Source organism: Phocoena phocoena, chromosome 3 (assembly GCF_963924675.1).
Source record: "Phocoena phocoena chromosome 3, mPhoPho1.1, whole genome shotgun sequence".
Lineage (NCBI taxonomy): Eukaryota > Metazoa > Chordata > Mammalia > Artiodactyla > Phocoenidae > Phocoena > Phocoena phocoena.
In genome coordinates this window covers 172,069,951-172,138,924 of record NC_089221.1, presented here as the reverse complement: position 1 = coordinate 172,138,924, position 68,974 = coordinate 172,069,951, and the positions used below count along the sequence as shown (strand labels likewise).

The following is a 68,974-nucleotide window of genomic DNA, read 5'->3' as shown; positions in this document are numbered from 1 at the left end:
CTAAGAGCCCACATGCTGCAACTGAAGATCCTGCATGCCACAACTAAGACCCAGCACAGCCAAATAAATAAATAAATGGATAAATATTAAAAAAAGAAAAAGAGTGATAGCAGATTTCTCATCAGAAACAAAAGAAACTGGAAGGGAGAGAATAATATCTTCAAATTGCTGAGAGGAAATAGGTCAATCAACAATTATATGCCTAAACCCATTTAGTCAAGGAAGAGAATGTAATACAGACATTTCTAGGAAAAGACTTAGAAACTTAACCACTAACAGACCTTCACTGAAAAAGCTACTAAAGGATGTATCTGGGGGAGAACAAAATTGAATTTACAGAAAAGATGTAAAAAGCAGGAAGCACCGTGAGCCCAGAAACTGGTGAACATGTGGGAACATCTAAATAAGCATTATGTGTATAAAATAGTAATAATGACCAATTAGGGATGTATAAAAACCAAGGTGGAACTAGCACACAAGACGGAGGGGATGATTGCAGTCAAAAGACATTAAGTTTCAGAGACTTCCCTGGTGGCTCAGTGGTTAAGAATCCACCTGCCAATGCAGGGGACATGGGTTCGATCCCTGACCCAGGAAGATCCCACATGCCGCAGAGCAACTAAGCCCGTGCGCCACAACTACTGAGCCTGCACTCCAGAGCCGCGAGCCACAACTACCGAGCCCGCGTGCCACAACTACTGAAGCCCACGCACCTAGAGGCGGTGCTCCACAACAAGAGAAGCCACCACAATGAGAAGCCTGTGCACCACAACGAAGAGTAGCCCCCGCTCACTGCAACTAGAGAAAGCCTGTGCAGAGCAACAAAAACCCAATGCAGCCAAAAATAAATAAATAAATACATATTTTTAAAAGACATTAAGTTTCAGGAGAGACTATTGACCAATTCCAAATCTGTTAAGTGAAGCATTCATGAACATTTTAAGGGTAACTTTAATAATAGAACTAAAATGGATGACTTCCAAAAAAGTACAGTGAAAAAGATATAAAAGAAAAAGGGAGGAAAACAAAGAAAAAGAGAAAGAAAAAGTGCAAATGTACTAAATTTACAAGGTAAAAGACAGAATTTGTCAGGTTAGACTTTTTTTTTTAAAGCTATCAGGTGTTTTAAGTGGTCTCTTGTAAACAGTGAAAGTCACAAAATGGAAGAGATAAAAATTCTAACCTCATATGTACCAAATAGCAAGCTAGACACCAGACAATCTTGTTTAATGGAAATATATGTTCACGGCATTAGAGAACAAACTTACCTTTTTCAGGCACACGTGGAATATTTGCAAAAATTAACCATACAGTAGCCACAAAGCAAGTCTCAACAAAACCCAAAAACTCTCTCAGACCACTTCTCACACCACAGTGTAATTAAATGAGATGTCTAGAAATAACAAGAAAATTATGACTGAAAATCTAAAATCACTTCTAGTGAATTAATAATTCCAAGAAGAAATTATAGCTAAATTAATAAAATATTTAGAACTGAATGATAGTGAACATGCTTCACATCAAAATCCTGGATGCAGGGACTTCCCTGGTGGTCCAGTGGCTAAGACTCCACACTCCCAGTTCAGGGGGCCTGGGTTTGATCCCTGATCAGGGAACTAGATCCCAGATGCTGCAACTAAGAGTTCACGTGCCGCAACTCAAGATCCTGCATGCCGCAACTAAAAGATCCCATATGCCGCAATGAAGATCCTGCATGCGGCAATGAAGATACCTCATGCCACAACTAAGACCCGATACAGCCAAATAAATATTTTTTAAAAAATCCTGGATGCAGTCAAAGCAGCCCTTACAGGCAAAGACGTGGCAATCACCATCCATGTTACATCAAGTCGGACAGCTGGACAGGCATTGATTTCAATGTTGCAGTCACTGGGGTCTCAACCCTCTGTGGTAAGCACAAATCTCTAGGCTCGGCCCCCCAACAGCACTCACTGCACTGAGGTCAGCTGCCAGGATCCTGGCATCCCCAGCAGAGAAGGCCACGTTTTGGGTTTTTCTGTCCCAAGCAAAACCCCATCTTTCCACAAGTAGTCCCAGGAGTACACATGGGTCATCATAACTGCTTTCTCTTCTCTTAGTTTTTCCTTAAGAAGTGTCTGAGAAGGCAAATCCATCAGGAAGAGAAAGGGGTAGGAATTCAAGGGGGTAGAGATATCTCCTTATGGGGACGTGTAGTCAAAACTTTGGCCTTTGCCAATAAAATTGCCCTGTAAGCGAACTGGATTGTTAAGTCATCAGAAGGTTCTTGTGGGTTTCCTAATGAGCTACATAACCCATGCCCTATTTCCTATGACATTTCCTCATATTATATGACTTAATGACAAAACAATGGGAGGTAAAAAATAAAATAGGAAGAACATTCTAAAAAGAAAAAGTACAACAACAAAAACGAACAAACAAAAAACCTTTGGCCTTTGCCTCTGGTTCTGAGAAGTGATCTCTGGGAGGCTGAGGTCAACCACATGGACAGTCAATGAATCAGTTATGCCCAGTGAAAGCTCTTCACCCTGTAGCGTGGGGGAAATGCCCTGACTAGCAATACTCCATGGGTGTTATCACACATCAATGCCAGGAGAATAATGCATCCTGAGTGCACGGGGAGAGGACAGCATCACTTCATGTTTGGTGATTCTCCTGATTCTGTGGACTACTGTTTGTGTCCTCCCCCAATTCTTATGTTGAAACCCTAACCTCCCATGTGATGGTATTTGGAGGTGGGGTCTTTGGGAGGTGATTAGGTCATAAGGGTGGGGCTCCCATGAATGGGATTAGTGCCCTTATAAAGGGAACCCCCCCCCCACCCAGAGAGCCCCCTGGACCCTTCTGCCGTGTGAGGACAGAAGGGAGGGAGACAGCCACCTACTAACCAGGAAGCAGGGCCTCACCAGACACCAGACCTGCCAGTGCCTTGATCTTGGATTCCCAGCCTCCAGAACTGTGAGAAATAAATGCCTGTTGTGTATAAGCCACCCAGTCTGGGTATTCTGTTATAGCAGCCTGAAGGGACTCAGACAGCTGGACTAGCCCCGTGAGTTTCTCCCTTTGGTTCATCTTAACTGATAATCTTAACCCCTCTAACTGTTACAGTTAATCTTAAACCATAACTATGACTATGACAGCTCTAAGCAATTTCTGAGTTTTTCTAGTGAATTGTCAAACCTCAGGGTGGTTTTGGGAACCACCCCCCTTATTAGTTTCCTGGGGCAGCCACGACAAAGCACCACAAGCGGGGTGCCTTATATCAAGGGTTCCCCAACCCCTGGGCTGTGGACCAGTACCGGTCCGTGGCCTGTTAGGAACCGGGCCGCACAGCAGGAGGTGAGCGGCAGGCGAGCGAGGGAAGCTTCATCTGCCGCTCCCCGTTGCTCGCATTACCGCCTGAACCATCCCTCTGCCACCACCGTCCATGAAAAAATTGTCTTCCACGAAACAGTCTCTGGTGCCAAAAAGGTTGGGGACCACTGCCTTATATAACAGACACTTGTCATCTCCCAGTTCTGGAGGCCAAGAGTCAGAGGTCAGCGTGTCAGCTGGGCTAGCTCCCTCTGAAACCACGAGGGAGAATCTGTCTCAGGCTCTCTCCTGGCTTCAGGGGGTCGCTGGTGATCTTTGATGTCCCTTAGCTTATATATAGCAGCATCACCCCCACCTCTGCTTCCATCTTCACATTGCATTCTCCCTGTGTGTGTCTATGTCCAAATGTCCACTTTTTAAAATTAATTTTTATTGGCATGCAGTTGCTTTACAATGTTGTGTTAGCTTCTACAGCACAGCAAAATGAAATCAGCCATGCATATACACATATCCCCCCCATTTAGGACACTACAGTGCATTAAGTAGAGCTCCCTAGGCTATACAGTATGTTCCCATCAGTTGTCTACTTTATACATAGTATCAATAGTGTATATGTGTCGATCCCAGTCTCCCAATTCCTCCCCCCCCCAACCCCTTTCCCCCTTGGTATCCATACATTTGTTCTCTATGTCTGTGTCTCTATTTCTGCTTGGCAATTGAGGTTTAAATAGAGCTACCATATGACCCAGCAATCCCACTACTGGGCATATACCCAGAGAAAACCATAATTCAAAAAGACACATGCGGTGCTTCCCTGGTGGTGCAGTGGTTAAGAATCTGCCTGCCAGTGCAGGGGACACTGGTTTGAGCCCTGGTCCGGGAAGATCCCACATGCTGCGGAGCAGCTAAGCCCGTGTGCCACAACTACTGAGCCTGCACTCTAGAGCCCGTGAACCATAACTACTGAGCCCACGTGCCACAACTAGGGAGCCTGCGTGCCTAGAGCCTGTGCTCCAAGCAAGAGAAGCCACCGCAATGAGAAGCCCACACACCGCAACGAAGAGTGGCCCCCGCTTCCCGCAACTAGAGAAAGCCCACACGCAGCAACGACTCAGCCAAAATAAAATTAAAAAAAAAAGAAAGACACATGCACCCCAGTGTTCATAGCAGCACTATTTACAATAGCCAGGCTGTGGAAACAACCCAAATGTCCCTTTTATAAGGACAGCAGTTGTACTGGCTGAAAGCCCACCCAAATGACCTCACTCTAACCTGATTACATTTGCAAAGACCCTATTTCCAAATAAGGCCACTTTCTGAGTTGGGGGGGTTAGGACTCCAACATATGAATTTCGGCGGGGGGGGGGGGGGACACAGTTTACCCAGAACATCCCTGAACTTGCAATTGATCTCAGAATCGAGGACAGTCCTGCGCGGAGACTGTGACCTCTGATCTTGTAATGGGCCCTGCCGGCCTCACGAAGGAAAAGAGTTAAAAAGACAGAGTTCACGCCCCCTAGGACGGCTATCACCAAAACCCAGAAAACAGCAAGGGCTGCTGAGGATGTGAGGAAATCAGACCCCTCGTGCACTGGTGCTGGGGATGCAAAATGGTGCAGCTGACTGGGAAGCAGTCTGGACGTTCCTCAAAAAATTAAGCACAGGGCTTCCCTGGTGGTGCAGTGGTTGAGAGTCCCCGCCTGCCGATGCAGGGGACACGGGTTCGTGCCCCGGTCCGGGAGGATCCCACATGCCACGGAGCGGCTGGGCCCGTGAGCCATGGCCGCTGAGCCTACGTGTCCGGAGCCTGTGCTCCACAACAGGAGAGACCACAACAGAGAGAGGCCCGCGTACCGCATAAAAAAAAAAAAAATTAAGCATAGACCCACCATACGCTAAAGCAATTCCTCTCCTGGGTACACATACACCCAAAAGAAAGGAAAGCAGGGTCTCAAACAGATATCTGCCCACCCACGTTCACAGCAGCGTATTCACAATGGCCAAAGGTAGAAGCAACCCAAGTGTCCACTGACGGATGATGGATGAACACAATGTGGTCCATCTAAACAGTGGAATATTATTCAGCCTTAAAAAGGAAGGATGTTCTGACACCTGCTACAATATGGATGAACCTTGAGGACACGATGCTCAGTGAGAGAACCAGACACAGAAGGACAAATCCTGTGTGATCCCACTCACAGGAGGTCCTGGAGGAGTCACATCCATAGAGACAGGGAGTAGATGGTGGGGGCCGGGGGCTGGGGGAGGGGCTGGGGAGTCAGTGTTTCACGGGGACAGAGTTTCAGTTTGGAAAGATGAGAAAGTTCTGGAGATGATGGTGGGGATGGTTGCCAAACAGTGTGAATGTACTTAATGCCACTGAGTTGTGCACTTAAAAATGGTTAAATGGTGAATTTCATGTTATGTATAATTTACCCCAATAAAAATAGATAGAAAGGAATTAAGAGGGAGAGGAACTGACATGCCAGAAGCGGAGATGTGAGAAGGGAAAACTGTTCACAGACAGAAACATCCAGAACGTGGAGGCCAAGAGCGAGTATCTGTGAACAAACAAGGAAGCTTAGGAGAGGCCAGGCCACCCTCAGGGCCAGCCCCGCCCCACCTCCGAGTCCAGCAAACGCTGGGCTGGATGCGCGCCAGTGCATCTGTGACCCGGCCCGACCCCAGCTCGGCCTCCTCGAAGGGCACAGAAACCTCACCCAGCTGTTGGCAAGCCTGGTGGAGCGCAGATAAAAATCAGGCTCCAAAATCTGCCTTGGAACCAGAAAAGGCAGTGACTGTTTGGTCCAAAACATCTGACAGCGTCTCCAGGTCCTTCCACAGAAACGGCATTTTGCTTGGACACTGTGACAGGCAAGATAACATCCCCTGAAGACGTCCCCATCCTGGGACCTGTGAATATGTCATGGGGCAGAGGGGACTTTGTAGGTGGGGTTAAGTTGAGGCCCCTGAGATGGGGAGGACCCTGGATTCCCCGGGGGGGGGGGGGCAGCGTCATCCCAGGGTCCTTATAAGAGGGAGGCGGGAGGGTCTGAGGCCGAGAGAGACGGCAGATGCTGCGCTGCTGGCTGTGAGGATGGAGGACCAGCCGCGAGCCAGGGATGTGGTGCCTCTAGAAGCTGGAAAAGGCGGGAACCAATGCTCCCCTTTCTTTGGGGGAAGAAAAGATGCCCCAGTCATGATGCCCCACCCATCTGGCCCCAGCCCTGCCAATCACAGTAATCACCCCTCCATCCCTATTGATGACTGGTCCACACTGGACCCAGGCCTGCCAATCACCCCTCCACCCCCATCAGTACCCACCCCTCCACCCCCATCAGTGATTGGTCCACACTGGACCCACCCCTCCACCCCCATCAGTGATTGGGCCACACTGGACCCAGGCCTGCCAATCACAGTACCCACCCCTCCACCCCCATCAGTGATTGGTCCAAAAGATTGCATGACTGAAGTAGGCCAACCAGATTTCTTCCTTGAATTTTAGCAGTATAAAATTGCCACTTCGGTAGGCCAAAAACAACAGGACATGATCAATTTCATAGGGTTTAACTAATAATAGGTGGGAGGGAGCAGCCTTCTTCCCAGTGGGGCTCCTAAGCTGTCATGGCTAGGCTTGGGGCCATTGGCTGCCATCTTGGCCTCTAACAGGAAGGAGGGATGAGGTGAATCTGGAAGGAAGAGCCTGGGTAGATGTAGGGGGCACAGCCAGGGAAGGACCTCACGGGACAAGATAGAGTGACCCAGCCCTGCCTGGGGCCAGGTCTTCCTCTGGACTGCCCAGGCACTGGAGCCAACCTTTGCTTGAACTGGTTCGAGTTGGGGTTCTCTCTCTTAGGACATCAAGATTTATGGCTCTTGGACAAACCAAAGCAGGGAGCAGTAACTTCTACAAGGACACTACAGCCCTTCACCACCTCTTCCACCATTGTAAAAAAGAGAGCGCTCAATCAACATGACCTCAGGCTTCTCCAAATTCTAGATGGCATCGCCTCCCCACACACGGGGACGCCCATTCCCATGAGGCCTGGGCAGACCCATGCACAGCCGGTGGTCAGGAGAGGACCTCCCTCCTAAGCGCACCTTCCAAGTGCGCTTGGAAGACTTGGAGACTCCTCTGTCTCCAAGTGGAGCCTCACCTGAGGTCTTCGTGTTCTCAATACTGGCCTCCTTTGGGGGACAAATCTTGATGGGACAACGCAAGTAGCCACAAGATAAATAAATAAAATAAAGCTCGTCAAACTATTTGTAAGTGGCATCCATACCACAGTCCCTGCAAAAGCCCTTCTCCCTCCCAAGGAGAGGCCAACTCAGCAAGGATCATTTTATCCACTGACAATCCCCAAATAGAAGTTTCCAGCTCATGTCTCTCTGGAGCTTCAGGCAGGAATGGACACCTGGATGCCTCCCCCTGAAGCTCAGCATGTCCCCGGGATGGGGTGTCCCTCCCCTGACAAGCCTCTTACCCGCCTTCTCCTGAGTTCTCGGGTACCACCTCTCCCACCCCCGATACCCTAGACCAGCCTCTGGGGTCTCCTGTCACTTCTTCATCCTTCTTCTCTTCCTTGCTGGTCACCTTCAAATCTAGCTGTTCCACCTCCTTCCTCCTGTCCAGGGGCGCCACCCAGCCATTCCCGCTCTCACGACCTGTCCCCCTTCCCTGGGCTTGTGGTGGTCTTGCTAACCCCAGGCTTGCCGCCACCTGGCCATTTTTCAGACAACTGGAGAGATGTGCCTAGACCAGGGGGTCTCACGTGGGCTGAGCCTGCCCCCAGGGGACACTGGGTGATGTCTGGAGACATCTGTGGTGGTCACGACTGGGGGCTCCTGGCATCAAGGGGGTGGGGGCAGGGATGCTGCTCCATCACCGCACCGTGCTTGGGGTGGCACCCGCAGAGAGAATGATCTGGACCCCATGTCAGCAGTGCTCGGGGGGGAGACCCTGGTCTATACAAATACGATAGTGCAACTCCCCTGCTATGAGTAGCTACTCACTGCCCTTAGCACCAAATTCAAAATCTCGGCCCTGACTTCCCGCCCCAGGCTCATCATTCACCATCACCCGCTCCCACCACCAGTCACTCCATGTCTATTCTGCTCCCAGAGAAATTCTGACACTCACTACACCGTGGATGAACCTTGAAGATGTGATGCTCAGTGAGAGAAGCCAGACACAGAAGGACACATGCTGTCTGATCCCACTCACAGGAGGTCCCTGGAGGAGTTGGCTCCACTGAGACAGGAAGTAGATGGTGGGGGCCAGGGACTGGGGGAGGGTGTGGGGAGTCTGTTTCGTGGGGACAGAGTTTCAGTTTCGGAAGATGAGAAAGTTCTGGAGATGGATGGTAGGGATGGTTGTACAACAATGTGTATGTGTTTAATGCCACCGAACCGCGCGCTTAAAAATGGTTAAGATGGTGCATTTTATGTGGCACACATCTTACCTCCATAAAATAATTGTTGAGAGACAGAAGCACAGAGTGGACAGGGTGGAAGTCTGTGTCTCTCCTTGTGACTGTGGACACAAGAAAGAGGAACATTTGGTGCTGGTAAAATGACTTCACACAAGTAGAAAACAGTGATGCGAGGCAGCAGACCCCCTGGCTGGGAAAGTGATTATAAAGTACCACAGGGATGCACCTGGTTTACAGAAACTTCCAGACTCTCATATATTCCTAAGGACAGAGAAGGGCCTTCCACACCTGTCCCCTACCCTCATCTCCCTGCAAAGTCTTTGCAAACAGTTGGTGCAGAAAACGTGTTTGTTTCTTGAGTGAAAAGCTGACACTTCTACCAAAGGAGAAACAGAAGTGTGCTTATTAGCTTTGCAAGAAGTGGACCAAAACCCTCCAAGTAGCAACGTCTCTGGGTTGCTTTATCTTCCATCTAATGTTGAGGCACAAAAAGCAGAAGGTTGGATTGATCCCCTGCTAATTATCTGTCTTCAGTCATAACGTAAAGTCCATTTGAAACCCAACTTTCGCCAAACACCCCTATTTCTAAATTGAAATAAACTTCTCAGCAAGATGTAAAGTCCATTTATTTATTTTTAAATATTTATTTATTAATTTGGCTGTGCTTGGTCTTAGTTGTGGCCCGTGGGATCTAGTTCCCTGACCAGGGATCAAACCCGGGTCCCCTGCATTGGGAGCGCATAGTCTTAGCCACTGGACCACCAGGGAAGTCCCTGTAAAGTCCATTTAGGGTTTTTTTAAAATAATCAGCTCAGGGCTTCCCAGGTGGTGCAGTGGTTGAGGGTCTGCCTGCCGATGCAGGGGGCGCGGGTTCGTGCCCCGGTCTGGGAGGATCCCACGTGCCGCGGAGCGGCTGGGCCCGTGAGCCATGGCCGCTGAGCCTGCGCGTCCGGAGCCTGTGCTCCACAACGGGAGAGGCCACAGCAGTGAGAGGCCGGCGTACCGCAAAAAAAAAAAAAAAAAAAAAGTCAGCTCAGACAAATTATTTGGTGTTGGGTAGACCAAAAAACAAACCTGCCTGTTTGGATGTATCTCTCCCCGTTCACTCAGATGTAATGGAGACAGCCCGGCTCGGGCCAGTGGGTGTTTCCCTGAAGAGAGAGGCAAAGGGATGGAAGATTCAAGAAGATCCTACACACCCCTAATCTCAGACGGCAAAATATCTTCTAGAATTTGCTTTATTTTTATTATTTTCAAAGATCGGGGGTGGAATACAAAAGCAGAGTAGAAGGAGGGAAGATAAGAGAAATCAGAGAAAACCGAAGAGGCGATTGCTGGCTCCACACGGAGACCTTGGGCTGAGAGAGCGCCCTTGACGGGTTGAGGACTAATTTATTTTTCTAAAAGCAATGTCGGAGGATAAGTTACCGCCTCAGCTTGAGAGATACGTGAGAACACCCCAGGCAGATCTGAAGAATGACTGTGCAGCAGTAAAGCGAGAGAAAGGAGTAGGCGGGAGATGCTGTCCCCGGTTACGGGAATGACCCGTGAAAGCTTCCAGGATACGGATCCTTCTGGAAGATCTGACGTGCCGGCCCAGATACAGGGATGGAAAAGGAAAGGGCTGGGGGGAAGGGATAGTTAGGGAGCTGGGGATTGACATGTACACACTGCTATATTTAGAATCGGGGCTTCCCTGGTGGCGCAGTGGTTGAGAGTCCGCCTGCCGATGCAGGGGACACGGGTTCGAGCCCTGGTCCGGGAAGATCCCACATGCCGTGCAGCAACTAAGCCCGTGCACCACAACTACTGAGCCTGAGCTCTAGAGCCCGCGAGCCACAACTACTGAGCTGGCACGCCACAACTACTGAGCCCACGTGCCACAACTACTGAAACCCGTGCACCTAGAGCCCATGCTCCGCAATGAGAAGCCCGCACACCGCAACGAACGGTAGACCCGCTCACTGCAACTAGAAAAATCCTGCGCGCAGCAACAAAGACCCAACGCAGCCAAAAATAAATAAATAAATAAATTTACAAAGAAGCAATATTGATTTCATTAAAAAAAGAAAAATGTTTTTTTTAAAAAAATAAATAAATAAAATGGATAACCCACAAGGACCTACTGTATAGCACAGGGAACTCTGCTCAATATTACGTAACAACCTAAATGGGAAAAGAATTTGACAAAGAATAGATACATACATATGTGTAACTGAATCACTTTGCTGTACACCTGAAACTAACACAACATTGTTAATCAACTATACTCCAACATAAAATTAAAAGCTTAAAAAATAAAATTTAAAAAATAGAAAAAAGAAAAGAAAAGGAAAGGGCTGTAGAACATATGACTACAGCACAGAGACTGCAGAACCAGACTGCAAAGGGTCAGCTCTGAGGTCTCCAGCTGAGCCCATGGATGCAACAGCATCCCCTCCCCCATAACATCCCCCACTGTCATCTTATGACCTGACTCTCGTCCCAACTAGGCAGTGATGGGGTGACACTGAGCAAGTCACCCCCATATGGGGTGACCAATCAACCCAGGTTGCCTGGGACTCTTCTAATTTTAACCTGGAAATCCGGGTATCTGGTCACCCTCCTCCCCCTCTGTCTTCACGTGCCAGAGAGGGTCTGGAGCCATTTGGGGGGGTCCCAAGGAAGGGCTCAGCCAGGGGACCCTGAGACCTGAGCCATAATAGTGAATGAGGCAGGAACAGTGTCTGTTTCCAGCCTCCTGACGTGCCACGGAGAGGCTCGGTGTAAAGCCAACGTGTCCTCAATGCCACCCAAATGCCTGCCAGAGTCTGTTTCCAAAGAGAGGGAACCTCAGGTGCAGGGCCTCCAGGGAGGATGCCAGGCCAAGCCGGGGGCGGGGTGATGAGACACTGGCCTCAGGGGACACCAAACACCTCCGTCAACAAGATCAATGGTAGGGGGGAGGGATAAATTAAAAGACTGGGATTGACACATACACACTACTATATATACAATGGATAACTAATGAGGACCTCCTGTATAGCACAGGGAGCTCTACTCAATACTCTGTAACAGCCTATACGGGAAAAGAATCTTAAAAAGAGGGGATATATGTATATGTATAACTGATTCACTTTACTGAACAGCAGAAACTAACACAACATTGTAAATCAACTATACTACAATAAAAAACAAACAAAAAATCAAGATCAATAGTATTTTCTGCATTTTTTTTTTTTTTTTTTTTTGCAGTACGCGGGCCTCTCTCTGTTGTGGCCTCTCCCGCTGCGGAGCACAGGCTCCAGACGTGCAGGCTCAGCGGCCATGGCTCACGGGCCCAGCCGCTCCGCGGCATGTGGGATCTTCCCGGACCGGGGCACGAACCCGTGTCCCCTGCATCGGCAGGCGGACTCTCAACCACTACGCCACCAGGGAAGCCCCTAGTTGCCTTTTTTTTAAAAAAAAAAGTTTTTAGGTTTAAAAAGTAGACCACTTCATAAAAAAAAAAAATCAATAAAATGCTCTAAAATTGATTGTGATGATGGTTGCATATAGCTGTGAATATATCAAAAGCCACTGAATTGGTTTATATGGGTGAATCTTATGAGATGTGAATTATATCTCAATACAGCTGTCATTTTAAAAATCAAAAGAGGGACTTCCCAGGCAGTCCAGTGGTTAAGACTCTGCGCTTCCACTGCAGGGGGTGTGGGTTCAATCCCTGGTCGGGGGAACTAAGATCCCACATGCCGTGTGGCACAGCCAACAACAACAAAATAGACCACTTGAAGGTTAAATAAACATTTTCACAGACTACCTGCAGATATGCGCCTGGCCCCTGTGATCCCATCCGGTCTGTGGTTTTAATAACACCCCTGACGCCTCCAAGCTCCAGGCCAGACTTATCTTCTGAATGCCCAACTCAGCTTGGCTTCTGGAACCTCCTTCTGGGTGACCTAAGGTGACCCCGCCCCAGTGACCCCCACCTCCTGGTGCTCACGCCCCTGTGTAATCACCTCCCCTTGACTGTGGTCAGGACTCTGTTTCTAAGCAGTAGGATATGGGGAATTCCCCGGTGGTCCAGTGATTAGGGCATTGTGCTTTCACTGCCATGGCCCGGGTTCTATCCCTGGTTGGGGAACTAAGATCCCACAAGCCACGTGGCCAAAATAAATAAATAAATAAAAGGCAGTAGGATATGGCAGAGGTGATGTGTTGTCACTGTCATGACTAAATTATATCTTGTAGGACCCCGTGTTAGCAGACTTAAAACCCTCTTGGTGGACTTCCCTGGTGGTCCAGTGGTTAAGACTCTGTGCTCCCAATGCAGGGGGCACAGGTCCGATCCTTGGTCAGGGAAGTTCCGAATGCCGCGCTGCGTGGCCAAAAAAACAGAGCAAAACAAAACAAAAAACCCTCCTGGCTGGCCTGGTGAATACGTTGGCTTGCTGGAAGAGGCTGTATGGGAAGGAACTGTGAATGCCTCTAGGAGCTGAGGGTGCCCACCAGCTGGGCCCCTGGTCATCTGCCAGCAACCTGCACGAGTTTGGAATTGGATCCTTCCCCAGCCCATCTTTCAGATAAGAACACAGCCCAGCCAGCCTTCTGATCACAGCCTTGTGAGACCCTGAGCAGAGGACCTGGCTAAGCTACGCCCAGACTCCTGACCCACAGAGAACAGGAGATAATAAACACGAGCCGTTTCAAGCCACCAAACTGGTAGCAATCTGTTACCACAATCCAATGACTGACAGACTTCTCAGATCTGACACATGCCAAACTGGCAGCCCTTCTCAGCCCCTAGAATATCTGTTCCTCCCGTAGTTTTCCCCATCTCAGACGGAATTTCCACTCTTATGATCACTCGGACGCCAAAGCCCCAGGCTCATTCTGATGTCTTTCTCACAGTCCCCATCCAATCGGCCTGAAAATGCTGTCAGCTCCTCCTTTGAAACGCACCTAGGATTGGACCACCTGCACTATCTCTACCCTGGGCTAAGCAGAGATCTCCCAGGCCTTATCATAGGGCCAGCTGCTGCCACCGACACAGCAGCCTCAGAGAGCCAGCTGAAACCTGACCCAGGCCACATCCACCTCTGCTCGGACCTCCGCCTGGCTCTCGTTCAGGGCAAAAGCCCCAAGTGACCTGGTCTCACCCGCTGTCTGTCCTCAGCTCCCTCCCTCTGCTCCAGCCATACACAGACATGACGGTCCTGCCTCAGGGCCTTTGCACCTGCTGTGCCCTCTACCTGATGAGCTTGCCTATACCCTCATGGCTGTCACCTCCACTTCCCCCACTGCATCCCCTGCTTTGCTGGTTTTCTCCTGAATTGTACCAGCTGCACTCATGGGGGTATAAGTTAAGATGGTTTCTGCCAAGGTGCAGAGCCTGGAGTCCTCCTCGAGTCCCTTTGGGAGAAGTGGCTGAGCACTGGAAAGGGAACCAGGGAAAGAACAAGTACAGCCCAATATGTATGGAGAAAGCGAGTCATCTTACCCTGCACCCTGATCTCACAGTTCCCGGGAGTTCTGGTTTGATGACTCCAGCTGGTATATCGTTCCTCAAGAGGATGGAAATGTACCGGGGAAAAGAAAATGCCTTCAGTAAAAATAAGTCAACAAGCACGTTCTGCGTGGCAGGCATTTCGCTAGACAATATTTACATGCATTACCTACTTTATGACCACAACCCTGCTACAAGACCAGCTACATTCTGATGGAAGAGGAAACAGAGGCACACTGGAGCAGGGTCACTTGCCCAAGGTCACGGGATGTGGTGGTTTTAAAGGAGGTCCACACATTTCTTGCCGCTTTTCTCTTTGGTGGAGCCTAAGTTTCCTTCCTTAGAGTGTGGGCTGGACTTGATTTACTCCTAATGAATAGAAAGTACCAGAAGAAATGGCGTGAGACTCCTGAGTAGGTCATAAAAGGCACAGAGGTTTCCCTCGCCTGCTCTGTGCGGGGCCGGCTGCCATGTAGTGAGAAGCCTCAAACAGCGCCTGGGAGGTCCACGTGAGGAGGAGCCACGTGAGGGGGCCTCCCGGAAGCTGCAACTCTTGCCCCCATCGGGCCCTCAGGTGAGGCAGCCTTATGAGGGACCCTCAGCCAGAACCACCACACCCCCTGCAACAGATCACTCCCAAATTCTCACCCAGAGAAACTGGCATAATAAATATTTGTCTGAAACTGCTAACTTTGGGGATAACTTGTTATGCAGCAACTGCTAACTAATACACAAGACTCCAGGCCCCAGGACCTTTCTGCCTGGCTTCCCATTTTCCCTCCCAGGAACCACACCCTCTATTCTCAGTGGTCCATCCTGTTCCCTTCTCTTTATTCTCTCCTGCAGCCCACCAAGCGCCCACCGTGAATCTTCCACTTGTCTCTTTACTTTATTTTTTTTTTGGCTGCGTCAGGTCTTAGTTGAGGCACGTGCGATCCCTGTTGAGGCATGCGGGCTCTTCGTTGTGGTGTGTGGGCTTCTCTCTAGTTGTGGTGGTGGGCTTTGTCTTCTCTAGTTGTGGCACACAGGCTACAGGGCACGTGGGCTCTGCAGTTTGCGGCACGCGGGCTCTAGTTGAGGCGTGTGAGCTCAGTAGTTGTGGCGGGCGGGCTCAGTTGCCCCGCGGCACGTGGGATCTTAGTTCCCTGACCAGGGATTGAACCCACGTCCCCTGCATTGCAAGGCAGATTCTTTACCACTGGACCACCACGGAAGTTCCTTCCACTTGTCTTTAACACCGATTTTATCTAGTCGGTTCAAACAGTGGTTCAGCCTCTCCAAGGGGAAATACAGCACTTGGGATCACTTTTTTCCAAACAGAGTCAACTATCAACTTTAATAAAACCGCAAACTTCATTCCAGCTCTGCTCCTGGCTCCTACATTTCTTCCCCTCCTCACTCTCAACTCTTTGCCCATCTCTCTGTATAAGTTTTTCTCTTGCCACTCATCCAAGACAATCACCGTTTTCCATCCCGTATGTCTCTGCTTCTTTGCTTCCATGGTAGCCAACGCTGGTCTATGGAACAGGCATCTCTTGTCTACACTACACCCTCTCCTGTTTCTCCCTATCCTACTTCTCAGGCTCAGATCCAGCCAGGAAACCTCCCCTCCCCCATTGCCCCAACTCCATGAAATCAATCACTCAGCAAGCCTTTGGGAAATTTAATAAGCTTGGCCTTTTTTTTTTTTTTCCTTTTTGTCTGTGGACTTTTTGTTAGGTTTTCATAGGAAGAGGTGTTTGTGAGAGAACTATTTGCCGTGATGATATCTCGTGTTTTTGTAGCTTTTTAACGTGCACAGAGGAAAAGGAGTCAGAGATCCTGGGGGGGAGGGGGGTGTGCGGTTGAGGCCAGAAGCTGATAAACACGAGCGATACCCAGGAAAACGGATAAAGACACGTAGATTAAAAAAAGAAACTTCCAATCACTTACAACTTGTAAGTTAAAATTAATACAGGGGGGCTTCCCTGGTGGCGCGGTGGTTAAGAATCCGCCTGCCAATGCAGGGGGCACGGGTTCGAGCCCTGGTCCGGGAAGATCCCACATGCCGCGGAGCAACTAAGCCCGTGTGCCACAACTGCGTAGCCCGCGTGCCACAACTACTGAGCCCGTGTGCCACAATTACTGAGCCAGCGTGCCACAACTACCGAAGCCCGCGCGCCTAGAGCCCGTGCTGCGCAACAAGAGAAGCCACTGCAATGAGAAGCCCGCACACCACAACGAAGAGTAGCCCCCGGTCGCTGCAGCTAGAGAGCCCGCACAAAACAACGAAGACCCAACGCAGCCAAAACTAAATTAATTTATTAATTTTTAAAAATTCATACAGGGTCTCAATGCAGTGGGGCATCTCAGATTGGATCCCTGAACAGAAAAGGCGTTAGTGGAAAAACTGGGGAAATCCAGGCAAAGTAGGCTGCGAGTGGTTTATGTTCATTTTAATGTCAGTTTCTTAGTTTTGATCTACGGTGCCACAAGGTTTGAACACTAGGAGACGCTGGGTGAAGGGTGTACAGGGATCCTCTGCACCACCCTTGCAATGACAATTACTCTGAAATCACTTTTTTAAATTAATAAAGCGGGAAAAATGGCAAAGCCTGATGCCGACGTGAGCCAGAGACCCAGAACACGTAACCCTCTGCCTTACTTTTAGAGCCACGCATGTTCAAATAACTGGGGACAGCTGTTTCCCCGTTCTCACTTTTATGTGGATGGGTGCCCGAAACACGAGCAGCTACGGGCAGAAAGTTCATGCCTAAAATCTGTGTGGGCTCACAGCCTCAGGTCAATTAGTTCAGACCTTCCAGCACTCCCATGGGGAGGGGGCGGGCACAATGATCCCCACTTTACAGAAGAGAACGCTGAGGCTTGGAGAGACTATCTCCTCTGTCTCTCGCTCCCTCTTTCTCTCCCTTTGTCTCACTGTTTGTCTCTCTGTCTCCCTCCCCCTCCCCCCTCCTCCCTCTTCCACACAGAGTTCTTAGAATTCAGGAACGGCTCCCCCAGGCCCCTGTGGTCCAGGTAAGGCAGGTGAGCCCAGGGGACGGGGACCAAGAGCTCGAAACCCTGCCCCAGGGCAGGAAGACAGATGGCAAGCGGCCACGCCCCAGTTCAGGTCCCAGCTCCCCACGTGCCCGGCCACAGACCCACACACGCTCGCCCCGCCGGTTTCTTTCTCCTTCCTCGACTGCAGAAACTGGAAGGAGGCGCCCAGACCTTCGTGTCCTCCTCCAGGAAGGACACACTCACCTGCACGCGGCCTCGGGTCCCTCCCAGGGCCTCTGCCCTGTCACCGACAGCCATGGTACCCCAGCAGAACTTTCTCCGCGCGCAGCTTGTGCCCAGACTTAATCAAAGGTCACCTGGCTTGCCTCTGTTCAAAGACTCTCCCGGCTCCACACTTTCCACCCTAAACATTCAGAATCCTGCCAAGTGCACATGCCGCACAGCACGCAGGTCTCCTGGGGGTGGAGAGCCGCGGGGTCCCCTCTCCAGTCCGTCACCGCGAGCAGATCAGGGGCAACACCTGACGTGCTGTTTGGAGGGACAGGAGGGCTATCCACCACGTCCTGGGGGCTCCCAGGGTCTTCCGTCCCCTTTTCCCAGGCGAGGAAACAGGGAAGGGGCGTCCACACACACACACACAACCACACACAAAATCATACATGACCTCACAGTGCAATCACGCACACGTGGTCACACACTAGTTACACAGACACACAGCACACACAGAGGCAATGACACCACCCCACACAGCCATACGCAACCCCGCGCCTGTAACCACACAATCTCACACAATCCATCACAGGCACAATCACTCACACGCCACACCTGCCGCCGGCAGCGGACTCTACGGCCCCTCCCCCATAGGACCCCCAGCCCAGCTTCAGGCCTTGTGACCACACCCTCCCCAAACTGTTACCCCCCAAATCCTTGTCGTGTTTTTACTCACTAGCAAGGGATTGGCTGAGAGAAGCCACAGGGAGGAAAGCAAGGGGCCCCTCACCAGATCCCTGGAAACCTTCTCGCAGGCTCTGCGCACCGTTTCCTGCCGGCCCAGCCCCACCGCGGGTTTAGCCGAGTTAATGGGTGGGAAGGCGGGAAAGCGGCCGTCGGGGTTGGGGAGCCCTCGGGGTGCCGAAAAACGCAGGGTGCCCGGCCGTGTCTACACGACCCGGCCTCAGTCACACTCCCCGAGGGCGTCTACACAGTCCGACGCGTTTCCCGCCCGGGCCGGGCGAACCGAGGCGCGGGGAGAGGGCAGCCGCCTCATTTCGGGGGACCCCGGACTCACCGCGCTCCTCCCGAGGCTGCACCGCGGCCCGGCTGCCTCCGCAAACGACCCGGACTCAGCCGAGAGGCTCAGGGATGGGGCGGGGCTGGGGGCGGCACCGGGTGGGGGAGCCGCCCTCCTCCCCACCCGGGCATCAACCGGGGCTGGGGGCGGCGCCCTCCCCCGCACCCGAACAGCACTGCCTTCGCCAGCTTCCCCTGCCCGCCCCGCCACTGCACCCCTTCCCCTGCGCACCTGGGACTCATCCTGGCCGCTCCCAGCTCCCAGAGGCTCTGAAAGGACAACTGGGTGTGGGTCGCCCTGCGCACCTGGTCAGGAGCCCAGGTGGGTCCCATCAGCAGAGGGAGGGGAGTGGGCGGGCGGTGCCGCGGGAGCCACGTGGGGAGATCGGGTTCTGGACCCTTCGGCTTTCTGGAAGCTGCGGGGAGGCCGGTGAGGTCCAGGTGGAGGGCATGACCTGGGCAGGTGAGCCCACGTGGGCAGGTGACCTGGGACACAGGGCAGGGGAGGGGTGCCCGGGACCACAGGAGCAGATGCTCAGGGCGGGAGACAGCTTGGGGGGAGGAGTGTGCATGCGAATACCTACGGTAGTTTATTAAATGAAATTTAAATGTTTGAACAGTTTCAGGCTTATGGAAAAGTTGTGAAGACAGTACTGAGAGCTCCCACACACCTGGCCCCGGGTCCCCATTCCTGACTACTTACTTTAGCGTGGTACGTGGTCACAATCACCAACAATATTCGTTAAGCCCGTGCTCCTGGGGGCCACCGTCCTCCCTCCCCGAGGCCAGCCGAAGGGCTTTCTAGAACTTCAGAACACCTGAGGGTGACACCCGGTGAGTGCCTTGCCCACGTGGCTGGCAATCCCCACCTCTCTCCGGCCAAGCCCCTAACCTCCTCTCACCTCCCCACCGGAGCCCAAAGCAGCCTCTCCAGTGTCCCTCTGGCTGGACAGTCACCTCCTCCAAGCAACCTTCCATGCTACCTGCCCCCCAAGACAGAGCTGGGGGCCTCTCCCGTGCTGACCCTCGGATGGGCTGCCTTCCCAGACTCACACAGGCATCCCAGGCCTGAGCGGACGCCTGGCACACAGGCGTGCAATGAACCAGTGAGTGAATGAGCAGGTGAATGAATGAGAAATGCATAAGATCTGGTCTACTTAGTGAAAGAAAATCACTGGGGCTTCCCTGGTGGCGCAGTGTTTGAGAATCTGCCTGCTAATGCAGGGGACACGGGTTCAAGCCCTGGTCTGGGAGGCCCGTGAGCCACAACTACTGAGCCTGCGCGTCTGGAGCCTGTGCTCCGCGACAGGAGAGGCCGTGATAGTGAGAGGCTCGCGCACCGCGATGAAAGAGTGGCCCCTGCTTGCCACCACTAGAGAAAGCCCTCGCACAGAGGCGAAGACCCAACACAGCAAAAACAAATAAATAAATAAACTCCTACCCCCAACATCTTCTTTAAAAAAAAAAAAAAGAGAGAGAAAATCACTGTGCTCACAGCATTGGTCCTCTTTGTAGCTCAGACGCAAGTCGCTGATGGTAATGTGGCGAGTGGCACAGCCTGGCGTGAGCCTGGAGGTGCTGGCCCCAGAGACTCGACCTCTCCGTGTGTAAAGCTGAAACAGGCCAGCACATGGGCCCCCGCCCCACACACGGCCTGCAATCCTCACCACCTGTGCTCCTGCAGGCCGGGGTCTGATTGCTGGGGCCACCACCTGTTTTTGCTCAGCTGTTTGCTAAGCAAGGGCTTTACGTTTTTGAATTGTTGTAAATGAGAGTATTTTGTGACCTGTGAAAATGACACCAATGCACATTTTGGTGTCCACCAAGTTTTTGGCCACAGTCACGCCTGTCTGCTTACACGTTGTCTGATGCTTCCGGCTACACAGCTGGGTTGACCGGTTGTGACAGTGACCATGTGGCCCCAAAAGGCCCAAACATTGACCATCTGGTTCTTTACAGAAAGTCCGCAGGCCCTGCTACAGGTGACTCTCTCCGTGGTTCTTAGATCATCACAGACAAGCTAACGGTATCCAAACACAGACAACAGCAGGCTCCGCTACCCTCCCCTCCCCTCACGAGGACCCCACGCACTCGCGTGGACAAGTAGCCACAAGGCGGCAAAGCTGAAACCCCACTTGGGCGGCACCAGCGGCCACGGGCTGCGGGTGTGCTCCGGACACCTCCATCCACACAGGAATTCTTGCAGGCTGAAGGCCACCGGGGCCCAGCCCGGCCGGCCCACCGAGGGCTTCCCCCCAACGCCCCCGAACCCCGCCCCCCACCGCCGGCTCACTGCAGCACAGAAAAGGCAAAGACCCAGCCATAAGTATCAAAAGCTGCGTTTAATTGTAAGATTCAAACAGAAGCAAGGCAAAAACTGCAAACTGAAACTTCAGGAACTAACATCCTCCTTTGAATTCCTTGACGTTTGTCAAACCTCCAAAACAGAAAAAAGAGAGATTCCGCGCTCTTTACCGACGTACAAAATGGCTTAGAGGAAGGCGCAGTCCCTAGAGGGAGGGCGGAGGTCCGCTCGGGCCTTCCCCCAAGGCTGCCCCATGGCTGCGTCCTGGTCCCGGCCTCTAAGGCCAGGGGCTCCCGTGGGGCTGGTCAGGTCCAGCTGCTCCAGCCCCGCCCTCCCACCGGACCACCTGTTCTTTTGAGACACACTCAGAAGCAGGTGGGAGACGCCTTCTGTTTTTTTTTTAGGAATAAACATCGTTTCTTCCTCGAGAGGCGTGGCTGAGAGGCTGTGAGTCTGGCTGGCGCTGGTATTGTGTGGAATGGACCGTGGTCGCCCCCGCCTGCTGTGTACAGCGCAGCAGCGCGCAGAGGGACACAGTGCCGGCGTGCGGCGTGGACGGGGTGTTGGGGGGGTGGGGGATGGGGAGCGGGCCGGGGCCCTGGCGATCAGCAGCCCCGGGTGCCTGTCCGGGCGCCGGCTCTGTCGCCAGGCGGTGACACGGGGGCCGGCGGCATCTCCGTCGTGAGGTTCAGAGAACCCTGTCCGTGAGGTAGAAGACATAACGCCAGTTCCAGAACATCCTCCCACATTCCAGAAGCTCCCCGTACCCCGTGCTGGAGTTGGAGGCCGAGGTGCGTGCACTGGATAGGGTGCTGAGAGCGTGCGGGTGCCTGTGGCGAGGGTGGGAGCCGAGTTCCCTTGAGCTGAAAGGCAAGATGGGGCCACCGGCCTGGCACCAGCCCCGCCCCCGAGAGGGGCAGTCCGAAGGGCTCGCACCCCAAGAGGCGACACTACCAGAATTTCAAAAAGTCGTAGCCGTTTATTCAAACTTGGAGGAGCTGTACCACAGGCGCTGGGCGCTTCCAGGCGATGGAAGGGCCGGGCGCAAGGCTCGGCGCTCACCGCGGGCCCCCAGGGCCGCGGCGGCGTCCAGTGCAAACCCCTGGGGGCCCTGCTGGGCAAAGGCGCCCCTCCACCAGGAGCCAGAGACCCGCCCTCTCCCGGCCCGGACCCGAAGGGAAGCAGCAGCAGGGTAAGCACCAAACTGGGCGTGTCCGCGGTCAACGGCGGAGGTGACGGCCCCGCCCTTCCCGGGGCACCACCGCCGCAGGAAGCGGGGCGCGCGCGGGGTTGGCCTCAGCCGGCCGGGGGCTTGGCAGCCACGCGAGCTCGGAGCAGGGCTGGGGTCCGGGGTGTGGCCGGGCTGGAGCAGGACGTGCGCATCGGCCAGGCCAGAGCACCAAGTTGGGGGCCGCGCGGGTCCAGTCCCGGGGCGCGAGGGCCGAGTCTGCGCCCTCCCCTAGGCCGAGGGGCCGGGGGCGAGGCCTGCCGGACTCTCGGGCTCCTGGCGGGGCGCACCGGCCCCGCTCTCCTCGGGCGCGGGCGACTCTGGGGGCTGCTCCGCGGGCGGAGGGGACAGGGCCGCTTCTCGGCCGGGAGGCTGCTGGGAGGGGGCGGCGTCGGAGTCCGCCCGGGGCTGCGGGCCGTCGGCGGAGGCGGGCGCCCACGGCGACTGAGGTAGGTCCTTCTGGGGGAGGGAGGAGGCCCGGGTTGGTGGAGCCGCGGGGGGGCTCCGGACCCAGGAAGGAGCCGCGCTCGCCAACCGGCACCAGCACCGCATGAGGGCCCCACCCTGCCTTCTCTCCCTCCAGAACCTTCCAGAACCAATCCACCCGCTCTGTAGCAAAGCCAACGCCCGCCGGGAGGGAGACCTTTGGGGACGGGGGCACTGAGCGCAGGAAGCCATCCCGACTCACCGGGTCACAACAGTCACACCACATGTAAAGCGTGTTCACATCTATGCGAACAAGTTACACACACACCGGAAGCGCTCAGAGCCCCCATCAGGGCAGGATGGTCTCCTAACAGGGCCCACTAGAGACCCCGCAGGCCCGGAATGCCCTTGAGTTGCAGGGATACAGCGGTCACCCTGCACTGCACGGGGACTGGCCTCTGTCCCTTTCCTCTTCAGCTTCAGACAAGAACAAGGCCCGGCCCGCCCCCTGCCCGTGGCCGAAGCAGCCGGAACCCCAAGTCCAACCAGTCCAACCACATGGGTTAGGGTTAGGGTTAGCAGCAGGGCAGCAGCATCACCCCGAGCCACAACACGAGCACGTGTACCCCTCCCCGTTCTGCAGCCACGGGAGCAGCACACCCAAAGCAAAACCTTCCAGAGACGGGACACGGGCTGCGGGGTTTAGTTGTAGCGCTAGGAGGTCTTACTCAACTTTAACTCTAGTTAGGGCTTATTAGGCTATTATTTCTTGCAGACATTCATAGCAAACTGGTATTCACCACAAAGCCGCTGCCCGTCCAGAACATGCCCAGCTCCCTGCGCCAGAGCGCCAGGGCGCAGCTGGTGACGAGCGTGCAGGGCACCAGGTAGAGGAGGGCAGGCTGGCCGCGCTGCATGAGGGCCAGCGCCATGAACGTCACCAGGAGACCGATGCCGTAGGCTGCGGAAGCAGAGACAGGCAGCACGTTACCCTGGCCGGTCCCAGGCTCACCACCCACTGATCACAGGGGCAGGAGAGGCAGAGCTCGCGCCAGGGCCGTGGCCAGCGGGTCCTCCCCACCCACACCTTCCCGGACGCTGACAGGCGAGAGTGCACACAGGGGTCAGCAAGGAAAGAGGACGGAACGAGGGCCCAGCCGCCAGACTGGGGAGAGGAAGCGGGCTGCCGCCATGGGAAGGCCTGGAGTCCCGGGAGCGGCTGGAGGAGCCGCAGAGGTGCCCCAATAGCTCATTTTTGTAAGCCTCTAGTTAGAAAAATAATTTGAACTGAAGTAACGTAGGTACAGAATTAGGAAATCAGACCTTTCATAACTGAGTCGTGACCGCATGAAAGCACTGAGGGGTGAGAAGCGTCCGCATTTCCTGCTCCCCGTTCAGCATAAAACAGCATGTTATTTAGGGATGTGAGTCCAACGTATAAAGACCCCCGCGCACGTAGAGCACAGGGACGGACATACAACACAGCACACACGAGGAGTCAGAGGGGTCGGCCTGAGCGCAGCGGCGTGGGGCTCACTGTACTGACCTTGCAGCCGTACACGTGCAATTACTCCCAGGTGAAGAGTTACAAAGAAAGACACCATTTACTGGCACATCCCCTCTGAGGCAGAGCCCCGTCTCCAGCACCTGCGTCTGCTCGGGCTGCCTGCCCTGCCCCTTACCTCCATGTTTCCAAGCGATAGGCTTGTGCAGGGAGAGTTCCCGCTTATCGGCTGTGGACTAGCCACGTGTCCTAAAGAAGTGATTCAACCGAGCCAACTACAGGATTTCAGTGACGGGAACTACAGAACAATTTGACAAACTAGTTCACACGGAGAAAAGCTCTGCAGGCGCATCTGGACGAGCTAATCATGGAGTGTGAACCCAGGGGGCAGGAGCGGGGAGCACATGTCTGGACCTTCAGGAACCCGGACGCCAACGGCCCAAAGTACGCCGGGAAGGCCAGCCTGCATCCGCCTGGCCCTGCTGGGGGCCGTGGCGGGGCCTCCCCTCAGCCGTGTCGGCTGGCAGGGCCTGTGTGCTCTGCACCCCTGCTCGTCCTGAAAAGCTGACCCAGCAGGACAAGAGAACTGGTTTGGACATTTTTAGAAATGATTGGACTCAACAGAAAATGTGAAGACATCCCTTTGGTGTAAATGGCTTTAGTAACAAAGGAAACAGAAGACAAAGGAAAAAAGAGAAAGACAAAGAAGACCAAAGAAAAGAGAAACAACGACCACCGTGCAAAGTGACAAGGAGGCCTGTGACGCGGGCGCAGGCCTGTCCCCTACCACCCCGCGGCAGAGGACGGGGCACGGCCGAGCCCCCGGGGCAGCGGGCTTACCGATGGTGCAGGCCACGAAGTAGACCCTGGAGGACTGCACCTGGATGTCGAAGCGGTGGCAGTAGGCCACGAGCAGCCCTGTGGGAGAGAGGCCGCGGGCAGAGGCCGGGCCGCAGCCCCAGCCAGGCACCGGGGGTTCCCCCGGAGGGACCAGGCACCGTGCCTTCCTCCGGGCTCAGGAGGGAGCTGGCCCGGCGCCACCCTCGACTCCTGGCAGGTAACCAGACCTCCAGCGAGCGCAAACCCCAGCTCAGAGGCCGCTTGGTGGGGGGAAGGGCCCGGAGGGGGACCCTGGGGGCAGTACGGCTGGGACAACACCTCCCTGCCCCCCAGGCTCCACTGGCTCAACTCTGCCTCTGCCCACCAGCCCCTGTGGCCTGACACCCCCAAGGGCACCCGGGCCGCCAAAGCCCGGCCCCAGTACCTGGGACCAGGATGTCCCCGAAGCCCAGGAGGGAGAAGGGCCGGTCACACAGGGCCAGCGGCGAGGCGTTGAGTCTGGGCACCTTCAGCACCATGGGGAGCTGGGGAGAGGGGGCAGCGTGTCCAGGAACCGCCAGCCGGCGCTCACTCCGCTTACTCAGCACCTCGGCTGCGGGCACCACATACCTTCTCGTGGGTGGCCGAGTCTGATGGCCCGGTTGCCACCTCCACCATGATGCTGTTCCCACTCTAAGAGAAGGGGGACTGCGTCAGACGGGGGAACGCGGGGTCCAGGGCGGGGGGGACGGGGCGGGGCCCAGAGCCCACCTTGGTCAGGAAGGGCGTGATGAACACGAAGAACACGTCGTAGATGAACAGCACCAGCAGCAGCAGCGTGCAGGCCTGGGAACGGGGCGTCCTGAGGGCTGTGCTCGGGGACCTCCACCGGCCCTGCCCTCCACCCCACCCTGCCCAGGGTCCCAGACGCACAGACGCTCCGGGACGTGTCCCTGCCTCTCCCAAGGCTCAGAGTTTCCCTGTGGGGACGAAGCCTTTAGGACAAAGTCTGAGCACAGGCAGCCTGACCTTCGGTGCCCTGGAGGCAATGTCAGGCCTGAGGCTCAGGGAGGGCGACTTTCTGATGGGACGCTTCAGAGAGACACAGCCGCAACCGGCCAGCCACGGGTCTGGGCAGGTGACGGACGCCCGGCTTCACGTCTGCCTGTGTGTTCCTAGGTTCCTCCTGCTGGGGTTGGGCCTTGGCCCAGGGTCCCGGCCCGAGCCCTGTGCTTCTGCCCCCTTGGTTTCACCTGGTTTTCCCTCCTCTGTTCACCTCACCAGCAAGGAGGCGGCCCTGCTCCGTGCGCCCGCCCGGGTGTTTCCTCGGCCAGCGGTCACAGACGCTGCCGCCACGCCGTGAGACAACTCCACTGATCCTTAAGCCCTGTCCCCAGGAGGGTGGCCAGAGGGACGGATGAGCCAAGACCACACGGCCTACACAGGGCCAGGCTCAGAGTGGAAGGCCCTGGGCAGGGCTGCATGGCTGGCGGGCACGGGGCTGACCCCAAGAGACCCCGTCCCCTCGTCCACAGAGCGCCCCCACCACCCCGAGGGGCCCTCACCTTGAACGTGGGGAGGCGGATGGTTTTCAAGGTGTAGAGGCAGAAAGCAATGCCCAGCGCGTCCTGAAGGATCCAAGCCCACCTGGAAGGCAGCGCAGCCACGCTTGGGCGGGGCCTCCACCAAGAACCTCTGCCTGCCAGGCCCCTCCCCTGCCCTGGAAGCCTCGACCGCCAAGTCCAAGCCACCCAGCGCCCAGACGAGCCGCAGAGGCCCTTATGCAGACAAAGGCAGCAGCCGACGTCCTGAGGCCCGTGGGGGGACAGGAGGGGCAGCAATGGCTGGTAGGAGCAGGGGGTGAACCGACCCCCCAACCCTGACGCCACGGCCAGAGAAATGCAGGCGCGTGCCAGGGCCTCTGTCCCTCTGCAGCAGCGGCTCTCCCACCCAGATCACAGCCCGGGGCAGGGGGTGCAGGGCGAGCGGGGACCATGTATCCAGCGGATTCAAATTTCTTTAAAAAAAAAAAAAAATTTTTTTTTTTCTTGGCTGTGCCGCGGGGCTTGTGGGATCCAAGCTCCCCTACTAGAGATGGAACCTGGGCCCTCGGCAGTAACAGCGTGGAGTCCTAACCACTGGACCGCCAGGGAAGTCCCTCAAAAATATCTTTTAAAAAACTTAGAAAAGCAGGGCTTCCCTGGTGGCGCAGTGGTTGAGAGTCCGCCTGCCGATGCGGGGGACGCGGGTTCGTGCCCCGGTCCGGGAGGATCCCGCGTGCCTTGGAGCGGCTGGGCCCGTGAGCCATGGCCGCTGAGCCTGCACATCCAGAGCCTGTGCTCCGCAACTGGAGAGGCCACAACAGTGAGAGGCCCGCGTACCATGAAAAAAAAAAAATTTAGAAAAGCAAAACTTGTACCCGCCCAGCCAAATGCCCCACACTCTCTGAGGAAATAGGGACTTGGGGCCCTGAGGACATCATGTGGAGTCCTGGGAAGCAGGGCGCCACCCTGGCGGGGCCACCTCCAAATTGGGAAGTCAAAGTTGTGAGATGAAGCCCGCGTGCGATGAGGCTCCCCGCTGGGAAGTGGCCCCACAGCCGGCCCCGTCCTCCCTGCCCCTCAAGTTACTCCTCAGAGCTTCATGTGAGCGCACGATGAGAACCTCTCTGGGCCAGGGCGCTGGTGAGAACAGAAAAGGTTCACCAAGGCCACATGGGCGCCCAGACATGGCGGAAGCCGTGGCCTGTTCTACCTTTATGCGAAGGAGCGAGCCTCCTGGCTTGGATTTAACCATGAGCGTCCCTATTCTCTTTGTGTACAAAGGACTCAAAATATTTTCATGCTTTCCTTCTGCCAGTTAAATCTGTTGTAGCTCCAAACAGCAGCACAGCCAAGAGCGTTTAACTGCCCCGGGAGAAGCTCAGAGAAAGTGCCAGATGGTGTCAGTGACGGCAGGCGGTGGCGCGCTGCCTCGCGGGGGAGGCCCCCCCGGGGGGGGGGGTGTTGGGAGAAGCAGAGCTAGCTGAGCAGGCGGGCGGGCACCACAACGGAGCAGCGGCTGAGCGGCGCCAGGCCACGTCCAGGCTGCCCCGGAGCACACGGCTCGGCGCCCGGGCAGCAGTGCCGGCGGCATCTCACGCCCAGATTGCGATCGCAGATCCCGGGGCACCGGACAAGCCACAGGGCAGGCAGGGCCAGGCCTGGACGGCGTGCGGCCACTGCGTCCAGAGCACTGACAGGAGAGCCTTTCATAACCAGGAGCTGGCCCAGCTCCAGGCGCCCCGAGCAGAGGGCTCGGGGAGTCGCGGGGAGGTCAGAGCACCCGAGGACAGCTGCACCCACCCCCAGCAGGGCCTCCAGGACTGCACTCACTGGTCCTCGTTCCGGAAGACGCCCCACACCACACTGACGGCCACGCACAGCAGCGCCAGGAGCAGCATGCGGACCTGAGGGCGCTTGTGGAAGTAGGGCAGGCTGTTGTCGGGGACCCTGAGGGCAGGCAGGCAGGTGGGGAGGTCAGCGGCCTCTGACCCCCACAGCCCTGCCTCTGCCCAGCACCCGGAGGGTCAGCTCAACTCCTGCCCAAAAGCCCATGGCCTCCCCGTCTGTCCTCCTACTGTCCGCCGGGCTCTGCTCCCAAGGGCCACCCCTGGCCCTGGCCCTTCCTCTACTTTACCTTATCTGTTAAACTCACCATCCCTCACCTTTTATTTCTAGAAGGGAGGCTCCCAAGGGCAGGGCAGGGCAGAGTGGGCAGGGGCAGGGCCTTGGGGGAAGCGACCAGACCTCAGCCAGTCGCTAAGCCGACCCCACCCGCAGGAGCCCTCACCCGGTGCTGTGATCCCTCTCGCACAGCCCTCCCTGCTCCAGGCCCTCCCCCAAGCCCCTGAGCCAAGCTTCCTGACCCCGTCGGACCTCGTCTAAACCCTTCCGTTTCCCACCTGCTCCACGACAAGCAGACCAGACCCCTGACCGCAGAGAACCTTCGGAGCCTGGATCAGCAGTGCCGCCCGCCTGCTGCCCCCAGCTGACATCCCCCGAGGGATCCCACAGGCCCTGAGCCAGAACGGGAGGCCCACCCAGGGGCTGGAGGTTGGGCCCGTGAGCCCCCAGCCAGCACGGAGCGGGCGCCTGCTGTAATGCCTGCCCCGTGCCAGACTGACCGAGGGCTCCGAGGGGCGAGGGTCCTCGGCCTCAGCAAAGCTGTGGAGCCTCCGGGGGCCGGGTAACGGGAGGTGGGAGCAGACGGGCCACAAGGCAGCAGAGGGGGGCCAGGTGGGGGGTCGCCCGGGGGCTCACCTGCATCTGCAGAGCGGCAGCCGCTGGAGGAGCGGCGACAGGCAGCTGTAGAGGCCCGTGGAGGAGGCCAGGCAGAAGATGCCGATGATGACGTAGACTGCAGGGCGGGGCGGGCGGTCAGGGGAGCCTGAAGGACGGCTCTGTGCCGCACTCCCTGGCAGGGTGACCGCCCCAAGGGAAGGAAGGGGTAGCCCCAGGCCCCTCCTGGTGAGGCCCCTGGACTCCCCCCTCCCCCGCCGCCCTGAGAGCCGGGGCCGGGGACCCACCGAGCTGGTCGTAGAAGTAGTAGAGCAGCACCAGCATGGAGCAGCACATGACCACAAACACGCAGATCATGACGGGCGTCACGTCCACAGCCTCGTCCTCGTGCTTCTCGGGCCCGTCGTCCCGCTTGTGTTTCATGTACCTCCTTGAAAGACAAGAACGGGCTGGGGGACGCCCTACCGGCCGGCACCGCTCCCGGGGGCCAAGGGCCACAGACATGGGGAAGGACAGGCAGGGGCAGCCTGACACAAGGGGTCTGGACAGGCTGAGGGACAGCTTGCCCGGAGGTGACCACCGTCACCTGCCCCATCGGCCAGTCCCCCGTCCCCACCCACCATGTGTACCTGGGGTCCCCCCCCCGCCGACAGAGCCAGTCCTGCCGGAGGTGGGGCTCCGGTCCCCAGGGCCAAGCTGTGGTGGCCGCATGGGGGCCACCCTGGACCCTGGCCCTGTACCAACCCCGCCACCGCCCTTCCCTGGACGGCCGGGGCGAGGTCTCCCGTGGATGCCCCCGCCAGGCTGGGCCCGGGCCGGGAACCCTGAGGGCAGGACAGAATCATGGGGAGCGGGGCCCTCAGGGCTTTCAACGGGTCTCCTGGGTGTTTATAGCAGCTGTTTTCCAGAAGGCTCTCTGGGCATGCGGACTCTCGTGGTTACTTGCCCAGCATTACGGCCACCCGTCCGGGACGCACGCACGCGCGCGGGCCACTCACTTCCTCGCGTCCCGGCTCCCGGCCCAGTAGCCGCCGAGGGCAACGGTGCCCACGGCCATGATGAAGATGACGACCATGTTGTAGTCCAGCATGGGCTCCCTGGGGGCGTACAGTGCTGCCCGCACCACCCGGCCGGAGGTCTGCCTCAGGGAGCACAAGAGAGCTAAGGCCGGGGCCTGTCCCCTCGCCACCCAGAGGGCCGAGGCTGGCCCACTCGAGGAGCCCGGGGCCGGGAGATCCCGCCTCACCCCACGCCCTCACCTGCTACTCCTGACCCCAGAGAAGCGGGCTCTGCCGGGATGAGCTTCACACAAGGTGGGTGACAGGGCCGCGCATGTGTGGGAACACAGACCCCGCCCCCAGACAAGCATGAGTGAACGAGGGTGGACGTGGCCTGGGAAGCGGCCCGGAGACGGACAGCGGGTCCCTTGGGGGAGACGCGAAGCCTGCAGTGGGGAACCTGGCTACCCCCATGCCACTGTGTGCTGCAGCTCGCCTGCTTGAGACCCGGCTCCCCAAATCAAAGACGCACCAGCCTCTGGTCAGACAGGGCCGGGCCGAGCGAGGGGCCGGGCAGGCCTGAGCAGGGGGTGACACTCAGGGTCTCTGGCATGGGGGAGGGCCGGGGTCTCCATTCCTGACGTTCACAGCACTGCGGGCACACCGTCTCCTCAGGCACTGGGCCCAGCTGCAGACAGGGTGAGGGACGAGCCTACCTCAAAAATGTCCAACATGTCTTTGTAGCTGAGCAGGGCCACGGGAATGCCGATCTCGTCGTACTGCGTCTTGTTGCCTCCTGGGGGGACCTGGGGGAGGGGGGAGAGGGCGGCTGGATGGCTTAGCAAGGCCCACCCAGGGCGGGGCAGCTCTCCCTGAGGGGACGAGGGGATGGAGGAGTCCTGCGTGTGTGTCAGGTGGGAAGGTCACACTGCCTTGAGGGCAGGCCAGCGGGCTCGGCCCCTCCCTCTGGGGGAGGGCAAGCTCCCCTTCCCTCTCAACCCTGGGCTTGGGTGACGCTGGTCCGCCTTGAAGGGCCTGAGGGAGAGGGTGGCACGTGGCCCACACCACCTGCTCCTCAGGCAGCGGCCTTGTCGGAGCCCAGCACCGCCCTGGGACAGGGCCCCTCCAAGGCCACAAGCAGGAAACCCCCGCCCCCCAGGGCCCCTGGCGGCCCAGGAGGGGACCGGCAGCCGCACCAGCGTCTCCTTGCTGATGATGAGCAGCCCGCGGGCCCCGCTGCCCTGGGCCAGCCGCACTTTCTCGTAGAAGGTGCAGTTCCCCCGCGCCACCAGTGGGATCTGGTTACTGAAGCCTTTGGCAGGGAGGTCGGCCGGAGAGCAGAGCACGGAGGTCGTCCAGTCCCGCACCTGCAGAAAAGACTGCAGGAGGGCGGCCTTCACGTGAGACGCTCCAGGGGAGCCAGGGCGCGCAGCATCCTCGGGGAGACAGGTTGGCGGAGGCCACCGCGGCGACCACCGCCCCTACGCAGCCTCACCTCAAGCCCACATGATCTCAGCCCCACACACACGCGCGCACACACACACGCACGTGCACAAGCGTGTGTGCACACCCACCCCGAGCACAAGGCAGACGAGAGGGGTACAGGGCGGCGTGTGCTCAGGAACCCTCCCCGCCTCTCTCGAGCCCGTCACAAACAGCACAAGGTGCGGGCGGGAGTGCTGGCCTTCGTTCCACCCGCCAAGCCAGGAACTGGGCACCCTGAGTCCCTCTGGGAGGAGTGAGGCCAGAGCAGGGAGCAGAGCATCCAGGCTACCCCAAAGACGGGGCCGGGCACAGGCCCTTCCTCCGTCCTCAACGGCTCTCCGCAAGACCCGTCCTCCAGAGGCCCTCGGGAGACCCAGGGGAGGAGTGGAGGGAGGGCAGCAAGCAAGACAGACAAGACCCTGCGTCGGGAGGGGGCTCCCGCGCTGGCCGGTACTCACTGCTTTGCTGAGGTCGAGCGGCAGGTGGGCCCACTGCGGGTTGTAGACGATGCAGTAGTCTTTGCCTTCGGGGCCCCCAGTCTCAGACACCACGTGCACCATGCCGTACTCACAGGCCACCTGGACAGGGGGCAGCAGTCAGAGAGCCGACACAGGGCCGGCCCACGGCACGACCTGGCTTGGGTGGTCCCTCGCTCCGACAGCACAGATGGGATACGACTGTCACATCTTAGGGGGAGACACGATGAGGAGGGCAGGGCCGAGCCTCCTCAGGGAGACCTGGGCGCTGACAGTGGCTGTGTCAGATCCCCTCCCTGTGGCTCCAGTGGCAGGAATGGGGGAGTCCTCCTGGGACTACAGGGAGAACGAGAGCCCCACGCCACTGCCATAAGGCAAGAAGGGGATGGGGAGTCAGCGGTGGCCCAGCAGGTTCCAGGCTCCCCGACAGGCCCCCACCCAGCGAGACCAGCAGGCTCAGGGCAGAAATGGGGCGGCGGAGCTCGGGTCATGTGACCAGCACCTGCTGGGCCACAGGCCGGTGGGAACCCCTGGGTCAGAACCTTGACCTTCCCTGCCCAGACGCGTGGCAAGTGGACGGTGCGAGAGGCAGGGCTGCTCTGGGCAGGGGGCCCTTCATGACAGGTGGCGTCACCACGACCCCAGCAGGGCCCAGGCAGCTGACAGAACCTCCTCCCCAGCACGTCCCGAGCAAGTACAGCAGCGCTCCCGATGGGCACGGGCAGCAGAAGTGCCCAGCTTCCTGGCCCACTACTCCCAGGAGGATGACAAGGCCTCAAGTTCCTCCTGCCCAGGCCCGCCAGGCAGCAGGCTGCTCGTGGAGGGTCCCACAGAGTCCACGTGGACCCCGCCCGCTCTGACACGGAGCAAGGTCGAGGGCAGCCGGCTGACTGCGGAGGACAGGGCGGGCTGGGCACACGGGCCATCGGGGCCTTTGCTCCAAGTGTGAATTCAGCGTGAGGTAGAGGCGCAGGCCCCGGAGTCCTTGCAACTCCAGCCCCCCCGCAGAGGGCAGCAGGGTGGTCAGGACCTGGGAGCGGCTTTACCTACATGAGAAACCAGTATCGCACACGAGTGTCCCCACCGCCTGCTCGTCCCCTCCCGCCTGGACCGCTGCGTCCCTGCCGGGGCTGCTTCCTCCTATAGGCCCGGCTCAGCTATGGAGCCCCCGTGACGACCTCAGCCCCAGCGGGTCTCACGCTGTCTGGCCCTGGTCTGGGCTGCTCCCTGGGGCTGTGGGACCTGTGAGGGAGGACGGGTCCCAGAGAGAGCCTTGAGCAGGGAGCCCGGCCACGCCACGCCCACAGGGGCCTGGGCCCACCCCAGCCCCTTGGCTTCTTGGAGCTGGAGAGGTCCAACTGGACCCCAACTCTGCACACTCCGGCTCCTGGGGCCATCCCTGTGTACCACCTGGAGGCTGAGACAGAGACTGCACCCCTCGGTGACAACAGGCAGTAGCCTGTCTGTGCGGGGACAGACCCCCACCCCCATCTGGCCTTCCCATGTTGCAGGCGGCAGTGCTCCGACTCAGCTGGGGTCCCGAGGGGCCGTGGCCCCAACAGCAGGCCTGGGGCACAGACCAGCTCGGAAGGCCAGGCCCTCTGTGAATGTGTAACGGGGCCCAGCCGCTCCAGGAGCTTCTCCCCACTGATCCACATCCACTGGTGGCGTGGAGAGGAACCGGGGCCCCCACTGCCCCTGCCCAGCGCTTTGGTTTGTTGCCTGGAGCGAGGTGCCGACAGCCGAATGGGCTGCAGGGTGTGCTCAGTGATGCCATGTTTGCAGGGCACGTGGGCACTGCCACCAGCGCTCGAGGGAGGGAAGTGTGGTGACCTCCCCACCCACCCCTGCCTGGCCAACCTCGTTCCCTCGACCAGAGGCAGGATGAGAAGCCCCCTCTTCCGGGTTCTCCCCACCAGGCTGTCCCCAAGTACAGTGCCCAGCCCTGTGCCCCCACCCCAGGTCAGCCCTGCCCTGCCCCCCACCTTGGGCCACTGCAGGGGTTCTGTGATCCCTCAACCCCCAGGCTGAATCCGGCCCACCTTCTGTGTTTGTCAATAAAGTTTTATCGTAATATGTCTGCCTGGTTGCTGAACGTAGGGTAGGGCGTATGCTGCTCTCTGCAGAGCCTGGGAGTTACAACAGAGGCCATGTGGCCTGAAAAGCCACAAATACTGTCTGGCCCTTTGGAAAATGTTTGCTGACCCCTGGTCTATGGGATCCGAGTTGCTGGTGAAAACTGTCGGTTGTATAAAATGGGAATGACTAAAAGCATTTGTTTTTAAAAAGTCACTGAGAAGCACAAGGGCGCACTTCACAACTCTCCCCTCACAATGTGCACAACTGGCTTTCTGTTAAGAAATAAGCCTGGGCTTGTATCAGACACCCGAGAACACAGTCTCGCCGTGAATACGGTCTCCTCCCCGGGGAGTTAAAGGGCTAGGAGAAGTTCCTCCAAAGGGCCCAGGGCTGTGAGTGCCCCCCGTTCCAGCACAGCCCATCCCAGTTTGGAGGACGAGAAACAGCTGGGGCTACCGAGGACAGGCTACCTCCCGATGCGCCACAATTATATCGAGCTCAGGAACTCCTAGGGAAACTATGCTTCAGGATGACAGTGAGAGCATCCATGTCACGGGACTTTGAAAGAAGCTAAGGGGTCCAGACAGGGAGCAGTCTTCCTAGGACTCGGTGAATTCTAGAAGGGGCTAATTAGGACCTGGGAAGCTTAGAAAAAGATGTGCAGGCGGAGCGGGCAGTGGAGGGGTGAAGGGGCAGGCGGAGGGGGCAGTGGAGGGGTGAAGGGGCAGGCGGAGGGGGCAGTGGAGGGGTGAAGGGGCAGGTGGAGGGGGCAGCGGAGGGGTGAAAGGGCAGGCGGAGGGGGCAGGCAGGGAGAACACCACTGTGTTCAGATCTGCCGAGTAAAAGGCCCCACATAGGCTGTATGTGCACAGCTTACAGCAACTGGGCAGGGGGTCCAATCTCTCTCCCAGGGTCATAGAATGGTCAGGAATGAGCTTCGACCTGTGAGCAAGCAGCCTCCCGCCCCGTGGAGAGCTGGCCTTACCGGGGCGCCACCAAGAACCACACACAGGGTTCTGTCCTGGGAAGGGCTGGCCCAGGTGCTCTCCCGCTTGCTTCTACACCCTACTTGGCTCCCCACATTCAGGGTAAAGTTCCAAATCCTCAGCCAGCGGGAATAAAGTCCAAACGTCCCAGCACCCGGCTCCGACCAGCCCAGTCTGCTCCCCTGGACTCCAGCCAGGAGAGGCCACACGTTCAGCCTGCCCTTTTCCCCCTACGCCTGGAGCCACTCCCACTGCTGCTCCCTCCATGGCCTTCCCTGCAAGGGCACCTGAAGGGCCTCCACTGGGATGACACCTTCCTCAGGTGTAACCATTGGATTATCCTACACGCCAGCTGTAGTGGACCCTCACCGTCTCCAAGGAAATCATCAGCTCTCGAGGGGTAAGGGGGAGGGATAAATTGAAAGACTGGGATTGACACATACACACTACTATATGCAAAATAGATAAGTAATAAGAATCTACTGTATACACAGGGAATTCTTCTGAATACTCTGTAATGACCTGTATGGGAAAAGAATCTAAAAAAGAATGGATATACGTATGTATAACAGATTCACTTTGCTGTATGCCTGAAACTAACACAACATTGTAAATCAACTATACCCCAATAAAAATTAAAATAAATAAATCTATTATTAAAAAAAAAAAACACATCAGCTCTCACACCTCCAGCCCTGCTCCCATCACCTGCAACCTTCTCTACCTTCTTGACCTAGCAAACGCCCACTCATCCTTCAGATCACCCCTCAGGCACCTCTGCTTCTGAAAAGCATTCCTAGGCCAACTGCGTCCCTCCTTCTGAGGTGTTCCCGTGAATCTCCGCCTGCCTATCGCTTGGCCCTCATTTGAAATATCCGGAGAGCTTAAAGTCCCTGCCTCCAAAGGCTCAGACTGCTGGGGAAGACGAGTGAACAGGGCTGGGGGAAGTACAGGGGGCTGGCAAAGCAGCTGGGGAGGGGGCGTCCCAGAGAGCTTCTGGGAGGGAGGGACAGCTAAGCTGAGACCTGAAGCATAACCGGGGAATTCAGGGAAACAGAGACCAGTGAGCAGAGTGCCTTCAACACACTAGAGCTAGAGAGAAACGGGAAGCTTCCTGACAGCCAGATCACAGAGGCCTCCCAAATGCGCCAGGAAGCCACCAGAAGGCTCGCATCTGGGCACAAGACACACTTTGAAAGGGATCACTCCTGCAGTGTTGAGAATGAACTGGGGATTCAGGGGGACAAAACTGGCCACGGGAGAAGGCCAACCGCCTGGAGCAGAGGTGGGGGCACTGGAGCAGAAGGGTCAAGGTTAACGGCCCAGTCTGTAGGGGCTGTTGCGGGGTGGGGGGTATTTCCTGAGCTGTGGAACCTGGCGGGGAGAGGGAGGATTTGAAAATAAAAGATGCGCTTATGACAACGTACATCAGCCATTTCCTGGTCGGTCCCCCGCTAGCACTGGAGTCCCTGAAGGTTTAGTGACAAACAAGTAGCATGCTGCGCGCTCGTGGTCCCCTACATCGTTTTGCCGACTCTGCACTGTATACTTATCTTCCTTTTGCAGACGAGCAACGGACGCTCAAAGCGGGAAACTCCCTTGCCAAGGTCACGGGAGCAAAAGATGGGGCGGCGATTCGACCCCACTCCAGGGCTGGGCTCCTGGCCGATTCCCGACACCACCAGACACTGGGTGCCGCACTCGACAGTTTACCATAACCACGGGGAAAGGGAGGAGTATGGCACTCAAGGGGAAACTGAGGCTCAGAGAGGGGTAGCCCCCCGGCCAAGGCCACGGAGCCAGAGAGGGGCGTCCCCGGCGGCGGTGGGAGACCCCGAGACGGACCAGCAGGGGCCGGGGCGGGAGCGGGTGACGCTGTGGCTGAGAAGGACTTCCAGGCGGGGAAGGGAGACGGGCCGGGCACAGGCCCGCAAGGTCACGACCGAGCCCCGGGCCAGCGGGCCGCCCGCACGCGGGGCGCGGATCCCCTAAGCTGGCTCCTGGCCGGGCCGGGCGGGGTCCTGCGCGGGGCCTGGGTGGGGGGCGAGGGGCCGGGGCACCGCGGCCGGCGAGGCCGGCGGGGTCGGCGCCGCCCTCACCTGGGCCGCGAGGAGGAGGAAGGCCGCCGCTAGCCGCGCCAGCGCCGCCGCCGCCATGTCGCCCGGTCCCAGCCTCAGGCGTCGGCAGATGTTTCCCAGCAACGCCCCGGCGCACCGCGCCACGCAGGCGCCCTGCGTCCGCCGCGCATGCGCGCAGGGCACGGTACAAAGGGCGCAGCGGCGGCTCCTGCGCACAGCGACGCGGCCGGCAAGATGGCGGTGAGCGTGCGGCGAGGCTGGCGGGGTTGGCGCCACTGGCGGGGTTGGCGGGGCTGGCGGGGCTGGCGGGGCGGAGTCCGGCTGCGCTCCCCGCCTCACAGAGCTGTTTCCCCTGCAGGACAAAGAGAAGAAAAAGAAGGAGAGCATCTTGGACCTGTCCAAGTACATCGACAAGACGATCCGAGTGAAGTTCCAGGGAGGCCGAGAAGGTGAGGCCCCTCCGCCCGCCCCCTCCACGGTCCACGAGGAGTAACGGGCGGCGGTACCGATAACGGATGCCTGGGCTGCGCTTATAAGCGCTAGGCTTGGACAACTCGTGCTGGCCTGACGGCGCCGGCAGGTAGGAACGGTTACGCCCCTTTTGCAGGTGGGGAAACTGAGGCACGCAAAGGGTCCCCAACCTCACCGGAAGCTACAGTGGCTGGGATTCACGGCTCTGCTTCCTGTGGGTCCTGCCTCACTCAGGCGACTGTCCCAGCTCCTCACGGGTCGTCCTGCACCTGAGGGTTTGGCGCTGCTCACGTTGGGGCCGCATTTTTCTCCGTTGGGGGCCGTCCTGCTCCCACCCAGTCGGTGCCAGGAGCCGCCTAGTCGTGACGTCCCAGACATGGCCTAGCGTCCCCTGGGCGGCAGAATTGCCGCAGTTGCGAACCACGGCCCTATGGTCAGTTTCCACCAAGCTGCCTTAAGGGTTTGTTTAAAACAAATCTCGTCTCCTTGTTCACGGTTGCTCCAGGGTAACGCGATGAACGTTTTGTACCTGAGTAATGCAGAGAGCTCTCGACTGCTCTGGGAAGCTTTCCCTGACCCCCACGCCTCCACCCCAGGTCAGGCCCCTGTTGTTATAAGTTCCTGGTAGCACTTGTCACAGTTTGCGGCTTTATGCTGTTACTGTGAGGCTTTAACTCTGAATTTGCTGTTGGAGTCTGGTGCGAAGACGGCTGGAAGGATGCTGCAGGGTTATGCAGGGAGCGCTGCCCGTGGCACAGCCCCAGCTCACTGGCTATGGGACTTTGCGCAAGTTGCTACCCTCTCTGAGCCTCAGTCTCATTTGTCAGAGGTTATTAACTCCACTTACTTCAGTAGTGGCACTGAGATTAAAGTGTTTAAAGCAGGTAACGTGTTTTTCTTTTTTAAAAAAATAAATTTATTGGGCTTCCCTGGTGGCGCAGTGGTTGGGAGTCTGCCTGCCGATGCAGGGGACACGGGTTCGTGCCCCAGTCCGGGAAGATCCCACATGCCGCAGAGCGGCTAGGCCTGTGAGCCATGGCCGCTGAGCCTGCACGTCCGGAGCCTGTGCTCCGCAACGGGAGAGGCCACAACAGTGAGAGGCCCGTGTACTGCAAAAAAATAAAAATAAAAATAAATTTATTTACTTATTTGTTTATTTTTTGGCTGCACTGGGTCTTCGTTGCTGCGCACGGGCTTTCTCTAGCTGCAGGGGCTGCTCTTCGTTGCTGTGCGTGGGCTTCTCATTGTGGTGGCTTCTCTTGTTGTGGAGCATGGGCTCTAGGCGCACGGGCTTCAGTAGCTGTGGTGCACGTGCTCAGTAGTTATGGCTCGCAGGCTCAGTAGCTGTGCCGCACAGGCTTAGTTGCTCCGTGGCATGTGGCATCTTCCTGGACCAGGGCTCAAACCCGTGTCCCCTGCATTGGCAGGCGGATTCTTAACCACTGCACCACCAGGGAAGCCACAGGGTTCCCGATACTTAGTGAGAGCCGGTCAACATTTCACTTATTCAGCTGCTTCTGAACGTCAGTTTCTTTATTTTGTAAGACAGTGATCCAGACCTCTCCTTCCCTGAGATGTGGATGACTGGGCAGCCTCAGAGGGCTAAAAACACAGCGCCTGCCCATCTAGGTACCCAGTGCAGTGAGGATCGGAATCTTAACAAACACTTGGCACTGTGCTGGCTCCGGGACGTATGAAGAGATGGGGCTCTTGCTTCTCAAGGCGCTAGTGTTCGTTTTCTACGCTTAAACAACATACGTTTTTATCTCACAGCGCCTGTGGTTCCAGACTCTGGGTGCCTCAGGCTCAGGTCTCTGACGAGGTTGCAGTAAAGGAGTGTCTCTGAGAGCCTGTCATCTCAGGCCCAGGCTCCTCTTCCAAGCCTGGGGTCCCCGTTTTCTGCCAAGAGTTGGCCAGGGACCCCCTGGGCTCCTAGAGGCTGCTCACCACCCCTGCCACGGACTCTGTCTACAGCACTGCACTTCACATCTTCAAGACCAGCAGGAAAATCTCATTTTTGAAATTTCTTTTTTCAGAAAGGGCCCATCCCTTTAACGGCTCACCTATCAGGTCAGGCCCGCCCAGCATAGCCTCTGTTTAGATGTACTGAAAGTCGACCGACTCATGGACGTTAATGAGATCCACGAAGCCGTCTGTTGCAGCCTGAGCACAGACTGATGTCCCATCGTGGGTCCTGTCCCACACTGGGGTTTTGGGTGGGGGAACGCTGGCTCTGTCTGAGCATCCTGCCCGCCTGCTGCAGCGCCCCTGTCCTGGTGAGGAGGGCAGACCCGCGGGTGCAGGCTCGCTGCCCAGCTGGGGCCAAGTGCCTGCATGTGTTACTGGATATGTCACTCTCCGTAACCCCGTTAGGTGGTGCCTTCACGGTCTTTGTTCTGCAGGGGAGGGTAAGCAGGAGAGGAAGAGGGCCAGGGCGTCGCTCTCAGGCGGGGCTGGTGGACCTGTTCTGTAGGACACCACACAGGAAATATTTTCAGCTGCGCCGGCCAGATGGTCTCTTGTCGCGGCTACTCCACTCTGCCATTGCAGCAGGAAAGAAGCCACCGGCGACATTGAACAAATGAGCATGGCCAGGTGCCAGTTAAACTGTTTACAAAACAGGCGCAGGCGGACTTTGCCGACTGTGTTGTGGTGGTGATGGTTTTGGGGTCCGCTGTCACTGCTCCCCATCCGGGAGCCCTTCCCTTCCCTCCCCCGTGGTCTCCCACCTGTCCCGTCCCTGGAGAGGCTGCTCCCACACCTGCATCCGGCTGGGGAGACCCCTCAGCGGCGGGGGCACCCCAATCTCACGTGCTCACACCCGGGCACAGCTCGCATCTGCCCAGGATGACCGTTGATCTTACACCTGTCTGTCTCTCTTCTCTTCTTGGTGATTCCGACAAGCCAGTGGAATCCTGAAAGGGTTTGACCCGCTGCTCAACCTCGTGCTGGATGGCACCATCGAGTACATGAGAGGTGAGTGCAGCCCGTGGGGCTCGGAGGCGTCCTCACTGGGCCTTCCTTACTGTTTGTTCCAAGGCTGCTCCACCGCCGCCCAACCGCTGTGTGAACGTGGTGCCTTGTGGATCACATGGCTGACAGATGCGTTGGATCTCCCGCGGTCCCGGCGAGGCTCAGTAGACCATCGTCTCAGGACTTGGTATTTTCCAGATCCAGTCCTCACAACACTGAGCACCCGCTGGGGCTGAGGCGTGCCCAGCGGGGCTGGAGAGATGCTGCGCCCGCCGTGAGAAAGCCGGCTGCCCTGTGGCTCGTCCTGCCCCCTTATCTCCTGCTGTCCCTGTGTGTTAACCCCCGGCTGCTGACGGAGGGCCCCCTCCCCCTTATTCCGTCCCCCCAGGTCCCCAGACCCTTCGCATGGTGGTCAGGCCAGCCCTTGCCCGTCAGCCAGCAGGTTCTCCAGCTCAGCCTGACCGTAGCATGAAGGGGACCGCAAGGCCTAGGAGAGAGGGGGTGTCTTTTCTGGGAACTGTCGATGTTGAGACACACGTTAGTCTGGTGAAGAGTTAATGGAGCCACACAGAAGTGTCAAAGGGCCCCCAGGGAGAGGCCCTCTTTGTGGGGAAGCGACTCCGTGGGGCCTCTTGCTTTGCCCTCGTCTTCCCTCTTCGCACTGAGTCTGCCCAGAGTCCCCCCCGCTGGGATCCCGGCCTGGCCTCCTTGGGCGGATGACTTTCTGGGAAAGGACAGCCTCATCTCGTGGGGCTGTAGGGAAAACCAAGGGAGCTGGGGTGTGCCACGCGCTTAGACGGGCCCGGGTGGAACAGCCCTGGAGGCATGGCTGCTGTTCCTGCGTCAGAGGCCGCTCCCGCCTGGGCCCTGGCTCGCTCCTGGGCTGCGTCTGCGCCCTCTTCTCACCCCCAGAACGGCCCCGGGACAGAGGCCCTGACGCGTGCACACGGTTCCGGGAGGGGAGGGGCAGGGCAGGCTTGGACAGCGGTCATCCTGCAGGGTCTGGGAGTGGGGAGCCACACCCCAAGTCGGGCCTCCCCAACTCGCCATCGTGCAGTAACAGTAATGGAGGCCTCGCCGTCGTGACCTCAGGAGAGCTTTCCTCGGTGTGCCATCACTTCCCCGGGTCCCTCGCCCCACTGTGAACAGCCCGTTGGCACGGGGGTGAATGGTGGCCCCGCAGAGCTTCCGAGATTCTGCAGATGGGGTTTTTCTCTGCCGCCCATCTGAGAACTCGGTCTCCGCTGTCCCCCGGGCTGTGTCCTCATTGTAGAAGGAGGACAGGCTGCACGCAGCTATTTCCAGAGCTCTTCCTGAGCCTCGTGGTCTGTCTCGGGGAGAGGCTGCCAGCTGGCTTGGGAGTGGGGCCCTTCGCCTGCCCTCCCCACCCCCCCACCGCGGGCCCATCTCTGGTCCTCCTGGACCTCTGAGCCCGCACCGCCTCATTGCCGCCCCTCTTCTTTTGCAGACCCTGACGACCAGTACAAGCTCACGGAGGACACCCGGCAGCTGGGCCTGGTGGTGTGCAGGGGCACCTCCGTGGTGCTCATCTGCCCGCAGGACGGCATGGAAGCCATCCCCAACCCCTTCATCCAGCAGCAAGACGCCTAGCGGCCGGGGTCGCCTCTCTCCCAGGACTCGGGCCACCCGTAGGAACGGAACTTTCCTTTTTGTATTGCTTATGTTTTTGTTTTCTTTATAAAATTGCAAACCTCAAGTGTCCAGGAGCCCTGGACTCTGGCTTTCAGCCTTGGTGTTCTGGCAAGACCTGGGCCCCAGGGATGCGGTCCATCCAGCAGAGTTTGCACGCCGTCTGGGGTCCAGGCCCAGGGCTGGGGGGCTCGGAGGTGACTGAGCGTGCACGGTCCAGGTGAGGGCACGGGACCTGGAGGCCGGAGCCTTTGCAGAGCCCCCCCTGGGGCCACAGCCCATGCAGACCCCCCCCAGCCAGCCGTCTCAGCGGCAGGCCCTGTCACTTCAGTGCCTCTGTACGCTGGCCCGAGTGGTCCCCCAAAGCCGGGTCCTTCTGTGTCACATCCCCGCACAGCCGTGACCTCACAAAGAACAAACTGGATGGAGCCTTGCTGTCCACCCGGTCCCACGACCTCCTAGCCCAACCTGCTTCCCACCTCAGAGGACGAGCCCACCCCTGCCCCTCAGCTGGCGACTCCGTGGGCCATGATCCTGAATGTCCCCATGCCCGCCCTCAGGAAGCAGGGCTTTCTCCTGGCCCCATTTCCTAAACGCAGTGTCCTCGTTAGGACCCTACCTCCATGGCACCATCTGCTGAGAGCAGGCATATGTCTGCTATTTGTAGGAGTGCTGGGCATGTGAGGACGAGCGGGGCCAGGAGTGAGTGGGAGTCGTCCTGGCGGGAACTGTAGACCAGGGCCCCTCCACCAACGGCTGGTGACACACGGGAACCCACCGCACAAGGGGACCCAGCTGGATGGCCCCCACGCTACCTGTCCGTCGTTGCCACCAGATAAACCGAGAGCAGCTGGCTTATCGCGGGGATCTGAGCTCTGCTGTGGCCCTGCTGCCGGGGATTAGTCGTGGGGCCGCGTAGCCAAGCCCCGGGTGCTCATCCCTCCCGGCCCACTTCCCTGCCAGCTGGCGGCCCTGCCTCATCCAGCTCCCTCATCAGAGGCCTCAGCCCCAGCAGCTGGGCAGCGGGGGGGCCTGGGCTAGCTGGGGTCACAGCCCCAGGGAAGGCTGTGACAGAGAACTTGGGCGCACGCAAACTGCCAACATCCAACCTGACGCATCCTGCTCTTGGGGGGCAATTCCCGTGCCCATTCAACAGCCGGGGGACTGCAACTCCGGCAGGGGGGGACACACGGTGGAGGGACCAAGAACCTGGGCACCAGTGCCTCTGTTCTCTCCACACACCCAGCCTGCCCTATCTGAGGCTGAGACACAAAGGCTGAGACCCAGATCTTGGGGTCAGAAGGCCCAGGGGTCCGGACCCCAGGGTGGGGTGGGGTGGGGTGAGGGAGCAGTGAGGGCTGGAGGCTAATCAGACCTCGTTAGAGCCCCGGGGCAGCCAGGGGCCAGGACAGATGGACAAGGACACCTGGCTTTCCAGCTCCCAGCTTTGGTTGCACAGAAAGCAAGGCTTGTCTCGGGAGCCTCTCTGCTCCATCATTACAGCCCTCAAAGACTTCAGACCGCTCTCCACCCACCCCTCACCTCCCAGCCGATGAGCGCAAAAGTTCCCTGTGACCACAAAGTCTGGGGCCTCAATCTCCTTCTACCACTTGCTGTGTGGCTGAGGGTAAGTGTCCCAACCTCTCAGAGGTCCCATTCCTTCTCTCTTAAGCTCAGAAAAAGTCATCCAGTATCCACTCTGTGGCCGGGCACTGGGCTGCTGTTGGACGGGGAGTTGGTTAAGAGCACAGATCTTTGTGTTCAAGTCTGAGGCTGAGAACAAGATGCTCCGGGGGCCCAAGAGAGGGAGACCCTGACCTCCTGGGGGCTCAGGCAGAACTCCCCAGAAAGGGGGGTAAGATGAGCTTGTTCCACTGAACCGTATCCACCCTACAGAGTCACTATGACCTCGTTTGTAAAAGACCGTAAATAACCTAGCTGCCCATCACTGGGGGATCTGCTGGAGAAACTCAGGTTCCTCTGGCCAAATATCAACACAAAGCAACTTTTCACAGAGAGGTAGATACATCTCTTTGTGCAGCCACTAATTCCCTGCAGCTTCCCTCACAGAAGGGAGAGTCTGTTTCTCCACCCCTTGGAATCTGGGGGCTCGGTTTAATGGTAAGAATACGGCAGGAGTGACGTGGCATTCAGAGCTTAGTTTGCCAAGGAGCCCTGTGGCTCCTACCTTTCTCCTCTCGGAACACTGCCCAGAGGTGGCCGTGTGTCTGAGGCCTCCTGAGTTAGCCCAGGTAACACTGAGCCCAGCGGAGGAACTTTGCTGCCAACCCACAGAATCATGAGGAATAATCAGTTTTTATGCCCCTACGTTGGGGGATGTTTGTTACGCAGTGACAGGTCACTGAGACTTGCTGACATACAAGTGTAGCATGTGCGTGGTGTAACACCATTTCTTTAAGATGATCCTTATTAAGAAGATCTTATGTTTCTATGCTTTTAAATATATTGAGAAGGATCTAGAAAGATCCTCTGACCCAGGACTGAAGATGGTGATGAAAGGGAGATGTTAGCCTATCCTTAACATTTTAATATTTCATGAGAAATTTAATATTTTACAGAGTGTTATATTGAAATTTTAATATTTTACAAGGAGCCTGAGAAAGAGAAGGCCAGAGGCAGATAGGGAGACGCAGGGCAAGACTGAGGGAGACTAGGAAAGGCAGACACAGAGGCGGAGACTAGAGAAGGAAGAGGGAGAAATGAGCCGGTGACACTGATCCCGCCCCCTCTGCCCCCTGGCCCCCGTATAAATCCCTGGCATCCCCGGCCGGCCAACCCGCCAGCCAGCCCACCACGCTGTCCGGAGGCTCCCCACTGACCCCTGCCCAGTTCCCACCCTTTCAGCTCCCTGCCCACGGTCAGCGCGGGCCTTGGAACACCGGGCGGGGGCTGCAGCCATCGGACGGGGGGCGGGGGGGGGGGGGGGCCCGCTGGTCCTGTTCCACGTACCCACGGTCACCACAGCCCACAGCTTGCAGGTGCTGTCTGCCAAGGCCCCGCTCCGGGAGACGTCGCCAGAGGCCCGGGCAGGCCCCACCTTGAGCCCAGACCAGGATCCCACTCCACGGCAGATTCCAGAGTCTTCTGAAGGTGGACAGGATCTTGACATTGCTGACGGTCAGCCCTGCCCCTCCCCACAGCTGCCTTGTCCCCGGAACAGCTTTAGCAACAGGCTGGGCTGACGTACACCTTCTGGTTCACTCAGCCCCCTACCCCAAACCCTTTCCTTATCCCCATCCACAGATGAGGACGCTAAGGCCCAGAGAGGCTGGGCAACGTGTACTGGGTCACACAGCCGAGATCCTAACTCAGGGGGCGGGCTGCCCCCCACATCCCTCCTGTGCTCTGAAAGCTGTCTCGTGGGTGAGAAACAGGCCCAAAGCTAGGTGGGTGGGAAGGAAACGGGAAGGAACCGCCTGCCCACCTGGCCCCAGGAGCTGGGAGGGAACAGCTTCCCCCTTTCTCACGACCAGGTCTGGTCCTGCCACCCACAGACATGGGGAGCCCTCATCTCCACCCTGGAGCACCAGTGATGCCGCAGAGCCCTGCAGCCCCCCATGGCTGGCCAGTGAGGCAGGAGAGGAATCCAGTTCCGCCTGGACTCAGACGTGGACGTGGATGTAAAAGGAAGAAGCTTTTGTTGACTTTGCAAATGGTGTGGGGGGGAGGGGTCTTGGATCCCTGGGGCTGTTGTATTGTGACGCCCCGGGGGTCTGGCCCTCCTGCTTCTCGCTTCCTCCCCAGCTCCAAGCCCGAAGCCCTCACTGTCCGCAGGAATAGTGCCTTCCACCCCGCCCCACCCACTCCATCAGACCGAGAGCTTCTTGGCTCTGTTGTGCAGTAAATGTCCTCCGCTGAAAAGCGCATGTCTTTTCATGCTCTCTGCCTGTGTTCAGGGCCCAGGTCAGCTCCTTGACCCACCCCGTCCCGTCCCCAAGCCATGCTGACTGGAGCCTGCAGGGGTCAGGACTCACCCAGGAATGAAGAGCCCAGAGGGAAAACAACATTCCTGGCTGAGGGGGCTGACCAGGAGCCTGGGATCCAGGCGGATATGCCTTTGGGCCCCACCGTGTCGCTAATTTCTGAGTTCTCTTTCCCCACCTCTGCGCCGCTCCCCCCCCCCCGCCCGTCTCCCCCAAAGCACCAGATCCACACCCACTGCGTGTCTTAGAGGAACCCCAAATTAATGTGCCCCAAGCTGATGCTCCCCCTTCCGCCTGCCACCTCCCCAGCTTTCCTCATCCCAGGATCCATCCCCACAAGTCCCCCCGCTTGCCCAGGTTCCAAACCTTGGGGTCACCCTTGACCTCCCCCCGCCCCCATGCATCCCATCCGTCAGCAAGTACTGACAGCTCTACTTCAGAACTTATCCCAAAGCTTTTAAGGGACAAATAACACCAATCCATCCTTGGACACCGGAGGAGGAAGGAATATTCCCTATTATATGAGGGCAGTGTGAGCAAAACCTGTCAAAAACATTGCAGAAAAAGAAAACCACAGACCAATGTCCCTCACGAATACAGATGCAAAGACCCCTCACCAAACATCACCAGATTGGATCCAAAGGATTGCACATCGTGACCACCAGGTGGTCGTGGCCAGGAATGCAGTGTTGGTTTAACACTGGAAAATCTCCATCTATGTGATTCACCACATCGACAGAATAAAGGAGAAAAAAACCCATGACCATGTCATAGCCGCACTTCCTTGGGACCCTGGGACTTGCCGACTAGGGCCTGCCTCGCACAAGAGGCTAGTGTCAGTTCGAGGCCCCCACTTGACCACACAGAATGGCGGCAGAGGCCCCAACGCCACGTCCGGGCAGCCCCGCGGGCTTTGCCCACACCAGGCCCTTTGCCGGCAGGCCTCTCCCACCCTCTGGGGCCCTCAGAGCTTGTCCTGTGATGTTTGCCTTACAGTCTGGCTTTGGGCCCCTTTTTGTGGCGGGAGCCGCGTTTGGGGACTGGCCTCCCCATGCACAGCCCGGGAAAATGCTGACTCAGTAAATAACACCAGCTAACCAACCACTCAAGGCTGTTTACCATGGACGGGGCAGACAGACTTGTGAATCATACAGTCCTGTGTCATCCTCCCAACAACCTCGAGGGACTGGTTGCTATGATTCCCACATTACACATGAGGTTCCTGGGGCTCAGAGAGGTTAGGTCATTAGTCAAGGTCACCCTGAGGGGACCCGGCACAGCCCCAGGGGCCTGGAGCCCAAGGCCTCAATCCCTCTGCTCTCTGGCCTGCCAGAAATCCAGGACTCTGCTCCCGTTACAGAGGGAAAGCCACTTGTCTGAAGCCACACCTGAGGCTCCCAGGCCATGTGACCCCTCCCTCCCCTGGCCCCGACCGCCAGTCCTGCACATCTCACCAGAGAACGAAGGAGAGAAGAGCTTTTAATTTTAGAAATAGTTACTGCCACCTAAGGGTTCCTGCTGGCTTTCCCAGGCATGAGGACGCAGAACGGGGAGAGCCATGGCCCTGCGACACTCCCACCCAGAGGGACACACGGGGGTTACGGAAGCCCCCTGGCTGGCAGCCACCTCCAGGCCCCCTGCCCCTGCCACAGCTCCCCCATCTGGAGCCACCCTCTCCTCCCAGGGGGTCTGTCTCCACGGCAACATCCCCATCACAGGTGGTCGTAACCTTGGCGACCAGGTACTGCTGCCCCACCACCTGGGAGGCTGGGATCCCTGGACGCATCCCCTTCCCATGTCCCCTCAGCCCCCACGGAGGCATCCCACTGGGGATGCTGGGCCAGGAGAGGCCACCCAGAAGCTGAGCCCACCTCCCTCCCCTTGCTAAATGCAACAGAACGGCAATGACGATGTGTACATTCTAGCCGCTTGCTGAGGACCTACTATGTGCTCATGGGCTCCCTCTTGGCACAGAGAGCAGGTTCATGCTGACCACGGACAGAGAGAAGACAAGACAGTGGTTTCAGGCAGCCGTAGATGCTTCCCTACTCAGACCCCCAGAACCTCCACCTCCGGGGCCAAAACCTACAGCCCTCAACGTCACTGGACTATTGGTTCATTCAGCCAGTCCTTACTGGACGCCTACTCTGTGTCTGCTGGAGCTGCGGCCGAGAAGAAGGCGGGGCCCACGATAAACAGGATGAATCAGTAAATTACACAGTGTCTTAACTGGAGAGAGTGCCGAGGAGGCAGAGAGGGGACAGAAGGAGGCAAAGGGTGGAGCCATGAGTCAGGAAGGGGTGAGCCAGGCTGATGGCTGGGGGAAGGCACTGCAGGCAGAGGGGGACAGCTGTTCAAAGGTCCTGAGGCGGGCAGTGTCCGAGACCTCATCCTGCCCTTCAGCCAGGCTTCCTTCCGGAGCAATGAATGCAAGCTGGGCAGAGCCACTGAGCGCCCTGGTGTCCCCCTGTGGACACCGAGGACAGTGATGTCCCCCTCCATCATTGAGTGGGGTCTCTGCAGCCCTAGAAGATAGATACTGTTTGGGTCCCCATTTTACAGATGTGGAAACTGAGGCTGCAGGGGAGTCTCCCACAGTTCCACAGGCAGGAAGTAGGTTTGAACCCTGACCACCGCATTGGTTACCCCCTTCTCCCTGCAGGACTCATCTCAAGCACCCTCTCCTTGGAAAAGCGTCTCTGACCCCCAGCCTAGGTTGGGTACCGGGTATCATCTGCTGAGTTTTCCACCACCACCTTTTGTGATAATGTCACAAATCTGCTCCCCCAGGCCCATGGCGAGCCCTCCCCCCCCGGCCACGTCTCCTCCCTCTGGCCCGGCGCTTGACCTGGTACTCAGACCTACTGGCACACAGTAGGAAAGTGCTTGCTTTCCTAGAGCCCTGGGTGGCAGGTATCAGAGCCTCATTTTACAGAGGGAAACAGAAGCTCAGAGCTGGGAAGCGACTGCCCTGAGGTCACACAGCCTCTGCAGCAGTGACTCCTCTATGCGGGCACTGGGCTGTCCGTGGGGATGGGGAACCACAAGGGAGGGGAGCCCACGTCCTCCTCCTGGAACTCTGTTGGCCAGGAAAGGGATCTGCCCCCTTGTCCCATGGGGACCTGGCCTATGGCCTCCTGGGATGCGGTTTCCAGGCCTCCGGCCAACACGACAGTCTGGGAATGGAGCCTGCTCGAATCACAGTTGGCTGAGCTGATGCCAGGCCACCATGGAAGCAGCTGGGAGGGCGCAGCGATCAGGGAAGGCTGGTGGGGATGGGATCATGAGAGGTTACACGCCTAGCCCCCTGGGCAGCCAGGCCCACCTTGAGCCCCTCTCTTGGGACAAATGGTATCTCTGAGCCTCGACTTGTGGATCTGTGAAATGGGAATAGTAAGTGTCCACCTGTAACCATGACCCTGCAGCAAGCACAAGAGGGCCCGTGTTTGGAACGGAGCCCAGCATATAGTAAGTGCTCAGTAATCTCGCTAATTAATCGTGTATTAGCATGACGGTGAAGGGGGGGAGGGTGCCCCCACCCCGTCCTCTGCCCCTGCACCTCCTACGCTGCAGTAATGTCCTGCCTCTCACCCTGGACTCCACAGCGTGAGCTCCCTAAACAGGGCCGATGCTGGGCAGGCTCTGTCCTGGGGGGGTCAGGACACTCCACTCCTGATTCCATTTCTGCCCTGGCTTGCACAATATTCCAACCTGGGAGTCAGGATAGGGACACTTCACCCCAACATTTAGTGATTCTAGGACATCTGCTCCAACAAGACGCCTGTCATCAGATGAGGCAGGCCTCCCTCCTAACTTGAGGTTCCCAAGTTGGGGGTGCCCACGGCTCCCCAAACCACCACAGTAAAAGGGTCATTCTTTCCACAAACGTCCAGCATTGAGCTGCAGCATAAATAAGCGATTACAAACTGGCCAACAAAGGATGCAGGGGAAGGCATTCCAGGCAGAGGGAACAGCGAAGGCCAAGGCCCTGAGACTGGCAGGAGCCAGGCATGTTTGAAAAGGGGCAAGGGGGCCTCACTGGGAAGGAGTGAGGCGGCCGGCGGGAGGAAGGCGTGGGTAGGGAAGATCCAGAAACACACACCGAGTTTAGCCACGAATCTGAGGGCAACAGGGAGCCGTAGTTGGTTCTAGAGGCCAGGGGTTAAGCATCCTCCGGGGCCCATGTGAGGAATGGGCCTGGAGCGCTGGCCGGATCGGAAGAGGCTGGGGCAGGTATCCAGGTGCCGGGTGGCGGAGGCTGGAGTGGGGTCAGCGAGGAGAGGCCAGATCCCAGAGGGTCACAGATGGGGAGCCCTGTGTTCCCTGCACCGCAGCCTCTGCAGGCCCACCAAAGCCATGGCCACAGGGGTGAGCGGCAGGCGCTCCCGGGTCCTGGACGCCCTGCCCTTCCCCCGCCCGCCGCCCTGGCGCCAAGTCCCGGCACCTGCGCGCACGTGTCCTCGCGCCCCGCAGCCCCGCACACCTGCCTGCGGTCGGGTCACCGCGCACCCCAGCCGACGGGCCGCGCGCACGTCCGGGCGCAGTCCCACGCGCCCCCGCACCGCGCGCCGTGGAGGGCGGCGGCGGGCACGCGCCGGCGGCGGCGCGCACGGTGGACCCGGGAGGTGGCGGCTGCTCTTGTCGGCTCCGGGCGGCCCCCGCGCCGCAGCCTGCGCCCTGTCCGCGGCGGAGCCGCCCAGGTGAGTGGCCGCGCCGGACCCCGAGACCCCGCTGCGCCTGCCCTCCGCAGCCCGCCCCCCCGAGCCCCCACCCTCGCCCGGGGACCACTCTCACTGAGCGCCCCTCCCGGGCTCATTGCTCCTCGCCAGGCCCCCAGCGCTCCCCCTGGAAACTTTGAGGGGCCACTCCCCGTGCTGGGGTCCCCCTGTTCCTCCGCTGGGGCGCCGAGGATCAAGGAGGCAGATGGGCTTCTCTCTGGGGCAGTGGGTACGCCTGGGGGGATGCGCCCCCTTCCATGAGGGGAAGGAAGGGGGACTGGCTGGGTCTGGGGGTGGACGACGGTCGGGATGGTAGCGTCACCCCCAAGCCTTCCTGCCCTCCCCTCCAGCGGGGTCTGGTCCAGCCTAGGGGGTGCCGAGCTGCCAGGAAGGAGAAGGAAGCGTTTGGGGTCCACACCAGGACCTGCTGCATCCCTGGGGCTGGGGACAGCTCAGCCGGGTGGGAGGGATTTGGGAGCACAGAGCCGAGCCCCCTGCACTGAAGGCCTGTGTCCAAGCAGCAGCAAGGATGGGGTCGGGGGAGCTTCTCTCCATCCCGTGAGGTTGGGCATGGGTGCCCCCCAGGGCCTCTGGGGCCAGGCCTGGGAGGCCACTGAGCCCCATTCAACAAGTTGGGCGGGGGGGCGGGGGGGACAGCACCTTATGCCTTGCCTGATCTGGGTGCAGGAAAGGACCCGGTCCTTATTTTTGAGACTGCCTTATGACTGGTTTTTTCAACACGCGCCCCAGGCACTGACAACACAGGCACCCCAGCCCCCCAGTTCTGAGGAATCAGAACTTCTGGGGTTTGTGCCCCAGAACCTGCATTTTTAACAAGCAGTGCCTGGTGAATCCATGTTTGTACAGAGATGGTTGCTGGTGGGGGCATGGGGAGGGGGTGTCTGCTGCAGTATGGCAGCAGCAGAGGGACCATCTGGGGCTCGATGGGGGAACTTTTAGGCACAGCAGGGCTCTGAAACCTGGAGCAACCCAGAAGGGCTCCCTGGAGGAGGTGTGGAGGCTGGGAAGGCTATGGCGTGTGAGTGCCCAGAGGTGGAGGACACAGGCTCTCTGTGGATGAGACTGGTGAAACCAGGTGCAGGCAAGCGGGGAGAGGTCTGGGGCCGTCGGGCTGTGGGTATACTACCTTGCCCATTCCCCGCTGAGCTGGAGTGGCAGCCATCTGAGACAGGATCTGAGCTGGAAGACCCCGTGGGCCCACCCCATAGGCTTCCCCTGCAGATGCAGCTCCTCCGCTCTACCTGGATGGCGTGGGGAGATGGGAAGGGGACGCCCAACCATGGGACGAGGGCTCACAGTAGGGCTAAAGCCAGCTGTCCTCGGCCTGCTTCTCTGTTCCCCGTCCCAGCTGGTGACTTCCGGCAAAGGACAGCCCCTCTCTGAGCTCCAGTCTTGAGACGGACATCAACACGGGGGGTGATAAATGGAGGTGCGCTGCACCCCTGGCATGGGGCTGCTACGAGATAGATGCTCTGAGACCGTGGGGCAGCCATGATCATCCTCACTGGTACCCCAGCAGCTCTGCCTTGCACCTGCTCGGCCTCAGTGGGATCATCTGTAGAATGGAGGTGGCTGCTCCTAGCCAGCCCCGCTCGATGCCTGGGATCCAAAGGTGCCTTGCTGAGTGGGAATTACAAAGCAGATCTTAGGCATCAACTTGATTTCTCTTCCCACAGTGCTGTCATTCTTGGGCTCCCCTGAGTCACCACCTAGTCACCAGGTAGGGAGCCTCTTGGAGAACTCTCCAAGCAGAGCTTGTCCTGGGTGGGCCCGGGAGAGCCGCCCACCACCCCATGTCAATCCTGGGCCTCTTAAGAGGGCCGTCCATCCACCCTCCAGTAGGGCTCTGGGATTCAGTGGAAGGGAGCTGGCATCAGACCCGGGTTCAAATGTTGACTCTCAAGCTGAGTGCTGCCAGGAGACCTGGGGTCCACTCTCACCCTCAGTCTCCTTTTCTCCAAGTGGGTTTCGTTATTCTCCCCACTCAGGGCTCGGCTGGGCTAGCGTGCTATACAGTGGGCATTCAAAACGTGGTTCCAGATCTAGAGGCCTCACCTGCAGAGGCGGTCCACAGCCCCCCTGCACAGGCTGGCAAGGAAAGTGGGTCGGGAGTCCTCCAGCCCCCCGAAGGTTTAACGGGGACTAAAGGCAGCTGGAGGCTAATTAGGGCTTAATGAATTGTCATGGATCAAAGTCCCGGGAGGGCCCGGATCTAGGCCAAAGGATGCACCATTCCTGAGGGGTCGGCAGTGCGTCCCCAAAAGCAGGCCTCAGAGGGCCCGGCGCTGCTTGTGGCTGGGCCCCACCCCCCAAGTCGGTCTAGCCGCTGGAATAGGGAGCGCTTTGAGGAACTGCCAGCCGCACTGCCCTTGCTCCTTCTGGCCCCAGTTGTGGCCCCGGGGACAGAGGGGCTGGCTGCAACCATCTACTCCCCCCGCCCCTGCCCTCCTGGTGGGTTCAGCTGCCGCCTGCAGGAGGGGCCTGGCTCAGCCTTGCTCAAGGGCGTGTTCAGCATCCCCCAGCCTGAGAGGGGTCGGGAGGATGAGTCCCATGTGGCTTTTCGGGGGCAAAAGCTGGCTCAAGATAGAAGGGATGGGAGGGGGAGGGACCCTGGCCAGGAGGGAAGGAGGAAGCTAGCTACCTGGCCAGGACCCCTGGGGCTGGGCTGCCTCTGCTCCAGGGGAGGGGCCCTGGCAACCCCAGCCCCCTCGGCTTAAGAACTTCCTGGTAAATTTGGGTACAGGACAGCTTGGGGCGAAGGGGAGGAGGGGTCTCCATTTCCCAGGTCCTGCCTGGACGGACAGATTTCGGGCTCCTCCCCCGGGGTAGGTCCCTGCACTGCAGTTGAGGCTGATAGCAGACCCTGCGGGGAGCTCGGCCCCCTCCACCTTCCAGCCCGCAGAGCAAGCGCACAGCTCTGGGGAGGCCTCCACCCACCTCCTCTTCAAATCTGCAAAGACCCTGCGTGAGTCTCCTGAGGTTGCTACCACAAATCATCACCACAAACCTAGTGCTGAAACCACACACATTGATTCTCTGACAGTGCTGGGGGTCAGGAGTCCGACTGGGGTCTCACGGGGCTGAGTCTAGGTGTGGGCAGGGCCGGTCCTGCCGGAGGCTCCAGGGCAGCATCGGTTCCCGCCTTTTCCAGCTTCTAGAGGCGCCGCCTCCCTGGCTCGCGGCCCCTCCTGCATCCTCACAGCCAGCAGCGCAGCATCTCCCATCTCTCTCTGCCTCTGACCCTCCCGCCTCCCTCTTATAGGGACCCTGGGATGACAGTGGGCTCCCCGGGGAATCCAGGGTCCTCCCCGTCTCAGGGTGAACTGTTCAGCATCCTTAATTTCATCCCCCTTTGCCACATAAAGTAACACTCACAGGTTCCAGGGATCAGGTCGTGCACGGGCATCTTTGGATGGGGCGTTGTTCTGCCGACCACGGACCGCCACCTGCCCCGTTTTCTCTCCGTAGCCCTGTCCACACGTGGCCTCTGTTTTACTCCTCCTGTTTATCACCCGTGGATGAGTGGCAGGGATTCAGTCCATGTTGCTGTTTCCCTCAAAGAGCAGCGCCCGGCACACAGAAGGTGCCCATTCAGTGCTTGTTAATAAATGAATGAACAGATGAGGTGAGGACTTGGCCGAGAGCAGAACAAGGCCTAGGACTCGGGGCGCCCGACCCCAGCCGGCACCCAGTGGAGACTTTTCTGAAGGTGCCCAGGTTATAAAGTATCTTCTCTCTGACTTCTCACCTGCCACTCCGTCAGCCCCGGGAGGCGGCTGTTAGTCACATGAGTCCCTTTTGCAGAAGAGGAAGCTGTGGCTCAGGGCCTTAAAAGTCTCTTCCAGGGCGGTTGGGGGCGGCCTCCGACGGGGACCCCGAAGAGCTCGTCCTGGCGCGGGATTTCGCTGATTCTCTGCTTCATTCGTTGGATTTTTTTTTTTTTTTTTTTTTTTTTTTTTGCGGTACGCAGGCCTCTCACTGTTGTGGCCTCTCCCGTTGCGGAGCACAGGCTCCGGACGCGCAGGCTCAGCGGCCATGGCTCACGGGCCCAGCCGCTCCGCGGCACGTGGGATCTTCCCGGACCGGGGCACGAACCCGTGTCCCCCGCATCGGCAGGCGGACTCCCAACCACTGCGCCACCAGGGAAGCCCCTCGTTGGATATTCTTGGGCCCTCTGAGCACCCAGCTCTGTGCATGTTGGTGATGGGGGGTAGAAAGAGGACTAATGTGGTCCCCGCCCTTGGGACAGTGCTGTCCAGGCAGGAGACACAAGTTTCCAGCCTCAGATGATGTGGGGTGACAGGGCCAGGACACACAGAGCCAGACACATCTTCAGACTCCAGCTCAGACACGTCCTGCTCCTGCCCCAGATCCCCCCATGACTCCCCTGCACTCTCAGAATCAAGTCCCAACACCTCACTGTGGGTTCAGAGCCCTGCGTGGTTCCACCCTTGCCAACCCCGACCCCCCAGATCCAAGCTCAGACGCACCCTGAGCCTCCAGCCGCAACCCCTCTTTCTGTCTTCCGAGCACCAGCCTATTCCCACCCCAGGGCCTTTGCCCCGGTGGATCCCTCCACCCGGAACACCATTTCCCGGCCTTCCACCTGCTCACTCCTGCCCGCCGTTCATGACTCAGCTCAGACAGGCCTTCCCGGCCATGCTGGACAAAGCATCAACCAGATAATAGACCCCCACTTTTCCCAAACGATCTACTTCATGGATGTGTTTGCACGTCTTGCCTGTTTGCCCACCCGACACGACGCTCAGTGAGAGAAGCCAGACACAGAAGGACACACAGGGTGTGATTCCATGGCTGGGAAACGTCTAGAACAGGAAGATCCACAGACACAGAGAGTAGGTTGTCAGGGGCTGGGGCAGGGGGTAGGGGGTGAGTGCTCGTGGGGACGGGGCTTCTTCTGCGGGTGATGGAATGTTCTGGAATTAGAGTTGACGGCTGCACATATATGTGAAAGTACTAAAAAAAACAAACACTGGCCACTTGAAATGGGAAAAAAATGCCCCGAGGAAGGCCCCGGTGCCGCTGAGCCCCCAGCACCCACGCTTGGCCCACTGGGGGTTCAGAGAGAGAGAGAGAGTCCTGGAGTGTGGCCAGGGCAGCCCTGCCCCGGTGGGATTTGCCCCTCGCTGGGGAGAAGAGATGGGAAGGTTCTCGGCCACCAGCCCCGAGGCTCTGGCTCCTCTGTGTGGAAAATGAGGGGGGGCGGCCCTGGGTGTCCGGGGGGGTCTGGTCTGCAGCACGTTCTGTATGAACAGGGCTCAGTCCACGTGGCGAGGAGTTTTTCCCACATCAACAGTCCCATGGAGACTCAGCCCCAACACGGCTGCACCCGGAGCCCAGGAAGGGCCAGGCTGGCCCCCAGGGCCTCCCCCACCCTTGGCCACAAGCTGCGTGCTCGCTGACCGTGGCGTGGGAGGAGGGAGCCTCGCTCTGCCAAGGGCAGCCCCGGGGCCTCACAGTTCTGCCCGGCTGGCACAGGGCAGGCTCCTGGGTCTGCAGAGCTGGCGGAAGTCAGGGTCCCACGAGGATGGGCTCCCACCGCCCCGACCCTGGGAGAACCGTGGGAAGACAGGGTGTGGAGTCCTGGATTCGAGTCTTACATCTGCTTCTCACCTGCTGTGTGGCCCTGGGCAAGTCACTTCCCCTCTCTGGGCCTCTTCTTCCCCATCTATAACACAGGCTGATAATCAGCCTGTCTCCTCCTGGGGCAGCCACTGGATGCCTGCTCTGTGCCCAGCATCCTCTACGACCGACAGCGGGTCTCGCTCGGGTGATCCCGCCCCCCAGGGGACGTGGGCGATGTCTGGGAACGTCTGTGGTTGTCACGACTGGGGGGCTCCTGGCGTCGATGGGGTGGGGGTCAAGGATGCTGCTCCACACCCCCCAGTGCCCAGGATGGCCTCCCACAGAGAATGGTCCAGCCCCGAAAGTCAGCGATGCTGAGGGACCTCACACAGCCCCAGTGCATTCTGAAGGTGGGGACGCTGAGTCCTAAAAAAAGCAGGGTGTCTGTTGAACGGTGGGGAGTGAGCTGGAGCCCATGCTGACAGGAAGAGGGTTTGGAGTGGGTTGGTGGTGGCCTGGCGGTGGCAGAGATGCAGAGCACGGTGGATCTGGGACATATTTGGAGGTGGAGCTGACAGCACCTGGTGATGGATTGGCCGGGGGTGTGAATGAGGAGCTGCCAGGGGACGGGTGACGTCGGGACACTGCGGGGCCTCCGGGTGATGTCAGGGATGTGGCTGGTCCCCAGGGCTGGAGCTCAGGAGAGACACAGGGTCAGGAGTCATCAGTGAACAGATGGTATATAGTCCTGGGCGGACAGGGTGGCAGGTCCCTGGGGGTAAAAGGAGTGTCTGGAGGGCAGGTGGTGACCTTGACCGCCCTGTGGGTGTCACTTCCCCCAAGGCCCCTGCCTCAAGGAGGAGGGAAGGGGCAGAGAAGGTGTAGAATCACCATGGACCTGTCCACATGGCCTCATTTTACCACCCAGCATGGCCCCACTGAGTGGCCTTTGCCAGACCTGTCCCTCCCACCCCCCGCCTGCCCTTCCCACCACCATTCACAGCCGGCTGGCCTTCTCACCACCTTTCAGGAAATGGACCCGGTGCCCTAAAAACTTAGCAGCAAAAGCAGGACTGGAATCCAGACCCCCACCCTAATCAGGACCTGGGATCCTGGCCTTCTAACCCCACCTCAAGGCCCAGGCCTCCACGCGAGGAAACAGGCCCAGAGAGGGTGACTCACTTGCTCAGGGCACCCAGCCCTCCACCGAGACCACCCTCCCGCGAGCTCTCCCGCTTCCCAGTCCAGCCAACGTCGAGGTAAGTGAATGAACAGGGTTGCTAGAGACAGAGTCAAGTCCCCGCTGCTCCCTCGCCCAGACCAAACCTTTCCACAGTGGAGGGGGAGGCATCAGAAGCTCCAGCCCAGCTGCGAGTCCACGCACCCCACACAGAGATGACAGGCCCATGCTGGGGGGAGAGGTTATAGCTCACAGACTGGGTCACAGCTGGAGCAGCCCCCGCTGGGCGCCAAGGACCAGCTATCCTCTCATCCCAGGAGCAGTTACAGCGCGAGTGCTCCGAGGGCGCCCCGGGACTTGCTCCCTTTGACAGGCGAGGTTCAGAGAGGGCGCACTTGTCATTAGAGGTCACACAGCGCGTCAGAACCGAGGTCTCTGCCAGCCTTTCTGCGACTGTGTCACAGTGGCTGTGCCCTGGCCGTGCTGGCCTCTTGTCACTTAAGTACTTCCTTCCTGATACTGTTCTGTGACAACTATTTCTTTTTAAATTCTTTCCAACTTAAAAAAAAAAATTTAAGTTTGTAAAAAGTCCACCTTCCTCTCTCTGCAGCGCCTGACCCCGGACTCTGTGGCTGAATGGCCCAGTCCTGCTGCCTGACCCCCCACCCCGCCCCGCTCGGCTCCCTTTCTCCCTCCCTAAGTCTTTGTATGAATGTCCCTTTCTTGGCAAATTAGATCGTTGCAATCCCCTCAACACCCCCTTCGCCCTTTTCCTGGATTTATTCCTCTCCACTTATGGCCACCTAAGGTGGGAGAGAGTGTATTTACTTACCTCTTTTATTATCTGTGGGCTCCAAGAGAGCTGACCCCTTTGTCTCACGCACTGTGTGTCCTCAGCACGTGGAAAATGCCTGGCACAGTAGTTGTTTGTTGACTGACTGATGGATGGAATCAACGAATGAGAGGAGACCAGTGTTACAGGATCTCTGCAGGTGACGATGAAAACAGGTCCAGCAAAAACAGAGCCGTATTTTGAATTCTAGCTGAATGAACTGCCAGGACCCTCTCCTGCCTCTGTTAAAAAAAAAAAAAAAAAAAAGATTAGCGAGTGTTACAGGGTGTAGCACCACCCCACCTCACTCCGAGACTATCCCCTGCCACCTCTGACGTGTAGTGTGAACCTGAGCGGGTGACTTATGTTGCTTTGAGCCTCAGTGTTCCCACCTGTAAAGTGGGCGTGACCCACCCCTGTGAGGTTGTTGTGGGAATTAAATGGGCCGATCCAGGTAGAGCCTTAGCCCAGGGCTGGCCCAGAGCAGAGCCTATAGCAGAGTTTGCCTTTTTTTTTTTTTTTTTTTTTTGCGGTACGCGGGCCTCTCACTGTTGTGGCCTCTCCCATTGCGGAGCACAGGCTCCGGACGCGCAGGCTCAGCGGCCATGGCTCATGGGCCCAGCCGCTCCGTGGCATGTGGGATCCTCCCGGACCGGGGCACGAACCCGTGTCCCCTGCATCGGCAGGCGGACTCTCAACCACTGCGCCACCAGGGAAGCCCCCAGAGTTTGCCATTTTGATGAAGATGATGGTAATGATGAAGATGATGTTTCCAGTCCAGGAAGAAAGACCAGCTTTGAACAGGGTTTAAGGTGCATTTCAGAGAGCCTAGGGGGAGGGGAGGGGTAGTTTAGTGCAGAGTCACCAGGGAAGTGACACTGGGGGCGAGACCCAAATAAAGTCAGGGAGAGAGCCATGAAGGGACAGTGGTCTGGGTCTTGCACAGCCCGTGCAAAGGCCCTGGGGCAGGACCATAGCAGGTATGTTGGAGAAACAGCGAGGAGGCCTGTGGGGCTGGAGCAGAGAGAGCAAGAGCGAGGGGGAGAGAGGGAGGAGGGGAAGGCAAGGAGGGGCTGGGCACGTGAAATTCTCTCCTGCAGAAGGCACAATGCAGGCAGCTCTGCCCCCACAAGGAGTCTGTTTTGGGGGCTGAACAATACCAGCCATTTCCTTCTTGGGGCAGAGCCAGGGAGGGCCTTGCTCCTCCAAAGCAGACTGCTGATGAGCTGTGCCCCATCCCCAGCTGGGGGACAGTTATCCCTTGACCACAGGGAGCGTCCTGGGCTGGGATGGCGACCTGGGAGTGACCTCAGAGCCCCTTTAACGTAGAAAAGAGACAGCTGAACAGGGAACCATCAATTCTGACTGTCATGTCCCCTCCTGGGACACGGCCTCTCCACATGCTCTCCAGGGCAACTACACGGGAGAGAATGACCTAGAAAAAGAGCCTGGGAAAGGAGTCTGCCTCAGGGAAGGATTATGTTCCCTGCAATGCCCAGGTCGGGATTAAGGACGGTTGCAGTGGGAAGGCACAACCAGAAGCCTCTCACTCCCTCCCTCTGCCTCCCTGCTAGGTTCCCCAGCCGGGGACAGGGAGCTAAGACCTGTGACCTCCTGGAGGCCAGGGGCGCCTCGGTTTCCTCATGATGTGACCACACTCTCCACTACGGCAACTCCCTTCCCGCCACTCACAGTGCTGTCCCGAATGATGCGTGAATTCCCAGGCGTTTCAGGGGCACCTGCGCTTGTGTTTATGTGCCCACCCAAATCAAGAACTGAGTTTGGTGTTTGGTTTTATTTTTCCATGATTGTGCTGTCTGTGACTGTTTGGCAACCTTGATTCCCCCTGGCCTCCTGTGGAACTACACCTCAGCCAGCTTTCCTTGTGGGTACATTTGAATCTCCCAGCGTTCCACGATAACCATAGATTATGGCGTATTTGATCCCCTATTGATGGGTGCTAAGGGTAGTTCCATTTGTCCTCCATATAACTAGATCTCAGCTCTCTTTTTCTACTGAGTACACACAGATCTCCTTGATTCCACAGCAGGCACAGACCACAGTTTATTTAACTAATCCCGTATTGATGGACACTTAGGTTAGTTTGGGGATTTTTATTCACCCCCCCCCCCATATAACTACATCACTGTCTTTCTTCACTGGTACATACAAGTCTCCCTGTGTTCCACAGCAGGCACGGACCACAATTTATTTACCTGATCCCCTACTGATAGATATCTAGGTTAGTCCCAGTTTTTGCTGTTCCAAACGACTCTGCAGCAAACCTCCTTGTTCACCCTGCTCCCATGTGTGAGTTTTTCTTACGGATCCATGGATATTCCGTTAGGTCTTGTAGCTGCCACAATGAAAACCACAAACATGGTGGCTTAAAACAACAGAAAGTTATTCTCTCCGTTCTGGACGCCAGACGTTCAAAATCAAGGTGTCAGCAGGGCCGTACTTCCTCCAGAGATTCTAGGCGTGGATCCTTCCCTGCTTTTTCCAGGTTCTGATGGTTACTGGCAATCTTTGGTGTCCCTTGGCTTATAGATGCATCACTCCAGTCTCTGCCTTTGTTATCACGTGGCCATCTTCCCTGAGTGTCTGCATCAAAATTTCCCCTTTTATAAGGACACCAGTCATTGGATCAGGGCCCACCCTGCTCCAGTATGACCTCATCTTAAATCAATGACACCTGCAAAATACAAACTCTCCCCCCGCAGTGACGTATGGTTCACCTCTGGCATTAAGCTGCTCGGGGCTCTGTGTGTGTTAATGCCCACCTAAAATTCCCAAAAGGGCCCAGGAAGGCCGGAGCTGGCCTCACCGCTGTTTAGCAGATGAGAATCTACAGCCTGGGTCTTTGCTGAGACGGGCCTGTGGGAACAGTGAGGAAACAGGCAGCGAGCATGTGTCAGGGGGAGTCGGGGGATGCCTGGGGGCTTCAGCTGCTAAGATGCTGAAAATAGGTGCCTGGCCAACGGAGCAACACCCTCAGGCTGCCATCTGCCTATGCCCTCCCCACCCCCACCCACCTTGGCCCCGGGATCCGGGCTGCAGCCCAGCAGAGTGCGGGGACAGGGGGTGGAGGGCCAGCTGGCTGCCAGGAGAGATGGAGCAACTCGGAAGGCGCGGGTGCAAAGGCCCAGGCGTGTTGGCATCTGTCCCTCCGGGCCTCCCCAGCCACATCATCCAGCCTCCCTGAACCCTCCAGTGCATCTCCCACTCCCCACCCCCATTCATTGTACTCCTAGCCTCACCAGCCACTCCTTCAGCCTCAGGACCTTTGCACTGGCTCTTCCCCCAGCTTGGATCCCTCTTTCTGCAACACCCATGGGCCCTCTCCTGGTCATTCTTTGGGTCTGTATTAGCTTCCTGTTGCCAAACACTAAGTACCACAGACTGAGTGGCTGAAAACAACAGAAATCTATGCTCTCCCAGTTCTGGAGGCCAGAAGTCTGAAATCCAGGGGTCTCAGGCCATGCTCCCTCTGAAGTCTCCAAGGGAGGGTCCTCCCTGCCCCTCTCAACTTCTGGGGGCCCCCGCCATCCTTGGCTTGTAGACGCATCCCTCCAACCTCTGTCTCTATCTTCGCGCGGCCTTTTGCCCTCTGTGTGCATCTATGTGTGAGTCCAAACTTCCCTCTTATTATAAGGACATCAGTCATTGGATTCAGGGCCACCCGAATCCAATATAACCTCGTCTCAACTCACATCTGCAAAGACCCTATTTCCAAACGAGGCCCCCTTCCCACGTACCAGGGTTAGGACTTGAACGTTTCTTTTGGGGGAACACAGTTCAACCCAGCCCAGGGTCTCAGCTCAAATGTCACCTGTCCTGGTCTGAAGTCACCCCCTCCATGGACCCTGATCATCCATCCACACTGCTCCCCTACCCAGCCCTTGGGTAGACACCCCAGAGGGGGATCCCGGGTCCCACGGTGGATAATCGCTTCCTGAGCTAGCTACTAGGATGGGATGGGACGGGCCGGGGTGGAGGGATGGCGGGATACGGGTGCTAACGCTGCCCCCGCCCTCAGGTGCCCACGAGGATGGTGGCGCGGCCCTAGGCCCAGGCTCCGCACCATGACCTGCTGGCTGTGTGTCCTGAGCCTGCAGTTCCTGCTCCTGCCCGCGGCCCCGCCCCCCGCTGGGGGCTGCCCGGCCCGCTGCGAGTGTACAGCGCAGATGCGCGCAGTAGCCTGTCCCCGGCGCCGGCTGACCACGGTGCCCGACGGCATCCCGGCCGAGACGCGCCTGCTAGAGCTCAGCCGCAACCGCATCCGCTGCCTGAACCCGGGCGACCTGGCCGCCCTGCCGCTGCTGGAGGAGCTGGACCTGAGCGAGAACGTGATCGCGCACGTGGAGCCCGGCGCCTTCGCCAACCTGCCGCGCTTGCGAGAGCTGCGCCTCCGCGGCAACCTGCTGAAGCTCATCCCGCCCGGCGTCTTCACGCACCTGGACAACCTCACGCTGCTGGACCTGAGCGAGAACAAGCTGGTCATCCTCCTGGACTACACCTTCCAGGACCTGCGCAGCCTCCGCCGGCTGGAGATGGGCGACAACGACCTGGTGTTCATCTCGCGCCGGGCCTTCGCGGGGCTGCTGGCGCTTGAGGAGCTGACCCTGGAGCGCTGCAACCTGACGGCGCTGTCGGGCGAGTCGCTGGGCCACCTGCGGGGCCTGGGCGCCCTGCGGCTGCGGCACCTGGCCATCGCCGCCCTGGAGGACCAGAACTTCCAGCGGCTCCCGGGCCTGCTGCACCTGGAGATCGACAACTGGCCCCTGCTGGAGGAGGTGGCCGCCGGCAGCCTGAGGGGGCTCAACCTGACCTCGCTGTCCGTCACGCACACCAACATCACCGCCGTGCCGGCCGCCGCCCTGCGCCACCAGGCCCACCTCACCTGCCTCAATCTCTCGCACAACCCCATCAGCACGGTGCCGCGAGGGTCCTTCCGCGACCTGGTGCGCCTGCGTGAGCTGCACCTGGCCGGGGCCCTGCTGGCCGTGGTGGAGCCGCAGGCCTTCCTGGGGCTGCGGCAGATCCGCCTGCTCAACCTCTCTAACAACCTGCTGTCCACGCTGGAGGAGAGCACCTTCCACTCGGTCAACACGCTGGAGACGCTGCGCGTGGACGGGAACCCGCTGGCCTGCGACTGTCGCCTGCTCTGGATCGTGCAGCGCCGCAAGACCCTCAATTTCGACGGCCGCCTGCCGGCCTGCGCCACCCCAGCCGAGGTCCGCGGCGACGCGCTGCGCAACCTGCCGGACTCGGTGCTCTTCGAGTACTTCGTGTGCCGCAAGCCCAAGATCCGCGAGCGGCGGCTGCAACATGTCACGGCGGCCGCGGGCGACGACGTGCGCTTCCAGTGCCGCGCCGAGGGCGAGCCGGCGCCCACCGTGGCCTGGGTGACGCCGCGCCACCGCGCGGTGACCGCCGCCAGCGCTGGCCGGGCGCGCGTGCTGCCGGGCGGCACGCTTCAGATCCGGGACGCGCGGCCAGGGGACAGCGGCACCTACACGTGCGTGGCCAGCAACGCGGGGGGCAACGACACCTACTTCGCCACGCTGAGCGTGCAGCCCGAGCCAGCCGCCAACCGGACCCCGGGCGAGGGCCGCAACGACACGCAGGCGGCCGCGCGCTTTCCTCTGGACCTCACCACCATCCTGGTGTCTACCGCCATGGGCTGCATCACCTTCCTGGGCGTCGTCCTCTTCTGCTTCCTGCTGCTCTTCGTGTGGAGCCGCGGCCGCGGGCAGCACAAGAACAACTTCTCGGTGGAGTACTCTTTCCGCAAGGTGGACGGGCCCGCCGCGGCTGCCGGCCAGGGGGGCGCCCGCAAGTTCAACATGAAGATGATCTGAGAGGCCCCGACCCACCTCCCGCGGCCCCCGCCGCTGCGCCTGCGCCAGAGGCCGCGTCTCCGTCTCCGCCCAAATCCACGCCAGCCCGTGGCTGGCCCATCTGACTACCACCTATGCATTTCCCGTAGGGGGCGGCCGCAAGCCGGCTCCTGGCAGAACTTCCCCTTTTTTTGTAGAGACCCAACCACAAGACTGTTTTTTCATCAGGATGCATCTTTTGCAGAGTTTCTCAAGCGTTTTCTTAGGGTTTCACGCTCTCTTCCTGCCCCTCGTGTGGTCGCTGAGCTGGGCAGGGGGCGGGGGGTGCTCAGAGGCCCAGGGTCCTGGGCGTAAACAGCTCACACCTGGTGGAGATGGTCTACACCTGGTCACCAGGGGCATGTGAAAGCCCTCACTGTTCACACCTGCGCGCACACACACACACACACACACACACACACACCCCGCCCCCGTCCCTACACCAGAGCACACACGCACACCCGGAACATAAAACCAGACGCACGGCTCCAGAGTGGAACACACACACCTCACACCCAGCTGACACTGAGCAGGTGTCCCAAGCTCCAGAGCTCACCAAGGGCACGCAGGGCTCTGGGGAGAGACCAGCGCACACCTGGGCCAGGCAGCTCACACTTGGGACACATTTCAGCTCACACCCAACTCCTGCTCAGCTGGCCATCTTGGGGCAGATCTCAGAGGCTGCGCTACGGTCTCGCTGAGGAGGTCAGGCTCACCCTGAGGTGGTCCAGCACGCAGGATGGTCCCTGACCCTTTGGCCCAGATGCCCCTGCACCCAGACTCCCACCCGCCAGGACCTGTTGGCCAAGCAGGGTGGGCTGCCCGCTAGGAGAAGCCATTGCCCTGGTTCCTCCCACCAGCCCTCACAGCTGCTACCTGCTTCCTTGCCCTCACCGCCCAGGAGGGACAGCCGTCCTGGCCCCTGGCCCAGGAGCATGGCTTCCAGGTGTCTCTCTCCAGCAGACCAGTTGGAGTGACCTTCAATCTCGAGTCTGCAGCACCCCTGCCCAGCCCCGTGGCCCATTGCTCACCTCGGGAAGGAGACCAGAGCGTGGACGGTTCTCAGGGTCCCTGTTATGGGCATGGAAGGGGCAGCGATGGGGAGGAAGGCCAGAACAAAGGTTCAAGCTACAGGGAGGCCTGGACCTGGGTCGTTGGGAGAAGGTGACAGAGGCACCTTGGTCTCTGCAATGTTGGGGCAGATCTTGGGCCAAAGAGTAGAGAGGGTCACAGGAAGACTGTAGCTCAGGTGAAAGAAGAGCTTCCCTAAGGTCACTGCCCTGTTGCTCTACAGATAGTGAGTTCCCAGTCACTGGGGGTATGCAAGCAGGAGCTGAGGTTTTGCAGAAGTATTCAGATACCAGACAGGGACCATACATGACCCTGCCTCGCCCAGCCTCGTCCTTGCCCCGACTCTCTACCTCGGCCAGATAACAGTTAGGGCATCACTTGGGGGAAGGGGCACAGCAAATTTTGTGTGGCCAGGCCCTGGCCAGAAGGGAGGTTAGACAGTATTCTCAAGCACCTTGTAAGAAGGTTCAAAGCAAGCTGTGCCCTCGCAGCTGTGTAATCTTTGTTGGCAACCGAGGACCACCTGGACCATTGGTGTCCACGTCTATAAAATGGGTCTGATGGTCAAACCTATTGTTACATACGTAGAGGCCAGGCCCGTGGACAAGCTTGGTGATTGACTTGGATTCTGGATCCCTCAAGATCTTTCTGAGATGAGCCAGAGAGAAAGCTGTCCCTCCTGGAAGTTTTGCACAAAGGATTCAGTCAGAAGGTGGAAGGGGACACTGGCCATTCTCCCTGGGCTGGAAGCATCGGGAGGCCCTGATCCTGCTTCCACAGCGTGCACATGGGCCAACAGGGCTGTGTGGCAGGCTGCTGACCACAGCCAGCCAGGGTGGGGACCCCACCCGCCCCCATTCATGGCAGGAAGTGAGTGAGGGCCGAATGGGGTGTCCGGCAGCCCTACACAGAGTTGAATAGAATGGACCAGTTTTGTTCCCTTAGCATCCTCCTGACCTTGGTTGCCACGACAACACCGAGGGCCCCTCAAAACGACATCCAAGTGCCTTTAACATCATCAAGACAGGAGGGAGTATGTTCTCAGCAGTGTTAGGACTTACAGAATGTCAGCATATTGAGATCTCCCAGCCCCCTCTGCCCGCCCCCTGTCCCAACATCAACCAAGACCCTTAGCCCCTGCCCCCCACCCCTACCCGGCTGTATTTGGTTGGAATCCAATAAAAATGAAACCAATTTAATAACAAACTTCAGGGTTTTTAAAAATTCTCATGGGAAGCATGGGGGCAGGAAGTAGGGGCTGCTGGGGGTCCCTGAGGGAGAGGCCTGGCTTCAGCACCAGAGCTGACCCTGAGTCATAGGGCATTTGTGGATAAGGTTAGAGGTCACACTTCAGGAGTGCCCGTGCTGTTCCCAGCGCTGTTCCCTGTGCTGCCTGTGTTCACTCCCCCGTGAGCTGGGTCCTGTTATGACCCCATTTTACAGGTGGGCAAAGGGAGAGTCAAGTCCCCAGCTAGGGAGAAGCAGGGTGCTGAGAGGGACCAGTGGCACTGGGCTGTCCAGGGGAACTCTTGCCCTGAGCTTGGCCCAGGGGCGGAGCCAGCGGCAGGGAGGAAAGGAGAAATGAGGTGCAGACTCCCTCCCTCCCTGCTGCGCCTCTGGAGCCGGCAGCTTCTTCCCCTGGGGCTTCCCCTGGCCAAGGGCAGCTGAAGGGGGACCCGCCCCGTTGGTGGCTAGAAACCCAAGGCGGGGCCCCGCAGAGGGGTGTCTGTGGCCTCAGTGCTGTGTGGCCTGGGGGAAGTCGCTGCCCCTCTCTGTGCATTGTGCTCATCTATAAACTGGAGGATTATGGTCCTCTTTTATGCAGGGAACTGTTTGAGCTTCCCAGGGCCGCTGTAACAAAACTTAGTGGCTTACAACAACTGAGATTTATTATTTGACAGCTCTGGGGCTCAGAAGTCTAAAATGGATTGGCAGCTGGTCCTTCCCGAGGCTCCAGGGCAGCATCGGTTCCCGCCTTTTCCAGCTTCTAGAGGTGCCGCATCCCTGGCTCGCGGCCCCACCTGCATCCTCAGAGCCCGCAGTGCAGCATCTCCCGTCTCTCTCTGCCTCTGACCCTCCCGCCTCCCTCTTATAATGACTCTGGGATGACGCTGGGCCCCCTGGGAATCCAGGGTCACCCCCATCCTCATCTAATCAGCAACCTTCACTTCCCCCTGCTGTGCCACATAGCATATTCACAGGTTCTGGAGATGGACATCTCTGGGGACTGTAACCCTGCGTGCCACAAAAAACTGAGGCATTTTTCTCAGAAATGCGAAGTCATGAGAAATTCGGGAAGATCTGGCATCCCGAGCCCTTGCTCAGGGCGATGCCAGGGATGCAGAGAGCCCGGCCCCAGCTCCCGCAGCGCTCCAAAAACACTTCTCGGATAAAAGAACAGCTTTACTATCTGCAGAGGGTTTGACCCTGATGTGGGGTGGCCGGCCAGGGCTGACACACAGGGGCCACTTTTCAGGGTGAGCTGAGGCAATCGGTCCCCATTTCTAGGCCTTAAGGGAGGACTGTCCATTGGGGCTCAGTGGGGTGGTAGGCACATTGGGGTGCTGAGCAGATGTCAGCTGGCATCTGCTCTCCTCCCCCACAAAGGGCCCCCAACCACTCCAAGGAGGGGTCATCTTGAGGTAGGTAGGGGGGTCCCTGGGCACCAGCTGCCCCCCACCCTGCCTGTCCTGGGTGGAGAAGTCCCCAGGGACGTCATTGCTTGTCCCAGCCTGGCCCTTCTGCCCACCCCCCAAACCCCACCTCAGGGTCAGGCAAGTAAGGCGCTGCCCTGGCATCCAGAACTCAGTCATCAAGATCAATATTCTATGAACAAAATTAATTCATGCCCTGAGTCCACAACCCTTTAGATAAAGACAGGATCCACTCTGCCTTGGCATGACCCTGCCTCACTCCCCACACCCGAATCCTGGCCCTGGTGCCAATAAAACTTTATTTACAAAAACAGCCGGCCAGCCCGAGGGCCATAGTTTGCAAATAAGATTTTTTTTTAATATTACATTATTATATTACAATGTTATCTACCTTGATTACTGGGTTGTTTTTTTTTTCAATCACGCTTTTAATGAAAAGATCATAAAATAACAGTTTCTCATCACTGTACATTAAGACCGCACACTTCTAAATGGAGAGATCGGTGAACTGCTTTATTATGACACTTGAGGGTTGCATACCTGCAGCTCTGGCCTGAATTTATCCAAACTCTCGAGGGAAGTGAACTCGGTGTGATGACTGACCGCAGCGGTGGCCAGTACAGGGGTGCGATCACGGTCCCCCCTTCCTGGGAAGGGCGCGTAGCAGGACACGATCCCTCTTCCAGTTCCTGGTAAACAAAACAGCTATAACCCCATCCCTCGCCCTCCCCCTCGAGGTATTTGTGAATGGGCCAGTGCCCAACCTGGGGTCCCCCAACAGGGGAGGGGGAAAGCAAGTGATG

General features: G+C 58.3%; 4 protein-coding genes across 4 annotated transcripts in view; 3 read left to right on the top strand and 1 right to left on the bottom strand.

Annotated features, from left to right (window-relative positions):
* Positions 1 to 23,263: 23,263 nt before the first annotated feature.
* SPPL2B (signal peptide peptidase like 2B) lies at positions 23,264 to 37,267 on the bottom strand. Its single transcript, XM_065874934.1, has 14 exons — positions 37,211 to 37,267; positions 32,029 to 32,148; positions 31,282 to 31,464; positions 30,802 to 30,891; positions 30,086 to 30,225; positions 29,375 to 29,517; positions 29,109 to 29,205; positions 28,182 to 28,298; positions 26,373 to 26,454; positions 25,579 to 25,653; positions 25,438 to 25,500; positions 25,253 to 25,352; positions 24,829 to 24,906; positions 23,264 to 23,445 (listed from the first exon to the last, which is right to left on the bottom strand). Exons 1-14 carry the CDS (start codon positions 37,265 to 37,267, stop codon positions 23,264 to 23,266), a joined length of 1,527 nt encoding a protein of 508 aa, XP_065731006.1.
* A 144-nt stretch (positions 37,268 to 37,411) lies between these two features.
* Positions 37,412 to 42,330, top strand: LSM7 (LSM7 homolog, U6 small nuclear RNA and mRNA degradation associated). Its single transcript, XM_065875109.1, has 4 exons — positions 37,412 to 37,429; positions 37,548 to 37,638; positions 40,565 to 40,636; positions 42,102 to 42,330. The coding sequence occupies exons 1-4, from the start codon at positions 37,424 to 37,426 to the stop codon at positions 42,242 to 42,244; spliced, it is 312 nt and encodes a 103-aa protein (XP_065731181.1). The 5' UTR covers positions 37,412 to 37,423; the 3' UTR covers positions 42,245 to 42,330.
* Positions 42,331 to 62,649: 20,319 nt separating this feature from the next.
* On the top strand, positions 62,650 to 64,428 carry LINGO3 (leucine rich repeat and Ig domain containing 3). The gene has a single exon (XM_065875340.1). It carries the CDS (start codon positions 62,650 to 62,652, stop codon positions 64,426 to 64,428), a length of 1,779 nt encoding a protein of 592 aa, XP_065731412.1.
* A 4,337-nt stretch (positions 64,429 to 68,765) lies between these two features.
* Positions 68,766 to 68,974, top strand: part of PEAK3 (PEAK family member 3) — an 11,173-nt gene continuing 10,964 nt past the window's right edge. Inside the window, 1 exon segment of the mRNA XM_065873869.1 lies at positions 68,766 to 68,796. Within this exon segment, the coding sequence (XP_065729941.1) occupies positions 68,766 to 68,796 (31 nt within the window).

What these genes read in the sequence shown, in the direction of transcription:
- SPPL2B (XM_065874934.1), bottom strand. Translation starts at nt 37,267, where the DNA reads ATGGCGGCGGCGGCGCTGGCGCGGCTAGCGGCGGCCTTCCTCCTCCTC. An exon ending in TCCTCCTCCTCGCGGCCCAG is followed by an intron (nt 32,149 to 37,210) that starts GTGAGGGCGGCG and finishes CCCCCTGTCCAG; the next exon opens with GTGGCCTGTGAGTACGGCAT. An exon ending in ACTCGGCCACCCACGAGAAG is followed by an intron (nt 25,353 to 25,437) that starts GTATGTGGTGCC and finishes CCCTCTCCCCAG; the next exon opens with CTCCCCATGGTGCTGAAGGT.
- LSM7 (XM_065875109.1), top strand. An exon ending in GTTCCAGGGAGGCCGAGAAG is followed by an intron (nt 37,639 to 40,564) that starts GTGAGGCCCCTC and finishes GATTCCGACAAG; the next exon opens with CCAGTGGAATCCTGAAAGGG. An exon ending in CACCATCGAGTACATGAGAG is followed by an intron (nt 40,637 to 42,101) that starts GTGAGTGCAGCC and finishes CTTCTTTTGCAG; the next exon opens with ACCCTGACGACCAGTACAAG.
- LINGO3 (XM_065875340.1), top strand. Translation starts at nt 62,650, where the DNA reads ATGACCTGCTGGCTGTGTGTCCTGAGCCTGCAGTTCCTGCTCCTGCCC.